Source organism: Eriocheir sinensis, chromosome 5, assembly GCF_024679095.1.
Source record: "Eriocheir sinensis breed Jianghai 21 chromosome 5, ASM2467909v1, whole genome shotgun sequence".
NCBI classification, from domain to species: domain Eukaryota; kingdom Metazoa; phylum Arthropoda; class Malacostraca; order Decapoda; family Varunidae; genus Eriocheir; species Eriocheir sinensis.
This window is the reverse complement of record NC_066513.1, coordinates 21,978,920-22,051,008: the sequence shown is the minus strand read 5'-3', so window position 1 is coordinate 22,051,008 and position 72,089 is coordinate 21,978,920. Positions and strand designations below refer to the sequence as shown.

The following is a 72,089-nucleotide window of genomic DNA, read 5'->3' as shown; positions in this document are numbered from 1 at the left end:
TTCACTTCACACTCCTCTAATCGTACAAGACACCAAGTTATACAAACCTTAAACGAGAAATAACATCGCAGTTCACACACTCTCAGTCACAAGCATCATGTAATATTCCCGGTGATGACGCGTAGTAATGAGGTGGATCATCCTGACGTGATATCCGAGTCGCAAAAAGCCTGACACACACATATTAGTATTAAGCGTCAGCGATGAGACTGGTACCGGCGACTGACTGAGGATTAAAAGCGACTTAAAGTGTATCTATTTGAGTCGCAGTTTTCATTTTAATATCAAGAACTCATAATAATCTTATATACATACAATTCAAAGTCACACACACACACACACACACACACACACACACACACACAGGATAAAGTGGAAGGGAAGGAGAAAAACGTGAAAGGGACAGAAGAAAGGGAGAAAGATAAAAGGAAATGGATAGGGGAGGTAAAAAGGGGATGGGTAGTTAAGGGAGGAAAGGGAGTAGAGGGAATAACGATAGGGGAAGGGAGAGGGTAGGAGAAACGGGTAAAGCGGAGGGAGATGGAGATAGGAAAATAAAAAAAAAGGGAGGAAGGACAAGACAGATGAAAGGGACAAGGCAGAAGGAGAAAAAAAGTGATAAGGCAAAGGAAGGGGAAGGCAAGGAAAATATAAAGGGAGAAAGAAGTGCCAGGGTGGAAGGAAGGCAAAACCAGGGAGATGAAAGGGCAAGGCAGGGGGCGGGGAGGGAGAGCAAGGCAGGGTTAGGGCAGACCACGTTACACAAAACTTTGATTGGGCATAAAAAGTTGAGAGCTGCAGCCTTGTAGTGGTGGTGGTGGGAGGGAGGGAGGGGAGGGGATGGGAGGGGGAATGGGAGGGGAGATGCAGGGGCTCAGAGGTTCGGGGAAGAGAGAGGGAGAGGGTGAGAGAGATATCAGGTTAACTGCGAGGGAATGAGTTTACGTTCATTTTATGACGTTCTTTTCGTTAACAGCTTTCAAGGGCATAGCAGGGTTTTTTTCTCTCTCCTCTCCTCTCCTTTTTCACCTTCCCTTTACTCCCACACACAGATTGGGGAAGGATAAATGAGTGCGTGCGAGTGCGTGGGTGCGTGTGTATATAGTTCGGCTTTTGGTGAGGAAAAGAGGGGAGGCAGGAAGGAAAAGGAGGTAGATAAGGACGATACAGACTAACCAGTAATACATGTGTGAATACCGCTACGCTTGGTAAGGAAGAAACAGGAACTAACGGGAGGGAAAAAGAGAGCGAGGGAATAAAAATAGGAAAGGGGTGAGGGGAGATGAAAACACATTAATGGAATTGAAGAAAAATCAAAGAACGTTGAAAAGGACGGAGCGAAAATGGAACAGAGGTTGGGAGGTGGAAGACTAGAACAGGTGAAAGAAAAAAGGAGGTAAGGAAGGAGATGTGAACAGTGAAAAAAAGGAAAGGCTGATGAGATAACACGATAAAAAGGATGAGGGATGACAAGATAGTTAGGTATGTAGAAAAGGGGAAAAGGGAAGCAAAAGAGGGAGGGAGGAAGAGGCAGGAGCGAGGTGGAGGAAGAACGAGGAGGGAGGAGGGAAGTTGTGGAGGTCGAGAGGGGAAGGAACGTTGTGAGGAAAAGTAAGGATGACAAGATAGTTAGGTATGTAGAAAAGGGGAAAAGGGAAGCAAAAAAAGTAAGGGTAGGAAGAGTTGGCGTGGTAAGACTGTCAGGAATGTGAACTAACAGGGTAATGATGAGGGAGAAAATACGAATATAGAAAGGAAAAAAAAACAAACAGGATAAATTACAGGTGCATGAAACGTCGAGGTAAATATTCCGGAAGTAAAGAGAAATACGAATGAATGAAGACAAACATTATAAGGCTGTCAGGAATGTGAACTAACAGGGTAATGATGAGGGAGAAAATACGAATATAGAAAGGAAAAAAAAACAGGATAAATTACAGGTGCATGAAACGTCGAGGTAAATATTCCGGAAGTAAAGAGAAATACGAATGAATGAAGACAAACATTATAAGGCTGTCAAGAATGTGAACTAACAGGAAGAAAACACGAACATGAGAGAGAGGCAAAAGATAAATAAAGAGGATAAACTACAGGTGAATATATACTTAGGAGGTAAATATTCAGAGGTAAAGAGGAACACACGAGAAGGAAGAGAAACGCAAGCGAGGATACAGGCGAAGAGGCACACGGATTTACTGCTAAAGGTTGAATTAAAACTAGATATCGCTGCACCTTTACACGAGCTAATTGCCCTAACAGGTAAGATTACTGGAGGCTTTTCCGAGAATTTGAAACGCTACTTGCTTGTTAGTGCTTCGAGTGTGTGTGTGTGTGTGTGTGTGTGTGTGTGTGTGTGTGTGTGTGTGTGTGTGTGTGTGTGTGTTTATGCAAAAAGATCAAAATAAACTTGAAGGCGTGACATTTAACAGCTCAACCATCAATTTACTCTTCAAAAGAAAAAGACAAAAATGGAACGATACAGACCTATTTGTTCCCTCGACGCCATGGTAACCGTTGCCATAGACACAGTGAAAAATAAGACGGTTCTGAAGGGATACATATTTCTGAAGTATGACGGAAGAGGAACAATCTTTAAGAAGACGTAAAATAATGATGATATAATTACCTACCTGGAGTTTTAATGACAGGTGTAAATTCATCTTCTCTTCACTTAATATTAAAAAGTTGATAAAATGAAACATAGCAACATGTAAACCTTTGTTGACTAAAAATAAAGTGAAGCGTAGAGTCACAGAGAGGAAATTAAAGTAGCAATATTTCTTACCTGTCCACTCTGCTACAGGTGTGTCTCATCTCACGCCTAATGAACAGGTGAACACGATGCTTACCTGGAAAAGAGGAGAAAAAGAGTTACAACACGTGGAGAGAAAAAAGCACTTTAATTAACTCAGCTAAAGGTCATAAAAACAAGGAGTGTCTTATCTTCTCAAAAATATCATTCTCTCTCTCTCTCTCACCACCACCTCTATCACTATTAAGTCCACCATCACCACCACTATCACCATCATCACTACAACAACCACCACCACCACCACCAAAACCACCACCACCACCAAAACCACCACCTAAGGCTATACAAATTCCTCTTCTTCTACTTCTCCTCACCTTCCACCACTCTCACGTAAGATCAAAAACCTTAAGTAAATAAAACACACGCCTCCCCCCTTCACTCCCCCTCCCCCCTCCCCACCCCACCCCACATCCCCCTCCCACTCATGCAGAGCTGGAGCGGCTGTCTCGATTCCATAAAAGAAATTCGATTTTCAGGGCAAATTCAATAAAAAATTCCGTGTAAGGCTGGAAAAAGAGAGAGAGAGAGAGAGAGAGAGAGAGAGAGAGAGAGAGAGAGAGAGAGAGAGAGAGAGAGAGAGAGAGAGAGAGAGAGAGAGAGAGAGAGAGAGAGAGAGAGAGAGAGAGAGAGAGAGAGAGACACGATAGAGGAATTTATTCAGGCACACACACACACACACACACACACACACACACACACACACACACACACACACACACACACCTGTTGCCACCTGAGGCCATACAATCAACATAATTAATCTAACAAAGGTAGTGACTGTGAGGCTTCCCATCAAACAAATCAGACCAAGAAAAAGTGAGACAATGCTTCTTAGTTTTTTCACTCTTCATAAAAAATAAAAAATAAAAATACACAATACCTCTTCATGTGGGAGTCTTCTTCATGTATTAATTTGATATACACCCACACGAACAACACATACAGAAAATCTTTACAGGAGTTACCAATGAAAATTCTCTCTTCGTTGAATACCTGACAAACACCTGACAAAAAAAGGTAAAGGTGAATCAATCTAGCGAAAGGGAGCGGAAAAAATGACCCTCGTTTTTTTCTTTGCTTATGTCAATGGGTGAGAGAAGGGACGGGAGAGGAATATGAAAAGGAAAGGAAAAATAGCCAGACATAATAGACATGGTGTTGAAAAATTGAGTGATGAATTGAAAGAGAAAAACATAAATGAAAGATAGAGAATAAAAATGCAGGACAAAAGGAAAATTGAATAATAAAGTTAAACTGAGAGGGAAAAGGGAGAGGGAGACAAGAAACAAGAGAAGAATTGATGGAAGGGAAAGGAAAAGAAAGAGAAGGGAAGAAAAGGGAGGAAAAAGGGGAATAATGGTGTAGAGGAAAGGAAAATGGACGAAGAGAGCCGAAGAGTAATAACGAAGGAGGAGGAGGCGGAAGTTGAGGAAGAGGAGGAGGAGGAGGAGGAGGAGGAAGAGGAGGAGGAGGAGGAGGAAGAGGAGGAGGAGGAGGAGGAGGAGGAGGAGGAGGAGGAGGAGGAGGAGGAGGAGAGAATATGAGTCTTCTGCCCTGACTAGGTGTGGCAGTTGCAGGCTTCTTCCGTTGTCATGGTTACCTCTCTCTCTCTCTCTCTCTCTCTCTCTCCATTTATATAAAGTGCAGTATACAAATATCACTCCACATCAAGCTACATATTGATATGGTTTATTTTTAGTGTGTGTGTCTGTGTGTGTGTGTGTGTGTGTGTGTGTGTGTGTGTGTGTGTTTTACCTTCAAGGACGACCAGAAAGCGAATAGATACATGCATACATACATAGTTAAACACACACACACACACACACACACACACACACACACACACACACACACACGGCTTCACCACCTAAGTTTTTTTCCCTTCAACACATTTTTCTTCCCTCCTCCGCCTCTTCGTCCGTGGCCTTGGTGTTCCGTCCCTCCCTAACCCTCCTTACCTCCTCCCTCCCTCCCTCCTTCCTTTACCTACCTGCCTACCTATAGCGCCCCACGTGCCCCGGTAAATATAGAATGCGAGGGTGTTGCGGCTAAGAATATAACTCGAATGTTGTGGTTTGTGAAGAGTGGCGACATGAGCTTCACCGCGCGAATGACTTCCACCATATGTTTCCCTCTCCCATACATACCTCGCCTCACCTCTGGCCGCCTCCATACCTGTCCCTCACTCCTATACCTGTCCTTTAATTAACACTGTAGCTCTTTCATCCCCCCCCTCCCCCTCACACACACCTTCTCTCGGCCTTTCTATTAATGCATCTGAGTGTAGGTTTTAGTTATTCTTGATTCTTGCAACGCCATCTTTATTCCAAGTCTAATGATGGAGTTTGCGATTATTATAGAGAAAAAGAGAGAGAGAGAGAGAGAGAGAGAGAGAGAGAGAGAGAGAGAGAGAGAGAGAGAGAGAGAGAGAGAGAGAGAGAGAGAGAGAGAGAGAGAGAGAGAGAGAGAGAGAGAGAGAGAGAGAGAGAACAATGGGCAGGTTAGTAATTGGTACGTCGTTAAGTTGTTGACAAGGCAGCTTTTGTTTCGTGAAGGTTTGATTCCGTGTTGTCCTGATTTGTTTTCGTCATGAGAGAAAGAGAGCGAGGGGGGGAGGGAGGGAAGGGTTGGTTTCTCTGTCTCTGTCTCTCTATTTGTCTCTTCATACATAGCTACCAATCTCTCTATATATGCATCTATCTAACACACACACACACACACACACACACACCACCACCACACCCGCCAGGTAGAAAGGACGTCAGAGTTATGTAAAAATATACACAATTTTGTTTTTAACTCTTTTCCCTCACACGAGCGAAAGAAAATACACATATGACACGCTGTAAACAAGAACACACACACACACACACACACACACACACACACACACACACACACACACACACACACACGCACCTGTTTATTTACTAACATCGCCAATTATTTGCACTTTCTATCTTGCACGTGAGAATATCAGACGCGCTTTGAGTTTCATTGAGCTTGAAATAGAATGACTTACTGTGGGCGAAAGGGAGGGAGGAAGGAAGGGAAGGAGGAAGGGAGGAAAGGAGGGAAGAGGGAGACAGATGGAAGATTGTGAAGAAAAGCATGTCACGGGTGAAAAGAGAACTGAAAGATGTTACAGGAAAATTTTCATCACATCCTCAGAGAAGGGACGAAGGAAGGAAGAAGATAGGGAGGGAAGGAGGGAGACTTAGGATTGATTGTGAGAAAGAAGTGATGGGTGAAAAGAGAAGGACTGAAAGGAAAGCTAAAAGAAAATTATTATTGCTTACTCAGAGAAGAAGGGACGAAAGAGAGGAGGGAGGAAAGGAAGGAAGGAGGGAGATAGACGGATGACTTTAAGGAGAACGAAGTGACAGGTAAAAATAAAGGAACTGTGTGCGATAGGTTAAAAGGAAATTATTATCGCTAACTTTTAAAGGGAGGGAAAGAGAAAGAGAAGTAGTAGTGAGAGAGATGGAAGGAATAAAGTGTGAAAGGAGAAAACAAATAGAGGGGAATGAAAGAACAACATTACTGTGATAGTGAAGTTAAATCCATCTTTACTTTCGGAGGAGATGAAGAAAATCAGGAAAAGAGTAAAATAGAGAAAGTGGGTGAGAGCTAAAAGGATAGAGGACGAAATAATGGAAGAATATAAGAGGCAGGACTGTCAGAGGAAGGTTAAAACAAAAATAGAATGACAGGTTTGGAGAAAAGGAAGAGAAGTGAGGCGGAAAAGGGGGAAAGGTGGAAGGAGATAAAAGGGAGATGGCAAGAGAGACGAGCCGATGAGATAAAATGGGAGAGAACTGTCGAATGGAGGTTAACACTAAAATAGAATGAGTGTTTTGGAGAAAGGAAGAGAAGAGAGGAGGAAAGGAGGGAAAGATAGGAGGAGAGAGAAGGATAACGTCAAGACAAGACAAAATGGTGTTAGAAACTAGAAGAAGGACTGTCAGAGGAAGGATATATAGAAAGTAAAATGACAGTTTCGAAGGAGAGGAAGAGGAATAAAGGAAGGGAAAAGGGAAATTTGAAAGGAAGGTAAAAGGAAACAGTTGAGAAAGGAGTAGAGCAAGAGGAATAAAGAAAGGAAAAGAAGGAAAATTGAAAGGCAAATGTTAACAGTAGAAGAAAAGTTTTGGAAGAGAAGGTAGGAAAGAAAGTAGGAAAGTAAGAGGGGAAAGTGGAAATGGGGTAAGAGCAACCAATAAAATAAATGAGGAAAATGAGGAAATTGAAAAAAAGTAAAAGTAATCAGTAGAATGATAGTTTCGGAGGAGAGGAATAGAAAGAAAGAAAAGGAAGGAGAGGAAGGAAGGAAGTATGAAAATATTGGATGAGTGGCATAGAAAGAAAGAAAAGGAAGGAAAAACGTAGGAAATTGGATGAGAGGTAAACGTAGAAAGTAGGATGAACGTTTCCGATAAGAGAAAGACGAATAAAGAAAAGAAAAAAAGGATATTGAAATGAGGGAAATAATACAAAGCAGAATAAAAGTTACGGATGGGAGAAAGAGGAATAATGAAAGGAAAAAAAAGGAAACTGAAAGGAGAGATGAAAAGAAAAAGAAAAATGAAAGTTTCGGATGGGAGGAAAATGAGTGAAGCAGAAAAAAGGAAAACTGGAAACACGATAGTCCTAGAAGAAAAAAACAGCAACAGATAACAAAAAATCACGAAAACCAAACCAAAACCCAACAAAAAAATATCGGAAACTTCAATACACTACTTCCTCAAAGCCTCAATTTTGTCGATGATTTATGCCAAGTCTCGTTAGCAAGCAGCTGGGCGGTGGTGGGGGCGGCTGACGGCTTATGGGAAGACAGCGAGATGCCAACACAATCAATCCAACGCTTCGACAACAATGTCTCCCCCTCTGACACACTCATGAAGAAGGAACACATAATGGGTGCGTGTGTGTGTGTGTGTGTGTGTGTGTGAGTGTGTTTAGGGTCTCGTGCCATTTATCATTATGGACACGCGCTATAAAGTATGTGCTAGGAATATGTTGGAGAATCATTTTTTGTTAATTTGCAGTTTGTCAAGGAATACGAATAATGTGAGTTTTGATATTTTGATGTTGATACGGAATACAGAAGGAAATTATCCATTTGTTTTGTAAAATGAATAACATAAAAGAGAAAGAAAGAGGTATAGAGATAAATAGACAGATACACACATAGATGGATATACAGATAAATAGACAGATAGATATAGATAAATAGATAAACAGATAGAAAAATAAATAGATCAATAGATAGATATGGTTAGCGAATCTGTGAAAACCAGTAAAAGGGAAATCAGCTAAAGGAACTTAGAAAACAGGTGTGCAAAACGCTGCAGGTGAGGGAGGAATGGAGGGAAGGAGAGAGGAAAGGAGGGAGGGAGGAGTAAGGGAGGGAGAGATGAGGAAAGAAGGGACAAGGGGCGAAAGCAAAAGATGGTTCAGATATATATACTATAGATTCTAAATTCCTCTCTCTCTCTCTCTCTCTCTCAGTGGGGGTAACCTGCTTTCAACTCTCAAATATAACCCTTTTTTTTTTCTTCCATCCCTTCCTTCTTTATTTTTATCTGTCTGACTCCTCTCCCTTTAACATTCTCTCCCTTCTACCTTTCCCCCTCTATAGCGTTGCCCCAGTGACCTATCTTCGTCTTGATCCACCTTTCTTCTACTACTCCATCATCTTTTTCCTCTTCCTTCTCCACCATTTTCCCTAACCCACTACCCTACCTTCCCTTCTTCCCGTCTGTCATCTTTTGCTTCTTTTTCGTTCCACAAGAGACGAAGTGAAGAAAAAAAGTGAGGAAAGAAAGAAGGATGGGGATAATGAGGGTGAAACGAATGAAAGGAGGAGGGAAAGTGAAAAAGAAAAGGAGGGTGAAGAAGACGGGGGATAAGGAAGGAAGGAGAATGGAGAAGCGTAAGAGAGAGGAAAAGAGAAGATTGGATAGAATGAGATGAAATAACAAGTAAGGAAAAGAAGAGGAATATGAAGACATGAAAAACGAAAAAAAAAAAGTTGAAAATCGAGACAGAAAAAACAAAACAAAAGATAAATGCGTGGGAAAGAAAGGCAGCGAGCAATCGGATATGAAGAAAACGGATACACAAAAAAAAGAAAAAAAAAGAAAGAAAAAAAAATCATATTACATTATTAAACGGCTGAGATAGAGAAAAGGAGAAGAAATCCTCCCTCTTCCTCCTCTCTCACTCCACTCCTCTCTTGCTCTCTCTCTCTTCTCACTCTCACTCTCTCTCTCACTCTCTCTCACACACACACACACTCTCTCACACACACACACACACACACACACACACACACACACACACACACACACACACACACACACACACACACACACACAAACACAAAAACACAAACACACACACAAAAAAAAAAAAAAAAACAAACAAACACACACATCCATCAGGAGAGAAAGAAAAAAAGGAAGTAAAAGAAAGAAGAGAGAGAGAGAGAGAGAGAGAGAGAGAGAGAGAGAGAGAGAGAGAGAGAGAGAGAGAGAGAGAGAGAGAGAGAGAGAGAGAGAGAGAGAGAGAGAGAGAGAGAGAGAGAGAGAGAGAGAGAGAGAGAGAGCATCACTAGCACCAGCCTTCACCTCCTCTTCCTCCTCCTCCTCCTCCTCCCTTGTTTGTTGGAAGACGCGTGGCCAAGCATAACACAAGGTGGCTCTATATCAGTGAGGAAAATAAATATTATGTTCCAACTGATAGCAATGGCGGCCTGACCAAGGGGAGGAAAAGGGGAAACGGGGATAAAGGACGATGATGGTGGGGAAGAGAAAGAAGGGGAATGGAAAATAAACGAGATTAAAAGAGAAAACAAATGAGAAACGAAGATGTGATGTTATAGAGTTTATTAATGATGAATAATGGGAAGAATGAAAACGACGTAAGGATAAGGAAGGGAAAACGAGTGATAGGAGAAGATAGAGAGTGGGAAATGGATGATTAACGAGTGATAGGAGATAGAGAGTGGGAAATGGATGATTAACGAGTGATAGGAGAAGATAGAGAGTGGGAAATGGATGATTAACGAAGATAAGGAGAAGATAGAGAGTGGGAAATGGATGATTAACGAAGATAAGGAGAAGATAGAGAGTGGGAAATGGATGATTAACGAAGATAAGGAGAAGATAGAGAGTGGGAAATGGATGATTAACGAGTGATAGGAGAAGATAGAGAGTGGGAAATGGATGACTAACGAAGATAAGGAGAAGATAGAGAGTGGGAAATGGATGATTAACGAGTGATAGGAGAAGATAGAGAGTGGGAAATGGATGACTAACGAAGATAAGGAGAAGATAGAGAGTGGGAAATGGATGATTAACGAAGATAAGGAGAAGATAGAGTGGGAAATGGATGATTAACGAAGATAAGGAGAAGATAGAGAGTGGGAAATGGATGATTAACGAGTGATAGGAGAAGATAGAGAGTGGGAAATGGATGACTAACGAAGATAAGGAGAAGATAGAGAGTGGGAAATGGATGATTAACGAGTGATAGGAGAAGATAGAGAGTGGGAAATGGATGACTAACGAAGATAAGGAGAAGATAGAGAGTGGGAAATGGATGATTAACGAGTGATAGGAGAAGATAGAGAGTGGGAAATGGATGATTAACGAAGATAAGGAGAAGATAGAGAGTGGGAAATGGATGATTAACGAAGATAAGGAGAAGATAGAGAGTGGGAAATGGATGATTAACGAGTGATAGGAGAAGATAGAGAGTGGGAAATGGATGACTAACGAAGATAAGGAGAAGATAGAGAGTGGGAAATGGATGATTAACGAGTGATAGGAGAAGATAGAGAGTGGGAAATGGATGGCTAACGAAGATAAGGAGAAGATAGAGAGTGGGAAATGGATGACTTTCCCAGGAGGTAAAAATGCAAATTCCAAAAAAATGGTCAGCCGGTTATGATTGAGTTGCCGTATTTGTGTCGCGCTAAGGAATGAGGAGCAGCCGGCTGAGTGGCTCAGTCACTGGGCCGGCAAAGTGAGACTCGGTGATGTGAGTCAAACTGTTCAGCTATGAAAATCTACTGGACTGAGAGTTGGCCGTCCATGGTTGTGTTGCTGTGCTGGTGTCCCGCTAAGGAATGAGCAGCTAAGCTCTCAGCCGGCAAAGTGAGACTCGGTGACGTCAGTCAAACTTCTCAACAATGACAAACCTATTGACGAAACTCGATCTTGTAACCACGGATGCCATTTTCGTGGTCATAGAATTGCGCTGATATGTTGGCGCACAATCAAAGTGGAACACTGGCGCCCAATTGAAATAATCGCAAATTGACCTCTTCGCCCATATGAAAACAGCCAACAATCGGGACCAGCTTGTCAAGAAAACAAATGTATAAAAAAAACTTTTTACACACACACACACACACACACACACACACACACACACACACACACACACACAAAGAGAGAGAGAGAGAGAGAGAGAGAGAGAGAGAGAGAGAGAGAGAGAGAGAGAGAGAGAGAGAGAGAGAGAGAGAGAGAGAGAGAGAGAGAGAGAGAGAGAGAGAGAGAGAGAGAGAGAGAGAGAGAGAGAGAGATAAATAAAATACGAAAGTTCTATCAAAAACGATAATAAAATAAGTTAGGGTTGTTCTCCTCCTCCTCCTCCTAAGCCACTCTGTCCCGTAAACATGAAAAGGGACACAAATAATTTAAGAAGGAAATATACGTTTGACAGAAATTGTCTTGGCCGATATAGACACACACACACACACACACACACACACACACACACACACACACACACACACACACACACACACACACACACACACACACACACACACACACACACACACACACACACACACACACACACACACACACACACACACACACACACACACACACACACGAGCATACACATACATCAGAATTTTCATGTCATGTAAAACTGACTAATGTCTATTCATGAGTATCTCTATCTACTTGTTTATCTGTCTGTCTGTCTGTTTCTGTGTGCGTATTTATGTTTTTCACCTCTCTCTCTCTCTCTCTCTCTCTCTCTCTCTCTCTCTCTCTCTCCCTTTGTGTGTGTGTGTGTGTGTGTGTGTGTGTGTGTGTGTGTGTGTGTGTGTGATGACGATTGAGGAAGCAGGAAACTAGGAAGGTAGGTAGACAGGTAGATTGGTAAGTAGGCAGGTAGGTGGGTAAGAAGGGTGCGAGGGAGGAAAATGGGAGAACGAGAGGAGGAGGAAGAGAGGAGGGGAGGGGAAGGAGGATCGAGGAGATGGGGGGGGGGGGGGGGGTTTTGTCTGTAAACCTGAATCAGCGTGTGTTTGTTTACAAGTCTCATTAACTGGGTGGAGGGAGTTTATTATCTTCCTCCACGGTTTCTTGAGGCGGAGGTGAGAAAAGAAAGAAGGGAGGAGGAAAAGGGAGGGAGGGGAGAGAGGGATGAAGTGTGGAGCGGGGCAGTAGTGAGGTGGGTGGTGAGGGGTGAGAGAAATAGGTGGTGAGAGGGAAGAACTGCAGTACGAGGGGAGAGAAGGAGGTAAAAAGTCAGAGGAAGCGGGGGAGAGGAAGGAAGGAAGGAAGAGCTGAGAGGAAAAACTGCAGTTGTTGAGTAAGACGAAGGGAAGAAGGGAGGAAACAGTGGATGAAGAAGAGAAGAGAAAGGAGGAGGAGGAAAAGTAGGAGGAGAGATGAGGGAAGAAAGGAGAGGGAGGAGAGAGAGAGAGAGAGAGAGAGAGAGAGAGAGGAAGAGAGAGAGAGAGGAAGAGAGAGAGAGAGGAAGAGAGAGAGAGAGAGAGAGAGAGAGAGAGAGAGAGAGAGAGAGAGAGAGAGAGAGAGAGAGAGAGAGAGAGAGAGAGAGAGAGAGAGAGAGAGAGAGAGAGCATTGCCACATAGCACCCGCATAACTTAATATAGATTCACAACCTTTTTCCCTTCCCTTCACTTTTCCTTCTTCCTCTTCTTCCCTTATCTTCTCCGTACCTTCTCTTCTCTCCTCTTTCCTTCCCTTCCCTTCCCTTTCCTTCCCTTCCCTTCCCTTCCCTTCCCTTCATTTCCCTTCCTTTCCCTTCCCTTCCCTTCCCTTCATTTCCCTTCCCTTCCTTTCCCTTCCTTTCCTTTCCCTTCCCTTTGCTTCCCTTCCCTTCCTTTCTTTCTTTCGCCTTCCTTCCCTTCCCTTCTCTTCCTTCCCTTCCTTTCCCTTCCCTTCTCTTCTCTTCCTTCCTTTCCTTTCCTTGCCCTTCCCTTTTAATAACTTTCCCTCACCTTCCCTTCACTTTTTTTTTCCTTTCCTCTCCCTCCATTAACTCAACTAATTTTTTTGCCTATCATAATCTCTCTAATTATAGATCTAAGATAACATCATTCACACTTCTTTACCTCAGCTCACTCCTCCTCCTCCTCCTCCTCCTCGTCCTCAAAGCGCGCCTTCATTCGCTTTAATAGCTTAATTTAGGATTCTGTTTGGTTAATTCCCACGCTTCAATTCGCTGTTAAATATTTACTTTGATATTTTTGCGAAAATTTTCTCTCCGACCTTTTTTTGTTCTCTCTCTCTCTCTTTAAAGGGCAAACTCATTACTTTGGACTGTCAGGGGAAAGGAAAAGTGTGTGATGGAATGGAGGGAAATGTAATGACCGGGAGAGATGGAGAGATAGAGACAGAAATAGATAGTGTATTTTTATCTTTCGTATATATCGCTATCCTCCTTTTCATCTCCTCTTCCATACATCCTTTCATCCATTCATTTCTTTGTTCCATTCCTCCCACATTCTTTCTCTCTCATGCTTCTCTTCCTCTTCCCCTACATAAGAACCCTACATTCCATTCCTCCTCCTCCTCCTCCTCCTATCATCACATTCATACCTTTCCACCCTCATCCACCCACTCGCACCCATCTTCACCTCCCCTCCCCCCCTGAGAGAGAGAGAGAGAGAGAGAGAGAGAGAGAGAGAGAGAGAGAGAGAGAGAGAGAGAGAGAGAGAGAGAGAGAGAGAGAGAGAGAGAGAGAGAGAGAGAGAGAGAGAGAGAGAGAGAGAGAGAGAGCGTAAGCGGCAGTAATGTTCTCCGTTGGAAGGGCTATTTAGGACACCTTCCCCTTTTGGTAGTGATCGCCTCGGAGGGGAAATGGGGAACCGATCAGCCGTGGAGGGGAATGCGGGGATGAGCGAGGGGAATGGGGGCACGGGGGAAGTGGGAAAGGGAGGGGGAAGGGAGGGATAGTGTTGGAGGGGGGAGGTGGAAGGGGGTGATGGTGATGGAGGGGGGAGAGAAAGGGAGAGTGTGTGTGCGGGTGGGAGATAAGTAATGGTGTGTAGGAGTTTAATGGAGAGGAATGGAGGGATGGGAGAAGAGAGGAAGGGAGGGGAAAGGGAAGGGAGAGGAGAGGTAAGGGGGGGGGGGGGGGATGGGTGTGAGTGGTTAGTTGGAAGTTTGACAATAAAGGAAAATGATGGACGTATAAAGGCCATGATAATAATAATAATAATAATAATAATAATAATAATAATAATAATAATAATAATAATAATAATAATAATAATAATAATAATAATAATAATAATAATAATAATAATAATAATAATAATAATAGTAAAAATAATAATAATAAGTTGACTCCATATTTTAAGCAGCTTTATTGTTCCTGTTTTTATATATGAAACTAAAAGATCAGAAAAAAATATTGCACTTAATAATTATGGGAGAGAGAGAGAGGAGAGAGAGAGAGAGAGAGAGAGAGAGAGAGAGAGAGAGAGAGAGAGAGAGAGAGAGAGAGAGAGAGAGAGAGAGAGAGAGAGAGAGAGAGAGAGAGAGAACCCCGAATTAAAGACAAACAAAAGGTGTGATGGCAATAACATTTTCATCTGCAGCGCCAACACTCAACGTACAGAAAATATGAAAGATAAATAACTAAAATATCGCTATTCAAATACAGAGGAAAAAGGGAAGGGCGAAAACTCTCCCTGCACACACTCCTTCAACTCCCCTTCAATTTCTATCGTCATCTCTCCCCTGTATTCACCCTGCCATCCTTGCTCTCCTTTCCTCATATCTTTCCTCTTCCTGTCTTTTCTCATCCCTTATCTTTTCTTTACTTTAACAGTTCATTTACTTTCCCCCCTTCGTTTACCCTTCATCCTCTTTTCTTCTTTCTCTTCTCGTTTCTTAACTCTTTACCTCTCCATTTGTTTTTATATAATTCATGTTTTGTTCTTCCTTTTCTCATCTTTCATCTTCTTATCTTTATTTTATTGTTCACTTTCTCTACTCTCCCTTCTCTCTTTCTGCCTCTTCTTTTCTCATATTTGTTTTTTTCTCTGCTCCTTCTCCTCTCTCTTCGCTTCCTCTCCTATTTCCTCTCTTCCTTCTTTCTTTTTACTGATTTCTGCTTTCCTGATACTGATTTCCAATTTCCTCAACTCTTATCTTATCTGTTTATTATCCACTTCCTTTCCTCTCTCTAATCCTCCCTCCCCTTTCCTCGTCTCTCTCTCTCCTCTTTGATCTACTCCCTCCCTTCCCTTTCTCTCATCCCCTTCCACTTTTTTTTCCCTTTGCTTATTCCTTCTATCCCTTCCCTTCCTTTAATATCCCCGCTGCTTCCCTTATCTCTCCCTTCTTTCCCTCTCTCCGCTCCCCGCCCAAGCATACGGACGAGGAAGAGATAGGGAAAGCAGTGTCTATTGAAGAGGACAGACACACAAATTTTATGGCTAAGAATGATGGGGAATGCTGGGGAAAAGAGAGAGAGAGAGAGAGAGAGAGAGAGAGAGAGAGAGAGAGAGAGAGAGAGTGTTATATCGCAAGGCAGCAAACTTTGTTCTTGTCTCTTGATGGGGACAGATTGGTAGCAGTCTCTCTCTCTCTCTCTCTCTCTCTCTCTCTCTCTCACGTACGACCACCAACACATCAATTCATTATGACGAGCGCGTGCACACACACACACACACACACACACACACACACACACACACACACACACACACACACACACACAGGCAATTGACTGCATTGTATTTTAGTGACTTTTTGGTCATCTCCTTTGGCACAGACGTGAAGTGATTATAATAGATCCCAGACACACACACACACACACACACACACACACACACGCACGCACGCACACGCACACACACACACACTTCAGCTTTTCCTACAAACACATAATGTATTGCTGTTTAATCATTCTTGATTCAGAGAGGCATCAAAATTAATTAAATATTTATACAACATTAATCTAGATTCTTGTACTTGTTTCTCTTAGTGTCAAATATATTTTAGTGTGACAGTTCTGGATGGCAATGATGATGATGATGATGATGATGATGATGATGATGACCTTCCCTCCCCTCCCTCTTTCGAGCCCTGATATAATGGACTACAATTTGCTGTTCCTACCCCCACCCCTATCACCACCTCTCCCCCCCCCCCCCTTACTGCCGTATCAATGCTCTCAATTATGATGATTGGAAAGGTAAACATCACCACCTGGCCGAAGCGAATGGTGGTGGCGGTGGTGGTGATATTGCTAATGGAGGCGTTTGCTCCTACTATTGGTGGTGATGGTGATGGTGATGATGTTGGCTGGGTAAAAAAAAAATGATGGTGATAATGGATGTCATTTGGGACGAAAGTGGTGGTGGTGGTGGTGGTAGTAGTGGTGGTGGTGGTGACGGTGGTGGTGATACTATTATAGTGTAAAGTACATAAAGCGAAGCGTGGTGACAGGATGATGAAGGTGACGTTAGTGGTGGTGGTGGTGGTGGTGGAGGTGGAGGTGGTGATGAAGATGGAAACGAAGGGTGCGACGCTTCTATTGCATCACTGATGACTCACACACACACACACACACACACACACAGGTAGAGCAAATAGAAATAGATAAATCGACACAGAAAAAAAAAACATCAAAGCAACTATGTGTGGAGGTAGTAACTGTCTCATCACCATCACCACCATCACTATCACCACCATCACTATCACCACCACCATCACCATCACCACCATCAGCCTTGCCCTGCCTCACTACAAACCGCCTGGCACACGAAGAGGTCCCATTATCATTTGTTATACCTCGTAGCCGTGAGAGAAGGCGAATGAGGTGTATGGAGGAGGAGGTGAGAAGAATGAAAGGGAGAAAGAGGGGGTGGAAAGAGGGGGGGAGAGAAGAGATATAGGGTAGGCGAGAAGGGACACACGGTGGGGGAAGGACAAGTGTGTGGGTGAGGGAAGAAAAATGGTGGGGAAGGAGGGGAGGAGGGTGGGGAAGGAGAGAAAGTGTGGGGGGGGAGGAGACGGAGTGGGGGAGAAATGGGGTAGGGGAAGAAAGAGGGAAAGGGTGGGGGCGGAGAAAGGGGGTGGGTAAGGAAATAAAAGGGGTGGGGGAGGAAAGACAGAGGGTAGGGAGAGGGGAAGGAAGGTGAAGTTGGGGAGGTTGTGGGTGGTGGGGAGATGAGGAGAGATTGTGAAGAGGAAATGATTCTCTCTCTCTCTCTCTCTCTCTCTCTCTCTCTCTCTCTCTCTCTCTCTCTCTCTCTCGGGTGGACGCTAATAAGATTGATATTTTAAGACAGCTTAAGCGTGGGGGAGGAGGAGGAGGAGGAGGAGGAGGAGGAGGAGGAGGAGAAGGAGGAGAAGGAGGAGGAGGAGGAGGAAGATGAGGGAGGAGCAGACGTGCTAGTGGTTTGCATATCTATATTCACCTTTGGATGGAGAGATGAAGGAAAAGACGGTAAGCGAGAAGAAGAAAAACATTGAAGGAGAGAAGAGAAAAAAAAACCAGGAGAGGAAATGGAGGAAAAAGAAGAAAGAGGTGGAAAGAAAGTAATGTATGTAGGAATGAATAAATTATGCTTCCTCACTATGAAATGGTCAGGAGGGGAATTAAAGGCAAACAAAATAAGAGCTTAAAGAACATAAATACAAGAAGAAGAAAGAATAAATAGACAGAAACGCAAATTTAAAAACAAACGAAAGAAACATAAAACAATCATATTCTCACAAAGTTTTTTCGACTTCACTGCAACCAAACTCAACCACCCACATTCCAGTAAAATTCTAGCATCTCCATTCTGACCAAATTCTACTAACTAATAATCAAACCAAATTCTACCAACAACATTCCCCCAAAATTTTACCAACTACATTCCAACCAAATTTTACCAACTACACTCCAACCAAATTTTACCAACTCCATCCTAAATTCTTCGAACTACATTCCAACCAAATTTTCCGAACTCCACCCCAAACTATAACAATTACATTCCAACCAAATTTTACGAACTTCACCCCAAATTCTACCAACTACATTCCAACCAAATTTTACCGACTCCATCCTAAATTTTTCCAACATCATTCCAACCAAATTTTCCGTACTCCATCCCGAACTCTACCAACTACATTCCAACCAAATTTTCCGTACTCCATCCCGAAATTCTACCAACTACATTCCAACCAAATTTTCCGAACTCCATCCCGAAATTCTACCAACTACATTCCAACCAAATTTTCCGAACTCCATCCCAAAATTCTACCAACTACATTCCAACCAAATTTTCCGTACTCCATCCCGAAATTCTACCAACTACATTCCAACCAAATTTTCCGTACTCCATCCCAAACTCTATCAACTACATTCCAACCAAATTTTACGAACTCCAACCCAAATTCTACCAACTAATTTCCAACCAAAATTTACGAACTCCATCCCAAACTTTACCAACTACATTCCAACCAAATTTTACGAACTTCACCCCAAACTCTATCAACTACATTCCAACCAAATTTTCCGAACTCCACCCCAAATTCTGTCAACTACATTCCAACCAAATTTTCCGAGCTCCATCCCAAATTCTGCCAACTACATTCCAATCGAATTTTCCGAACTCCACCCCAAATTCTACCAACTACATGCCAACCAAATTTTCCGGACTCCATCCCAAATTCTACCAACTACATTCCAACCAAATTTTACGCACTCCACCCCAAATTCTGCCACTACATTCGAAGCAAATTTTACGAACTCCACCTCAACCAAACTCTACCAACCAACAACCAAACGAAACTTATTAACTAACAACCTAACCAAACTTCATCAACCACACCTAGACCGAATTCCACCAAACACGTGCTAAATACATTCCAAGGATCAAATCACCATCACCGTTACAGATTCCACTCTCTCCCCCTCTCGCTCGCCCCTTACATAAGCCGGAGCCCCATCAATAAAGCAAGCCTGCAGGTTAATTAAACACAAGGAAGGTTAATTAAGCCCCTGCTGTGCTTCCCTAATCAGCTTACGTTCTCCTAAGTGAGGGAACATTTTAAGAGAGGAGGGGAGAAGGGAGAGAGGGATACAAAGGGAGAGAGGAAAGGGAAAGAAAGGAAAGGAGAGAGAGAGAGAGGGATGAGTAAAGAAAGTGAGAGGAAAATGCATAGAGAAAGGGAATGAGAGATAAAAGGATGAGTGAGAATAAAGAGAGTAAGATGCAGAGAGAAAGGAAAAGAAAGGAAAAAAGGATGAGAAAGAGATGAAATAAGAAGGTGCAAGGGGTGGAAAAGATGAAGAAAGAGATTGAGATAAATATAGAAAAAAGTGTAAAGAGAAACAAAGGAAAATGAGAGGGAAGAGGAGGAGAGAGAGGGAGATGGTGGGGTGAGAAAGATGAAGAAAGAAAGAGTGATAAATATAGAGAAAGAGTGATAAATATAGAGAAAGAGTGAAAAGGAACAAAGGAACATGAGAGGGGTGAGTAAGAGATGAGATGGGATGATTCAAGGGTGGAAGAGATGAAAATAAAGAGAAAAATTAAGAGAAATAGTAAAGAAAAACAAAGGAAGGAGAGGGGGATGGGTAGGAGAAAAAAGAAGGTTGCAAAAATGGAAGAGATGAAGAGAAATAGAAAGAAAAACAAATGTATAGAGAAAGAGTAAATATTGACAAAAGAGGATGAAATATGTGAACCAAAATATTAAGATAAACTAAAAAAACATTCTCTCTCTCTCTCTCTCTCTCTCTCTCTCTCTCTCTCTCTCTCTCTCTCTCTCTCTCTCTCTCTCTCTCTCTCTCTCTCTCTCTCTCTCTCTCTCTCTCTCTCTTGTTTTACCTCCTTTTCTACCCTTTCCTTTGTCGTCTTTCTCTTCCTCTCTTACCAACAACTTCTCTTCCAACTGCCTCCTCAAACATTTACTTTCTACCCCTAGTTCTCTCTCTCTCTCTCTCTCTCTCTCTCTCTCTCTCTCTCTCTCTCTCTCTCTCTCTCTCTCTCTCTCTCTCTCTCTCTCTCTCTCTCTCTCTCTCTCTCTCGCTAACGTATATAGGTCGAGCAACACCTCACCTGTTACACATATGGAAGAGATTAGCACCGCCGCGCCCATCTGCCTCCCTAACTCACGGCCCTGTTAATGCGACAAAATATATTCTGATGATTATTGCGATGAATGGGACTTTTGACTTGCTGACTCTGCTTCGCTATTTCTAGGTTCTTACCTGTTACGTTTTACACAGCTGATTATTTCAAGAACATATTATAACCTAACCTAACCTAACCTAACCTAACCAAACCTGTACACCGTGTCATGTGTATCTGCTTAGTTAACCTGTTTTTCAATATGCATGCCTACCTGTCTGTCTTTCCATTTATTTCCCCCACTGGTTATCTCTTTGACTGTTTATTTACCTGTCTGCCTGTATACCTCTCTGTCTGTTTGTCTGTCTGTAATTATTTGTTTACCTGTGTACTGCTGACCTATTTAATTACCTGGGTTCCTGTCTCACAACCTGTCTTGCCTAATTACAATGTTTTTTCATCGTCTGTATTTTCTTTAGTTAAACAAGACATGAAATTTCACACACACTCAAACAGATAACCACACACACACACACACACACACACACACACACACACACACACACACACACAAGGAGTCATCTTTGGACGAGTTATCATTGCCACATACCCTCCTCCTCCTTCTCCTCCTCCTCCTCCTCCTCGAACTTCTTTGACACCTGCCTCCCACCGCAACATCTTCCTCCTCCTCCTTTCCTCCAACTCCTCCTCCCCTCCCTCTTTCCTCATACACACACAAAAAAAAAACCACTGGTAGTAATTATTTGTTTTATCTGTCAAGTCAGTGTTAATTTTTTGTGCATTTTAAGTGTTCGTGTTGGCTGTTCTCTCCCCGCTGTCGACCTAACACAAAAAAGTCTTCTTGTCTCATCTCCTTAAGGAAAGACCAAATTAAACCTTCAAAGAGAGAAACTGACAGACAAACAAATAGATAGACAGACAGACAGACATCTACGAACACACACACACACACACACACACACACACACACACACACACACACACACACACACACACACACACGAACGTTTGCTGTCTACTTCATCTACCCCATCGATTCACTTTATTTCCTTATTTTCTTCTTTTCTGTGTCTTCCTTTTATTAATTTTCTTCCATTTTACCTTCCGTTTCACATATTTTTGAGTATCTTCCTATTTTTTTTTTTAATTCTTTCCTTTCTCGTCATTTGTTTCCCTTTCTCTATGTTTCCTCTTTCGTTCCACCTCCTTTTCTATCCTTTCCTTTGTCTTCTTCTTTTTCTTTTCCCCCCAACAAATTCTCTTCCATCTTCCTGCTTCTTCCTTCCTCCTCAGACATTTACTTTTTCCCCTAGTTCTCTCTCTCTCTCTCTCTCTCTCTCTCTCTCTCTCTCTCTCTCTCTCTCTCTCTCTCTCTCTCTCTCTCTCTCTCTCTCTCTCTCTCTCTCTCTCTCTGACATTCCTGACTATTTTTCTCTCTTCCTTTGTTTATTCTCTCCTCGTTCATTTCCGCCTATATTTTTTCACTTTTTTGTCACATTTCTTAATATATTGTTGGTTTCCTTCTGCATTTTCTCGTTAGCATTATTTTCCTTATACTTCTTTCACTCTTTCTGTCTTTTCTCGATTTCCCTCATTTAATTTTCTCTTTCCGTTTCTCTCATTCGTTTAATTATTTCCATTTCTTTTTTTTTTTTTACTTTCATATTCGACTTTTATATAACAACTTTTCCACTATAAACTTTTTTCTTTTTAATCCATCCTGTACGGCTTCCATTCACTCGCGTTCCATTCTCCTCCTCCTCCTCCTCCTCCTCCTCCTCTTCCTCCACATTTTATTTTATTTTGTTTTCGTTTTTTGTTCTTTTTGCCTTCCATCCTCATAATCATCATCACTTCTTCATTTCTACCGCTACTAAAATTACTACTACTACTACTACTACTACTACTACTACTACTACTACTACTACTACTACTACTACTACTACTACTACTACTGTTTCTACAATTATTACGATTGCTACTCTTCCTTCAGAATAAACATCATAATCTCCTCCTCCTCCTCCTCCTCCTCCTCTGTCTTCCTGGTGCATCGTTTCCAGTCGGTTTCAGACGAGGTATTGACTGTACCTAACTCTAGCTTCTTACTTCATTACTCCCATTCCCAATCTCTCTCTCTCTCTCTCTCTCTCTCTCTCTCTCGGCAGGCATTTCCTTCATCTTTGTCCGTGTCTCTTTTTATACCTTCATATATTTCGTTGCAATTTATTTGTTTGTTCGTTTGTTTTTGTTTTGTCTATGCCGTCACTTTCTTTATTTTTATATTAACACCGTTTATTTATTTATTATTATCTATGACATTAATTTTTTTCGGCAATGAGAATGAGAGAGAGAGAGAGAGAGAGAGAGACTCATACACACACACACACACACACACACACACACACATATGCACACACAACATACACACAAACGGACAGTGGTACAAACTAAAAGAGATATAAAGTCTGTCATAAACTATTTTTCATACATATCTGAGCAAACGGCATACAATCAGACAAAGGCGGATAAGCGCCGAAAACAGACAAATAGACAGACACACTAACAGACATTTCATTATATTATTTTTTTTAATATTTGGACACTTGCTTTAAAATGAGCTGTTATTGTTGTTGTTGTTGTTATTATTATTATTATTATTATTATTATTATTATTATTACAATTGCTGTTGTTGTTGTTGTTGTTTTGATGATGATTATGATGATGTAGTAGTAGCAACAGTCGTAGTAGTAGTAGTAGTAGTAGTAGTGTATTAGTAGTAGTAATAGCAGTAGTAGTAATGGTTATAGCAGTAGTAATAGTAGAAGTAGTAGTAGTAGTAGTAGTAGTAGTAGTGGTTATAGTAATAGTGATAGTAGTAGTAGTAGTAGTAGTAGTATTTGTAATGGAGGTGGTGGTGGTAGTGGTGGTAGTAGCAATGGTAAAGTAGTTATGAGTACTATGTTGCTGTTGTTGCCCTCAAACGGCTTCAAATTCAATTAACGCCCGTGATTCAGCCCGCAAAAAACATGCATTACGGCCCCAAATAACAGCGCGGGGTTTGTCTTTCACTCTATAATATGAGGAAGCAACAAAATTTCCCCGCAAAAAAAAAAAAAAAAAAAAAAAAAAAAAATCGAGTCACAAACCACCGCCGAGTTTATGCGAATCATCATGACACGAAAGAAAACATTTTTTTTAGAGGGGAAGATAATTGAATTCTTCCGCCCGACTGCACGGTGTTGTTTTTCTTTTTTATTTTCCTTCCCCGTGTTGTTATTGCTGTGCTTTCCTCGTGTTTTCTGGCTTCATTTTCCTTGTTTTCCCTCCATGGTGGTCATTATTTCGTATCATTTATCTTTTTCCTCTTTTTCTTTTTATTGCTTATTTTCCTGACATTATTTTTTTCCCCAGTTAGCTTTTCCCCTGGTCCTATATTTTCCTTGTTTCTCTTCCACGTGATCATTTAATTTATGGTTTTCCTCTTTTATTTATTTTTTTTTTTTCCTCTTTTCTTGACCTTGATCTTCCTCTTACCCCCAACTTCTCCGCTCTCTTGTTTCATCTCCCTTGTTTCCCTTCCACGACCGTTATTTCATTCTTCCATTTTACTTTCCCTCTCTTTTCTTTTTCCTGATTTTTTCCCCTTTTCCTTCATCTCTCTCTTGTACCCAGTTTCTCCCTTCTTGCTTTATTTTCCTTGTTTTCCTTTCACCCTTTACGTTTTTCCGCTTTTTTTCTTTTTCTTGTTTATGTTTTTCCTCTTTTCCTGCCCTTCATCTTCTTTTCAACTTTCAACTTTTCCCCCTTTATTTCCTATTCCTTTTTTTATTTAAACATACATACATATTAACAAAACCCAAAGGTGCACTGCCGCGTTTTCCTTCCTCGGTTGTCATTTATTTTTTCAACTTCCGCTTTTTCTTTATCTTTTTCCTAATTGCGATTCTTTTTTTTCCGTGACCTTAGTCTTCCGCCCACTTTCAACATCTCCTCTATTGCATATTTTTCTTGTTTCCCTTTTATGGTGGTCATCTCAACATAACATTTACACTATATTTATTTTTTTCTTTCCAACGTTTTTCCTCTTTTTCCTGACCTTTTACCTCCCTCCCACAGCCAGATTATCGTTTCCCCTCCCCTGCGATTTTTCATCCTACCACTAACACACTTTCCTCTTGTTCTTTTTCTAATTACCGTTTATTTTCAGTTCCTCAATCTTTTTTTTTCGTCCTCCTTGTCCAATTATTTCCCACACCCTCATTACCTTTTCCCCTCCCCTGCAATTCTTCATTCACCCACTAACACCCTTTCCTCTTGTTCGTTTTCTAATCACCCTTTTTTTCCAGTTCCGTCATTTTTTTCCTTCTCCTTGTCCAATTATTTCCCATTGCCACATTACCTTTTTCCCTCCCCTGCGATTCTTCATTCTACCCTAACACCCTTTCCTCTTGTTCGTTTTCTAATCACCGTTTTTTTTCAGTTCCTCCATCTTTTTTTTTTCCTCCTCCTTGTCCAACTATTTCCTTTCCCTTCACCATTCCAACCTTCACACTTTACCTTCCTTCTATTTCATCCTTGCCCTACATTTCCCTCCTTCCCTCTTCCTTATCCACCTGCTTTTCCTCCAGCTCGTTTTCCTTTCAGTTGCTTTCCCCATTACTGTTTCCTTTTTTTTCTTCCTATCACCTTTTCCCCTTCTTTCTACTACCCCTATCTCTTCCCTTTCCCATACTGCCCATTCTCAATTTAGTCTTTTCTTCTATATGTTTTACTTTAAGTTGCTTTATTATTTACTATTTCACTCTTTCCTTCCTATTATCTTTTTTACCCTTTTCCTACACCTACTATCTCTTCCCATTTTCATACTACCCATTTCCCTTCCTTCTTCCTTTTTTCCTTTTCCTTGCATTAAATTTCCTTTTCCTCATCTTCCTCTGCCTCCAATTTTCCCATCGTTGGCAGAATTTGCTTTTTTTTCCCTGTCTTCCTGTTTTCGCTTTAAATCCCCTCAGGTGTCTATCCCTTACACCTTCCCCTCTTTAGCAGGTGTCCCCTATGCCTTCCTCCCTTTCCCCCCCCTCGAGCAAGCAGCTGAGAGAGGGGAAAAATACACCTACCCTCTGCTCTCTCTCTCCCTCTTGCTCTCTCTTTTCATCTTGTCATGACGGGTTTCACAAATATTTGAGTCCCTTTCCCCTTCCTCGTTCCCTTCCTCACTCGCTGTCTGCATTATTTGGTATTTTTTCACGTTTCTGTCATGTATTTTCAAGGTTAGTGTGGCCATATATTTTTTTTTCTTCTATTCAAAATATTTTTCTTTCGTTCCCTCTTTCTCATCTCCACATTCCCTTTTTTTCCTATTCCCCTCTAACCTTCACCCCTTCTCTCTCTCTCTCTCTCTCTCTCTCTCTCTCTCTCTCTCTCTCTCTCTCTCTCTCTCTCTCTCTCTCTCTCTCTCTCTCTCTCTCTCTCTCTCTCTCTCTCTCTCTCTCTCTCTCTCTCTCGGCTGGCTCAAGGTATTCACAATGTCACGCGTCTAATACCTGTCTTACCTGAAGGTCACTTACCTGTCCTTCCGCTGGGAGGAAGGGGGGGGGGGAGGAGGGAAGGGGGAAAGGGAGGAGGGGAGGGAAGGAGGGAAGGGGTCACACGGAAGATGAATAACTGTTGAATTGTGTAACCCTACCCCCCCCCTCTCTCTCTCTCTCTCTCTCTCTCTCTCCACCTCCATAACAACCTCATTTTTCCGTCATATTCTCTTTTCCTCCCTTCGTTCCCACATTTACACTTCGTCCCACTTTCTCTCCCTCCACTCTCTTCCGTTTCTCTCTCACACCTTCCTCCCATCATCGTATCCTTCTACACTCTTCACAGTCCCTCACTAACAGCATCCTTACTTCCTTTTCTCCCTTTAACTTCCTTCCTCCATTCCACCATCCCTTACCTCCCTATCTCTCCCCCTTTCCTCCTTCTCTCCCTCTCTTCCTGGCCCTGTCCATCCCTTTTTCTACCTTGCTTCGTCTCTTCCTAGCTTATGAACCAGCTACTCTCTTCTCCCTCTTTCTACCTTCCTTCGTCCCTTACCTTCATCTTTTTCCACCCACCTCGTCCTTCTCTCCCTTCCTTCGTCCTTCCCTAGTTCTAGCCCACAGGCGCTCCCTCCCTCCCTCCCTCCGCGCTGATGGGGTCTGCAATGCCCTAGAATGATGTGGTTTAAAGTTCACAAATACCTAAGGTGGAGGAGGGCGCCCGCCGTCACCACCCCGTGTACGTGTGTGTGTACGTGTGTGTGCGTGTGTTGACGGCACGCCTGGGACGCTGAGGTGCCAGTGCCGCGAGACACTCAGGCGAGGGAACACCCACCACCACCCAACACCACCCCGCCCTCAGTGCCACCTCCACCACCCTTCCCCTCCACCCACCTCCTCCACCACCACTAGTCGCTACCTGTACCACCACCACCACCACCACCGCCAAAATGGTAAGTTCTCTATCTGTCTCTTCTCTTCTCTTTTCCAGCCGCGGTTTTCTACATCTGCACGTGAAGAGTCGATCGTCTGAGGAAGTGAAGGAAATGAAGAGAAAGATGAACGCAAGAAGAGTACGAGGGATAGGAAAGAGAAGATGATGAGTCTGAAGGAGTGAAGGAAGTGAAGGTTAAGATGAACACAAGAAGAGAACGAAGGAAAAAAGAACAGAGAAAGAGACGGAGAGAGGGGAAGAAAGACGAGACTGGCAGCAGGAAAAGAAATAAACGAAAGAGAAGATGATGAGTCTGAAGGAGTGAAGGAAGTGAAGGTTAAGATGAACACAACGAAGAGAACGGAGGAAAAAAAGAACAAAGAAAGACGATGAGGGAAGGATCTTTAGCCGCTGTCTCTTCTGCTTCCACATGATGATCGGCTTCTGGAGGACTTATTTTTCTTTTTCTTCGTTCACCATCGTCGGGAGAAGTGAAGGAAATGAAGGTGGAGATGAGAGTTCCCAAGTGGAGGATACAAAAAATTTAAGAGCGGGAATGAAGGATATGAAAACGTCCAGTGGCTTGATTGTGGAGAAATGAGTAATGGAAAGATGAAAAATAAATGGCACAAATAATAACACAGAGATAGACGGAGACCATAGATAAGAAAACAGACAAGAAAGAGACGGAGAAAGAGGGGAAGAAAAAAAGACAAGACTGGCAGCAGGAAAAGAAATACACGAAAGAAACAAGCAGATAAGAGCACGAGAGAAAGGCAGGAAGGGACGGACCGAGAAAAAATAAAACACGAAGAATCAGAGAAAATAGATTAGAAAGAGGAAGAGAGAGAGAGAGATACGAGACACGAAGACGGAGAAAGACGAGACAGGGAGAAAGAAACAAAGGCTGCAAGAAACAATCGACGCGTGAAGGACGAAAAAAAAGAGGAAAGAGAAACCAGAAACGAAAAAAAAAAAAGAGGAAAAGAGGAAAGAAACCTTCACCAAATCAAACGCTTTCTAAAACTAATGAATTCACACACACGACGCGGTGAATCAGATGAAGGAAGTTAATATACAGTACGAGTAGAAAAATGAGTCTTTTCTTCCACTGACAAAAGACGAAAAACAAAGAGCCACTCAGTTCTATTAACTTTTATAGGAGTAGTGCTTGGCGGGCTTTTTTGTTTGTTTGCTTGTTTTTTGTTGTTGTCTTTGTCTTTGAGCTTCTACCTTGACAGTAAAAAGAGAAGGAAAGAGCAAATAGAAAACTTTACTCCATACTCTTTATCACATTTCCCAATCATTAGACAAGAAAAAGAGCGAGTATTAATAAGTTTATAATCACAACTTGAGTATGAGTAGCATGAGTTGAGAAAAAAATGAGTAAAAGTATGATTGAAAGCTGAGTAAATTTCAATACAGATATGAGTCTTTCACAAGCCACGACTCACAGCACCTCTCAGAACACACGACTCGGTGCTTCAAAAGGGAGGGACTGAAGCGAGGATGAAGGAGTGCAGTGTATCTGTGTTTGCTTTTTCCTAGACTCGTTGATATTTCTTTCTTTCTTCTTGTTTTCCTTCTTTTTTTCTGGGAGGGTCTTTTTATATCTGTCAGCATTCTCCTAATTCATAATGGATTCAGACTTAAAGATTTTTCTCTCTCCTTTCTAATGACTTAAGAATAAATTGCTTTTTGTGAAGATTTTTTGTTCTTATTCTAATTTTCCTGCGAACCTTTCATATTTGCAAGCATTATCCTATTCTTTCCTCTCTTTATCCAGATTCCTGGGTTATTTTCTTCCTTTATCACTAAGAAAGTTTTAAGTGTGATCCTTTCTCGATATTTTTTGTTCTTATTTCTCGTTTTCTTTCTTTTTAGTTATTATGTTATTGTCGACATTCTCCTTTTCTCATTTGTTTTCATATTTTAAACTTGTACTGTTCCCTTCATCTAACTAGAATTGAAAAAAAAAAAGGAATATACAGGAATACGCACATAAAGAAAAAAGAAACACCTAAAATCACAGTAACAAAACACAAACACAGTCACACATTCAAACACAAACGCTCCCACAAAATCATGCGCAACATCCATGAAGGAAAAAAAGAAAAAAAAAAAAGAAAACAAGAGCGAGAAGAGGGAAGCAAACTGATCACTTCTTAAAACAGACGAACATTCACCACTGACAACCATCTATAAACACGCACGACCTTCCTATAACTCCAAACCACACCCAGTCACCCCATATTCCCAGACCCTCTAACGTCAAGCACATGATGGATATATTTTAAGCCCCAACTCTACGCCAGAAAAAAAGGTCGAAGTCTCCCCTGCCACGGCCCCATTCTCTATCACGGCTCCCGGGCTGGCTAGGGAGAGGCAAGGAAGGGCATAAGAGCGTATATTCCCTCCCCTCCACAGCCGATGACAGCCTTACAGAACCTGGGATTAAGAAGGAAAGGGCGAGGGAGGAAGACAACAGCTGATGACGAGGGTGACTCAGACGTGCCGACAAACAAGCGAGATGAAGCAAGGAAAGATGAAAGACGGGAGGAGAGACAAGAAAGGAGAAAGCGAAAGAGAGAGATCCATTCGAAAGATATGAAGAAAGGCAAACATGGACGACAAGAGATAGAGAGATAAGGAGATAGAGACAAACATGGGAGATGAAACAGAGGAAAGAGAGAGGAAAAAGGGGGTGGGGGTAATGCAGGTATCGGGGTCCGTGCCAGGCAGGAGAGCAAAGTCCACACACCCGAACAGAAGTGGAACAGGACAGACACAGACAGACGGAAAGACATACAGTCCTTTGTGTCAATAGAGGACGAATTGGACTCAGGCTTCGTCAGGGGACATCAAAGGGGAGGAATCTCCGCCTCAGCAAGAAAACAAATCATCAGCGACTTTGATTTTTGTTTTTCTTCCGATCTTATACAACTGTCTTTTGTTTATTATTTTAACGCATGTTTACTCCGAAATTTATTTATCTCTTTGATATATATATATATATATATATATATATATATATATATATATATATATATATATATATATATATATATATATATATATATATGACATTGCATCTAAAATAGCTAAATTAGAATATACTTTAGACGGGTAATACTGAAGCAGGTGATAATTTCAACGTCTGTGGATTTTGTAACCAGTGGTAATTAATTTTAGTTAATTCACTAAATCTGATGCAAAGACTTAAACATAATTTATTGTGACCTTAGAATTTAGACATTCTAATAAATAAACATCCTAACGTCAACTCAACCAATATAAGACTGATCAACAACCAAGACTGCAACACGTGAGGCGAGGTAAACCCAGCAAGATGTATTACCTAATCTTCTTTACTTATTTTCCCTGTGGATGTTTTGTCTTGATTCAACACCGCCTAACATAAAAATAAAACACTGGAACGGAGCCAGAAACACCCAAACACCCATTCATTTTGGCGCCCAGACACACACATCCCATTTTTTACTCGACACACACACACACACACATACACACACACACACTATACCCTTTTCGTCTCACCCTGAACGAGGACATGGGGAGAGCGGGAAAGAAACTAAAAAAAGAAAAAAAGAAAACAAGACAACAAAAACACAAACAAGTCAGGACAATCCATGAAATAATCTTCACCCTTATTTTCCCTTCCCTTTCTTCCTCTTTAGCCTGGACCAGTAAGTGACGCTATGCTGGCCGGACCCGTTTAAAGGGGGACCCAGCTAAGGGGGGCGTCTAAAAAGGGCCGCCTAAGGACTAACTCAAGGGGCAGAGCAACCCACTTCAACACGAGGAGATCGCCCACGCCCACCCGGCACCACACGCCCATCCCACACCCACCCACGCCCGCCCTTCACTCTGTTCTGTGCACCGGTCTGAAAAAAGGGATAGTAAGAGGGAGGAGGGAAGGAAAAAAGGAGGAGGAGGAGAGAGAGAAAAGAAGTGATACACATTGAGAAGGAAGGGAGATAGAGCTTGGGAAAGGAAGGAGGAGAGCGAAAGAGATACATAGCTTGTGATAACAGAAAGACGTAGAGTGTTTGGGTAAGGAAGGAGAGGAAAGAAGAGAAACAAAGCTATTGAGAAGAGGGAGAGAGGGATAAACTTTGGGAGAGGAAGGAGATCGAAAGAAGATATTAATATTTTGAGGAGAGAGGGGAAGACTTTGGTAGCGGGAGGAGAGGAGAGGAGTGATACATAGCCACTAAGAAGAGAGAGAGGGAGAGATTTTGGGAGAGGAAGGGAGTGAAAGGGGAAAGGACACTGAGTAAGGGAGGGAGAGGGACACATGCAGGGAGGAGGAGGGTAAGATATAATGAGAGCCGGAAGGAGAGACAGAGAAAGATTGCAGAGAAGGGGACAAGGAGAGAGGGATAATGAGGATGGGATGGAGGGTGGGAAGGACACGGGGAAAAGGCTTTAGATTTACAGAGAGCCAAGAAGAGCAATGTAAAGAGCATGTAAAGAGTCCTTATACCCAGGAAAATGACGAATATAAAAAGAGGAAGAATGTACGCAATGTTGCCAGAACAGAGAGACGGGTGGCGAGGGTGACAGTGTTACCATGGTGTGGATGTGGACTAACTACATAACATAGACTTAGCCCTAACAGTAATGAAATAAATACCCTAACACAAATATTTAACAGATAAGAGGAAACGTTTGTCCAGTTATAAAACCAATAACGGTGTCTGAGTTTAACTTCGGAACAATAACCACCAGCATAAACAGTTGAAATAATTGCTGTCCTAACAAATGCATGAGTGAATATTTGACCTGACAATAAAAACACTTCAATTATAAGATTACCTAATTCTTTACCTTAAAAGCACTTATCACGAGACATAGTTACCTTTTGACTATTGTTTTTGATCTCGTTACACTTAAAGGTACCACTAGCAAAAAGTTAAAAAAAGACAACAAAAGAAAAAAGTAGAGGAGAAAAAATTAATAAAAAATAGCTTGTGTTTTCACTTTCCATTGCCTCAGAATACCTCCAGACATCTACTTCATCGTCCTTACTGAAATACTATCAAGGTAAGATCATATATGCCCTCTGTTTACTTTGTCTACGCATCAAAATGTTACCAAAAACTACCAAACAGCCTCAGCCTTCTCAGACCCTCCTCTGTAAACTGTTTGAAGGATGAACATCGTAAAAAAGCTGAGGAATAAACCGTCTGATGGCCAAACAAAACATTTTCAAACACACATAAACGGCTTCCACGCACCATCGCCTCCACACACACACACACACACACACACACACACACACACACACACACACAGACACGCAATATTCTCTACATAATCGCTTCGTTTGCCTGTGAAATAACAAATACCTAAAACTTCTAATAATGTTCTGACACAACTAAATGAAACACTATCCATAAAGCAGAGACAAGAATAAGACATAAATTAAGAACAAATACTGAAGAAAAGAATAAACACTGGATCTTTTGAATACATAACTGGATCCATGAAGCCATTGATCATATTCATAAAATACAATACTGAAATTCCTCGACTCAGACTTCTCCTTTTAAATGAGAATTCTTTGGTTTCTCTTTTGCATACACTCAATAGTCCCTTTGAGAACCTTTCCAATCCCTTTATCTCTTTGCACATAGAGCGTTACAGAGATATGCAAAGAACTCAGTCAAAATTCTGTTTCCGTCCAGATTTATTGAGGTTTAATTACTGATCTTCATTCTCTGCTTCTCGTCTTTCAGGAAGAGTTGGATGAGGAGAAGATGACCAGTAAGTATCATTTTCCTCTGTTAATATTGTTGTTATTATTAGTGTTACTGCATATTTTTCTGAATGATAAATAAAACAAGATCACTGACGTAATTTCCATTTTCTTTCCTCCCATCCTACCTCTTCCCCATCTCCTCCCTCTCTCCCTCAAAACTTTTCTCCCTTCCTCGTTTTCTATTCCTCCTTTCTTCGCTCACGCTCACAAATTCCTCCTTTCTTCACTTCTCACAATCACCTAATCCTTCTTTCTCCAAACTTTCCTCACCTGTCTCTAACCTATTCCCACCTTTTCCTCCATTCTTCATTCCTCACACACCTTTTCCTACTTTCTACACTCCATCTAACCACCTTTCACTCCTTCCGCTCACCTCTTCCTCTTTTCTTCCTCCTCCCGTTCATCTTTTCATTCTTTCTTCCCTCCTCCTTCCCACCTTATCCCACATCTCCCCACACACCTTACTCCCTCCCTTCCCGCCCATCCTCCCGCCCGTAACCAGTGCTGCGGAAGGCGTTTACCATGTTCGACAGCGGGAAGACGGGCAAGATCGAGAAGGAGAAGATCAGAACAATCCTCAACACACTGGGCGCCAACTACATCGTTGAGGAGCTCGAAGCCTTGCTGCAGGACAACGATGTCGATGGTGAGCGGTAGCAGCAGCAGCGGTAGTAGTAGTAGTAGTAGTAGTAGCAAGGATGATATAATATAAATGCCATGACTAATAAGTTGGGAGTATACGCTATAGCTGGGCGTGACCTCGGTGCTCATCTCTGTAACAATGTCATCACAGTCATTTCCGTTCGCTTTCCAGGTACGGGCAAGCTCAACTTCGACTCATTCGTTCGTGTGGTTGGTCACTTCCTGGAGGAGCAGGACGAGGAGGCGATGCAGAAGGAGCTCAAGGAAGCGTTCAGGCTCTACGACAAGGAAGGTGAGGTTGATTTCTTTTTACTTTCTTTCTCCCTTTCTTCTCTGCATCCTTCCCTCCTTCCTTCCTTGCTTTCTTTCTTCTTCCCTCCCCTCTATGCTTCCTTCCTTCCTTTCTTTCTTGCTTTCACTTTGTTTGTTTGTTTCCTTCTTTCTTTCTTCCCTTCCTTCCTTTCTTTCTTTTTTTACTTTTATACTTTTTTCTTCCATTTATTTTCTGTATTCCTTTCTTCCTTTCTTCTTTCCTTAATCACTGGCTTCTTATTCTGTGCTCCCATTCTCTTTTTTGTTCACTTTTGCCTTCCTCCTCTCCTTCTTGACTATCTTTTTTTAATCCTTTGTCTTTTTTTTCCTTCTCCCCTTCCTTGCCTTAACTCCTGCATGCATTTTACTGGTCCTCCTTTATTCCTTGTCTAGTTCATTCTTCTTTCGTTTTTTTGTTTCTTTCATCTTTCCTACTTGGTCTCCTTCCTCCTCTTCCCATTTTCTTAATATAATGAATTCTGTCGTCTTATATTTTTTTTCCATTCTTCCTTTGTTCTGCCCTTCTTTCTTTCTCTTCCTTGTTTCTTCCCTCTCTCCTTCCTTCCTTCTCCTTTCATTCCATAATTTCTTCAGTCACGCACTCTTATTAACTTCTCCACCCCCTCCTCCTTCAAGCCCACTTCTTCTTTTTCTTCTTCTTCCTCTTCCTCATCTTTTTCTTTTTCTACTTCCTTTTCTTCTTGTTTCCTTCGTCTTCTTCTTCTTCCTTTTCTTTTTCTGTTTCCTTCTTCACCTTCTTTTTCTTCTTCTTCTTCTTCTTCTTCTTCTTCTTCTTCTTCTTCTTCTTCTCCTCCTGCTCCTCTTTCGCCCTCTCTGACCTTGTGACTCATGTACCTCATCTGTCATTCATCTCCTGCATTATTAATCTTCATTCTTATCAAGTCTTCTTTTTCTGTTCCCTCGTGAAGGTCAAACACGTCTTCTGTGCTTCCGTTTATTGCTCAACTCTTGGTACTCTTTTGCCGCTTCCGTGATGATCTCTCTCTCTCTCTCTCTCTCTCTCTCTCTCTCTCTCTCTCTCTCTCTCTCTCTCTCTCTCTCTCTCTCTCTCTCTCTCTCTCTCTCTCATCTACTTTCTTCATCTTTCTCATCTTGTTTTCTTCTCTACCTCGTATCTTTCCATCTTTCATCATTCTCCTTCTTCCTCGTCTCCTTCCACCAATTTTCATTTTCCTTCTTTCTCGCCTTTCCTCTCTTTCCTTCCTTCCTTATTACCTCCAGCACACAACCAGCTAATTAGAGGCAAAATAAAAGAGGGTCATTTGATTAATTATAAACGAGGGACATGAATACGAAAGTTGGAGAGAGAGAGAGAGAGAGAGAGAGAGAGCGCATATCCTCGTCTGTCTCCCCTGATCAATATGTGTCTCATTTTCTATGCTTCCTGACTGCCGTCTTGTAGGAGTCACCCTTAGGAAAAACGGGAAATATCTTGCCCCACGGAATTTCGAGCCGCGACTAAACTAAAACACCGCGAACCTCTTTCCTTTCTATACATTCCATATTTAACAATTTAGACTGAGTTTATATACAAACTGGAAGGATTCAATCACTCTATTACGTACCCTTGAAACTACTGCGCGATAGATACATAGATAAGAGGAGTTAGATATAGATAAATAGAGGGAAGGGAACGAGATATAGTGCGAGATATAGATAGGGAGATAGAGATATATAAGTATAGATAGATAGACAGAGGGAAGAAAAAGAGGAAGGCGGAAGAGATATACTGTGCAATAGATATAGATAGGCAGATAGAGAGATACGAATAGATTGATGGATAGACAGAGGTTGAGAAATGAAGGAGGGGAAGAGATTTATTATGCCATAAGATATAGATATGCAGATAGAGGGGGATATGGATAGATAGATAGATAGACAGTGGGAAAAAGAGGGAGAAGATATATATGGGGTTACAGCGTTCACATCTATTTATGGACGTGGGCCAAATACCAGTAGCTTTTAACGTGACAAGAGTATTTCAAACAATTTCAAACAACCATTAATCAGTCTGCACGAGTTTATGAGCGGCAGCAGTGGCGCGGGTCAACGTACAGGAGCTTTTGAAAGGAGGAAAATGTTGCCTATCCGTCTGTGTATATTCTGAATCTGTGAATTTACTGTTGCCGGCTCCACTCACTTCAGTTTCGTTGGGTTCTCTGTGTGGGAGCTTTATTCTGGTTAGTTATGACTTTGTGCCTTTATCTGATTTATTGATGAATGTTCTTGTTAGTTACGATTCTGTGCATTCATCTATTTTTGTTAGTTTAGTTTGTGTTTGAGAGACTTTCTGTGAATTCCGATGATGTGGCTTCACCTTACTATTCTTGGTGGTAACGTTTCTGTGCCTTCACCTGATTTGAAACACCTGCTTTTGCGTCCGTCTTCCTTTATTGGTTTACTGTTAACTTTATTTCCCATTCGCTGGACTGATTAATGCTTGCTTCGTCTACAATTTACTGACTTCGAATATATTTTTTGCATTTTGATTATCTGTGTTTATTTCTCAAGCACTTTCTCAAGCTTTACATTTTAATTTCTCCATCATGGTTGCATAACATATATTTCTCAATCTTGTATATTTCCTTAACTCCATCTTGACAATCTTCTTTTCTTAATGGAATTTGCATATTTTCCCCAATCTCACTCTCATTCTTAATTGCCTATACCTTACTTAAATATTTTCTTTTACTTTACTTCACTCTTAACACTTTGAAATATTTCTTTTAATTAAAACGTTTTAATTAACCAGATAAAAAAGGGAGGAAACTTCATGGCTTCGAAATTTAAATACCTAGTAAAAATGTTACCAAATATGGGTGAAACATATTATTAGGTAAGTTCAGGTAATAGCCAATATGTGTGTTTGTTTAAGCATCATATATCCACCCCTGCTGTGTGGGTGTGCGTGTGTGTGTGTGTGTGTGTGTGTGTGTGTGTGTGTGTGTGTGTGTGTGTAACTGATGAAGTGTGTACACACACACACACACACACACACACACACACACACACACACACACAGCGGTTATCTCTCATTCTTGTTTGCTCTCCATTTATGTTCTCCTAAATCGTATGTTTGGAGCTGAAACTGTAACGTGTGTGTGTGTGTGTGTGTGTGTGTGTGTGTGGTCAGGGATGGGCTTTTTGAACTATGATATATACGTACACACACACACACACACACACACACACACACACACACACACACACAAACATTAAAACGCCTTCCTCACTTCGTTTACCTCGTTTCATATTATTTACTCACACGTATAAACAGGAAATGCTAATAATAATGAAACTGTTGAGACATTTCTTTGCATAAATATACCGAAGCTGACGCCTCATTTGTAGCCTGCATCTCCTCCTCCTCCTCCTCCTCCTCCTCCTCCTCCTCCTCCTGGGAAACTGATATCAACGTCAAGGAGACACAAAGGAATCATCTTTTGTTTTAATGTTAATTTATGTAAAGTTACTCACTCCTCTGGGACGCTCTCTCTCTCTCTCTCTCTCTCTCTCTCTCTCTCTCTCTCTCTCTCTCTCTCTCTCTCTCTCTCTCTCTCTCTCTCTCTCAGTGTGTGTGTGTGTGTGTGTGTGTGTGTGTGTGTGTGTGTGTGTGTGTGTAAAGCAATGACTAAAAATAATGCCTGTAAAAAGAAGGCAACAAGAAAAATAACAGCCAGCACCACCTCTCTCTCTCTCTCTCTCTCTCTCTCTCTCTCTCTCTCTCTCTCTCTCTCTCTCTCTCTCTCTCTCTCTCTCTCTCTCTCTCTCTCTCTCTCTCTCTCTCTCTCTCTCTCTCTCTCTCTCTCTCTCTCTCTCTCTCTCTCTCTCTCTCTCTCTCCGCAACACACAAAAAATAAATCGGAGGTAAAAGCTGCCCCTCGTATTTATGGCGCGAAATACACTTGACTACAGCGGTAATATTAACTCTTTTAAAAGCGTGACAGTAATGAGGTCAGGCAACACTTATTTCTTTCTCTCTCTTTGCAAGTTGGGGCGTTGTTTTGCGTGTTATTATCTACCTATGTTCTTCTGTTTTTTTTTGTGTGTTGTACAGTTGGCTTTATATACACGGTGATATCTTATTTCTTCCACCGGTTTTTCCTCTTTTTCTTCCTTTTCTTCGTGTACTTTTTCATTTTATTTTCCACTTCCATTTTCATTTCATTTTTTTTCTTTTCCGTTTTTGTCCTTCCCCTTTTTCTTTTTTGTACTTATTCTTGTGCTTTTTTTTCCTCCTTTTCTTCTCCTTTTCCTCCTCCTCCTTCTTTTTCTTCGTCTTCTCCTTCTCTTCTTATATTTATCTTCTTGTTCTTGTTCATCTCCTTTATGTTCTTCGTTTTCCTCCTCTTTCTCTTCCACTTCATATTTTTTTCTCCTCCTCCTCCTCCTCCTCCACCTACTCTTCCTCTGGGCTTTAGGGTAATTTGCCTTTGTTTACCTTCGTCTTTACGTGTAGGGTCTTAAGGGCCCTTGTCCCTTACACCTCAAAGCTTCTCGACCCTTTCTGAGACAGACTGTGAATGAACCCTACTCTCTCTCTCTCTCTCTCTCTCTCTCTCTCTCTCTCTCTCTCTCTCTCTCTCTCTCTCTCTCTCTCTCTCTCTCTCTCTCTCTCTCTCTCTCTCTCTCTCTCTCTCTCTCTCATTTACTTTTTTTACTTCTTCAATTTACTGTTTTCGAAGCTATGAGGGAACGTAAAAGTTAGGTAGATTAATGTAGACGGATGACTATAGATAGACAGATAAATGGAGATCGAAAGAGACAGATAAAGACACACACACACACACACACACACACACACACACACACACACACACACACACACACACACACACCAACGCAACTTTTTTCTGCAATAATTCTCAGGTCGTTGCTTTTCTTCGCTGCACACACAAACAATCGGGTCCTTTAAATCCGGCGCCGTACAGCTGCATAATATAATGACGGCGCTAATGGCCCCTGATAACGACGCCACACAGATATTTATGGCGCGGCGAAAACTATTATGAGCGTCGAATATAATAAGAAAAATAAATATGGACGGTTTGAATTTTTTTTTTTCAACGCCTCGTTTTTTGTATTTTTTTTCTCTTTGGAATAAGAAAAAATAATGGTGGTGGTTTGAATTACTTTTTTTTATGCTAGTTTTATATTTTTAATCACTTTTCGCTATTTCTATTTTTTGCTCTTGCTTTGTCTTTTTCTTTTTTGGAGTGGATGAATTTAACGTTTTTTTTTTTCTCGCTCTGTTGATGATGTTTTAAGCTATTTTTTTCATTTTTTATTATTTCTTTTTCTAACATTCTTTTACATCGTCTCTCTCTCTCTCTCTCTCTCTCTCTCTCTCTCTCTCTCTCTCTCTCTCTCTCTCTCTCTCTCTCTCTCTCTCTCTCTCTCTCTTAATTAAGCCGCCCACCTCCACGTCCGATCCATTTACAGGCCCAAGCTTTCCTGTCGTTAATTACTACCCATATACCTGTCACCCTACCCCTCCTTCCCTTCCTTCTCTCCCTTCCTGTCTTCTCTCAGCTTTCCATTCTTCATCCTTTCCTCCCTCCCTCCTTTCCTTCTCTCCTTCCTGTGTACTCTAAGTTTTTCAGTCTTTTTCCTTCTCATCCTCCATCTCCTTTATATATCTGCTTCCTACTTTCATCCATTTCCTTTCTCTCTCCCCTTCTCTATCCTCTTTTTTTTTCTCTTTCCTTTCTTCCTTCCTTCCCTCTACTTTTTTTCATACTTCTCTACTTCATCACTCTTCCTTTTTTTTTCACTCATCGTCCTTTCCTTTCATTCAACATTTCTTACTCTCTCCCCTGCTCCTAGTGACCTACCTACCTATCTCTCTCTTCCCTCTCAGCCTCCTTCCTTCCGTCTTTCAGCTTTTTCTCTAATTATCGACTCCTCTCTTCCCTTTCCTTCTCTCCCTCCTTGCTTTGTCCCTTTCCTCTTATTCTTCTCTCTCCTGTTTCACCTTACCTCTCTACCTCTCTTCTTCTTCCTTATCCCTCCTTCCTTCCGCCTTTCCGCTTTTGCTCCAATTATCAACCCCACCTTCCGTCACCTCTCGGTCCTTGCTTTGTCCCTTCTTTCCTATCCTTCTCTCTCCTGCTTTTCCTTACATATCTACCTCTCTTCCTTCTCGGCTTCCTTCCTTCCGTCTTTCCTCCGTTCCTCTAATTATCAACCCCATCTTCCTTCTTCTTTCGGTTCTTGCTTTGTCCCTTCTTTCCTATCCTTCTCTCTCCTGCTTTTCCTTACCTATCTACCTCTCTCTTTCTTCTCGGCTTCCTTCCTTCCGTCTTTCCTCCGTTCCATCTACAAGACTCTAATTATCAACCCCATCTTCCCTCTCCTCTCCGTCCTCCCTTTGTCCCTTCCCTCTCCCGACCCTTTCCCTTCCTTCCTCCTCCTTACCCACACAACCGCAACCTATTAACATGGCGCCTTGCCTCCCCTACCTGCCCTCTGTTTAACTCCTCTGTCTAATTAATTGTTCTCTTCCCTTCTTTACAGAGGAGTTATGCTTCCCACACTCTATTCTTCTTCTCTCTCTTTCTTTCTCCTGACTGATCTTTCTCCTTTAGTACAATCATTACCCCCTCTTCCTTCTTTTTTTTTGTGTATGTATTCCCAGTTTTATGAAGACCGTTTTTTTTTTTCCTGACGTGGTTTTATGCAAATGTATCTCTGTCTTTTTTCCTTTAATTTTAAGTGTTTTTAACAGATAAGGATTTTTTCTACCCTCAATTCCTCCTACATTATCTTTTCCTCCATCATTATCAACACTCACTCACCACTCCTATGAACACTGCTTTTGCTTAATGAACCAACTCCCTCCTTCAATGATTCTACTCTCAATAACAGCCAAACTTCTTAATTAACCTCTCATTACACACTATCTCTACCTCCATCAACTCCACCACCATCATCCATTACAACACACCCTCTCCACACAATAAACAGTAAACAAACTCCCTTCTTAAAGTCCTCTGCCATTGACTCTTCTCCCCTCATTTTACTCTCTCTATCTCCATCAGCATCGTCGCCAATATCCACTAAAACACACTCTCTTCACTCTTATAAGCACTAAACTTATCCTCCTTTTCCATTCCCTGTCCTCAACACTAATCCACCTCTTTATCCTTTCCTTCCACACAATCCCTCCCATCAACATCTAACACTCCCTCACTTTTTTTTTTACAGCTAAAGAAACAGCTCAAGGGCAACAAAAAAAGGTGTAAAAAAAAAAAAAAACCCGCTAATCGCTGTTCCCACAAAGCAAAAAATAATGAGCGGGCAAAAGAGAGGTCAATTTCGGGAGGAGAGGTGTCCTGAAACATATATACATTAAGCTTATTCATTTCTTAATTTTCCATCAACATTAACTCAACCACTTATCCTCTTCTGCCCACCTCCACCCCTCCCCCTCATAAAACCCCTCTCCTTACTCCTATACCTTCCAACAACCCAATCTCCTCAACTCTTCACACCTCCACACCGTTCAAAACAATCTCCTCTTCCCCAGGTAACGGGTTCATCCCCACGGCCGCGCTCAAGGAGATCCTGGGAGCTCTGGATGACAAGCTGACGAGTGCGGACTTGGACAACATTGTGGATGAGATTGACGAGGACGGCTCCGGCACAGTGGACTTTGATGGTGAGGATGAAGAGGAGGATGGAGGAAGCAAGGGGTGGGAGGGGGTGAGGCAGGCCAGGGTGGTGTGCCGGGAGGGAGTTCAGAAGGAGGATGGGATGTGTTATGGAATGAATGGGGAGTGTAAGGAAGGGAAAGGCAGGGGTAAAGGGTGAAAGGGAGGCGCGGACGAAAGGATGGAACTAGAGAAAGGGGATGGAATGGGTTGTGGAACGAAGGGTGAGGGAGTTAGAAAGGGAGAGGCAAGGGTGAAGGGAAGATGGATGGGGAGGGAGAGGTGAAGGGTAATGGAAGAAGAGGCATGAATGAAGGGGGAGGGAGTAACGAAGGGTGATGGAAAGGGTAAGGAAATGATGGGTGAATGTGTTAGAAAGGGAGAGGAAGGAGTCTGGTAGGCCTATACAAGGCAGCACCTGCGAACCTAACCCCACCTAAAATCACTACCTATATATGAATTTGTCAAATCTATTTTTGAATGTGACCTTCATATTGGCACTGACGACATAGACATAAATGAAAGTGTAGGATGATAAGAGAGGAGGGGACGGGTTATGAAGTGAAGGGTGAGTAAGAAAGGGAGAAGCAGGGGTGAAAGGTAGATGAAGGGGGAGGCATAGATGAGGGGTAAAGAAACAGGAGGCATGAAAGAAGGTGAAGGGGATAAGGAAGGGGAATGGAAAGAGTAATGGATTGAAGGATGAGCGAGTAAAGAAGGGAGAGACAGGAGTGACGGGTGAAGAAAGGAGAGGCATGAATGAAGGTGAAGGGAGTAAAGGAGGGGGACAGCAAGGGTTATGAAACAAAGGGTGAAAGAGGAAGGAAGGGAGAAGCACGGGTGAAGGGTGGATGAAGGGTGGATGAAGAGAAGAAGCAAGGGTAAATGGGGAGAGTAAATGAGTTAGGAAAAGGGTAAGGGGACAGAGAGAGAGAGAGAGAGAGAGAGAATATTTCCCATGATGCTATAAGGAAAAAGTAATCACCAATATTAACATGATAATTTTGACACGAACATTAGCATCTGAGTCCAATTAAGTTTTACACATTTTTCTCACACAAATTGCTAGACTGGAAATACGTTAAAGAAATAAAAAAAAAAGTGTAATTACATCGTAACTATTTATCGCATCTTCTTGTCCCACTTTTTATCGCTCAGAAACTTTGCCTTAATTTGTAGCCTCATAAATCATGCTCTCTCTCTCTCTCTCTCTCTCTCTCTCTCTCTCTCTCTCTCTCTCTCTCTCTCTCTCTCTCTCTCTCTCTCTCTCTCTCTCTCTCTCTTCATTCCTTCATTCACTTGCCTTCTTCCCCTGTATATTATTTTTCATATTGTTTACTACTTACGTTTTTCTTCTTTAATTCATTTTCTACTTTATTATTGACCTTTTTCCCTGCCCCCTTTTCTACCTCATTCCTTTCCCCTTTTTCTACCTCATTCCCTTGCCCCTTTTCTACCTCTGTATTTCATCTCTTTCCCCTTCCTTTTCTGTCCTCAATTCAACATTCCTTTCCTCTTTTCCTTTACTTGCGTACCTCTTCCATTCAACCGTCTTCCTCATTCTCGACTTCTTGGTGGAATAAACTACTTTTCCTCCTCTTTCGCTTTCCTGTCCTTTAAACAATTCCTTTCCCTTCCTTTTCTTTCCACTCCTTTCCCTTCCTTTCCCTTCCCTTCCCTTCCTTTCCCTTTCTTTCCCTTCCCTTCCCTTCTCTACCCTACCTTTATTTTCGTTCCTTTCCTTTCCCTGAACTCTAAACTGTCCCTATCCCTTACTCTCTCTTCCTTACCATTTCTTTATTTCCCAGTTCCCAAAATGGTCCTTCTCTCTTTTCCGTTATCCTTTTCCCCTCCCTGCGCCCATTTAGTTTTTCTCCCCTTTTCCTTTCTCTCGACCACTTTATCTGCCACTCTAAGATAATTGGACGATTCGTAGTTTTTCGTTTTTTATTGTTGCTTTTTTTTCTTTTGTTCTGCTGGCTTGCGGTTTCTATTTTTTTATCTTTATCTTCTGCTGTTTCATCTTCAATTCTTTTATCTTCTTCCTGCTATTTATTTTTTCTTTTCTTCTTGCTACTTGATATTTCTCTTCTTCATCTTCACTCAAAGCCTCTATAAATCTCTACCTCTATTCCTAACAGTTTACAGCAATATCTTCTGCTGTTTAATCTTCTCTATATTTTTCTTACCCTTCAAGAATTACCATCACCTTTAGCCCAATCATCTTCCTTATCCCTCATCTTGGTTAATCCTACCCTTTCACAGGATTACCTATCATCATCTTCCTATCTACACATTCTTTATCCCTACGAATTCTTTTTTATCTTCTTCCTGCTATTTATTTTTTCTCTTTTCTTCTTGCTACTTGATATTTCTCTTCTTCATCACACTTCTTATAACCACTCAAAGCCTCTACAATTCTCTACCTCTATTCCTAACAGTTTACAGCAATATCCTTCTACATTTCCCTTTCCTTCACTCTTCTTCCCTTTCCTTACTCTTCCTTTTCCCTTACCCTTCAAGAACTACCATCATCTTTAGACCCATCACCGTTCTTATGCCTTAATCTTAGCTAATCCTATCGTTTCACGGGGTTACCTATCATCATCTTCCTATCTACACATTCTTTATCCCTTCAAATTCTTTTCCTTTGATTTTTACGCTTTTCCCAGTCCTTTTTTTGGTCACTTTTCATCCCTTGTAATCCTACCCTTTTAGAGGCTCACCTAACACGCTGCAATTCACACATTCCTTATCCCTAATACTTCTCTTCTTATATTTCTCCCTGTCCTATTTTTGTTCTTTTTTCTCACTCTTCTTCCATTATTTCCCTTTCCCTATTCATACCATCTTGCAACTTATCTCTTTATCTTTCTAAGCTCCTTATTCAAGAAACATCATCCAATCATCTACTGACTTTCCTAATCCTTCCCTTCGCAGATTAACCAATTACCATCATCACCTTTATCCCTATCCATTATACATTCCCATTTCATCTGCCATCTCCTTCAGTCTGTCCCATTTACAAGCTCGCATATCACTACCATCCACATATATCTCAGGTCTCCCTTGATCCTATTCCCTCAAAGACACCAGTAACATCGTCCCCCTTCCCCTCCATTACCCATTCATCCGCCCCTTACCATTACCTGTGGAGGCTGAAGAAGATGGAAGCTAAGGGGGGTCTACATAAGTTTGTGAGCCATCGGTGTTTGGAAGACTTACTAGCTCTCTTAAATCATACGAGTAGAGTCAAACTTCCCTACTCTCTCTCTCTCTCTCTCTCTCTCTCTCTCTCTCTCTCTCTCTCTCTCTCTCTCTCTCTCTCTTGAATGTTTTAAAATACTTAATGGTTTCACGAATGTAGACAGAACAAAATTATTTATGATCGATGACACTCTCTCTCTCTCTCTCTCTCTCTCTCTCTCTCTCTCTCTCTCTCTCTCTCTCTCTCTGGGACGTGTTGAAGGAGCTTATAAATGGAATAAGCTCCCACCTTCAGTGTTCTCTCTCTCTCTCTCTCTCTCTCTCTCTCTCTCTCTCTCATTGAACTTAAGAGTAGAAATGCAACGTTTTGGAGCCATCTGATTAATGACTTAGGTTTAAGGACAGACCACCTAGTCTGGACCATGGGGTCTCTGGTCTGATTTTCTCTCTCTCTCTCTCTCTCTCTCTCTCTCTCTCTCTCTCTCTCTCTCTCTGGGACGTGTTGAAGGAGCTTATAAATGGACAGAGGCCTTACCCAGTGACTTTCTCTCTCTCTCTCTCTCTCTCTCTCTCTCTCTCTCTCTCTCTCTCTCTCTCTCTCTCTCTCTCTCTCTCTCTCTCTCTCTCTCTCTCTCTCTCTCTTCCTGTTATTGATCGGATCTCAGGAAGGAAGAAAAAGGAAGAGGTTAGTGACGAGTGAAGAAACCTGATCTCTCTCTCTCTCTCTCTCTCTCTCTCTCTCTCTCTCTCTCTCTCTCTCTCTCTCTCTCTCTCTCAAGAGCCAATAAGCTTCCCCCAGGTCTGATCAAAGGCATATCTTGAGGGGCCGGCGAAGGTCTCAGCCTAAGTAATGAATCGTCTCTGTTAGAATCATTGTTATTTTTCATCCTCTTCTACTTCCCCAGAGCTGGATTTATTCAGACGTATTTATTGGTGGGTATTTTTCTTCTCTTGGCTAACGAAGTACTCCTGGCTAATGTATTTCTTTGATTTGCGTCTATTTGAGGGCTTATTTGTGGTCATTTGTCAGGATAAATTTAGTCCTTGAAAATATGACGTAATTCTGATGAGTGGCTTTATTACTAACGTACTTCTTTTGATTAATTTCGACCACAAAGTGATATTAGTTGCATTCAAAGAAAATATTGCTATATGGTTTTCAGTCATAGATTGAGGTTTGAAACAATATCAATTTACCGATTTCAAATTAATTCTATCAACCTCTGTGTGTGTGTGTGTGTGTGTGTGTGTGTGTGTGTGTGTGTGTGTGTGTGTGTGTGTGTGTGTGTGTGTGTGTGTGTGTGAGCGTGCGTACGCTTGTGAACGCATGAAGGTATGAATATGAAGATAGTAAAACCTTTGATAAGACCAGAAACCTTTGCATAAATTCAGAAGTTATTGAAAAGTGCGTGTGTGCGTATGTGAATGTGCGTTCGTTCGTGCGTGTATGTGCGTGTGTGTATGTGTGTGTGTGTGTGTGTGTGTGTGTGTGTGTGTGTGTGTGTGTAAACAGGAATACTCACAAGATACTAAGATCCTCTATACGCTAACAAGGTAGTGAAATGTGTGTTCTTGTTCCCGCAGAGTTCATGGAGATGATGACCGGGGACTAGTCCGCCCGCCAGGTGCTGCCCACTGGCGGGGACACGGCCAACCAGCCTCTCGCCTCGCCCCGCCTCTCTCTCTCACACTCTCTCTCCCTTACCCTCCCTCTCTACCCCCCTCCTCTCTGTCTCTCCCTCTCTCTGATTTATATATTCCTTACTTTTCCTCGCTTTCTATTATACATTTCCTTTCTTCAATCTACTCCTCCTCCCTTTTCTCCACTTCTTTAATCTTCTCTATCTTTTCCTCCTCTTCCTCTATCTTCTCGTTTCCTTTTCCTCCTCCTACGCCGGTATACACAACGGACAACGCTTGAAGCCAAATTTACTGAAGAAAGAAAGGGAGATGAATGTGTGCCCGCAAGCTTCCTTCACCTCATACTTTCTAAAGAGAAGAGAAAGATATATTTTCCTGGCCAATGGTGTCGCTTTAATATGCTTTAATATGTAATTGTTTTCATTATACTCATTTATGTGTTTCCTATTTTTTTTGTAAGGGCTGGGTGGAAAAAACATGTATATTTCTGTATTTCTTCTAATTTCCTATATTTGTTTATTTCTTTCTATTTTCCTTATTTTAGGGAAAGCAATGTAGAACGCTTCTGGATAATTTTTTGTAAGACTTGTATTACCTGAAAAAAAAGAACATATATATACTTTCCTGGAATTTTCTGTAATTTTCGTTTTTTCTTTCACTTCAAGGAAAATATATTGACAGTGTCCTGAGCCACATTCTGTTGATCATTTTCCTTTTGTCTTCCTCTTTTTTCTTCTTGCTTCCCAACCTTTTTTATCTTTTCTCTAACTTTTTTTATCAACGCCACGGAGTTCCTTTCTTTCTCCTCATTCTTTTCCTTCCCAAAATATCTTTCCTCACACGCTACCTCCTCGACTTATCCCTTCATCCTCTCTGCACTTCCTCTCCTCTTCCCTTTCTCTCTTACTTTACCTTCCAATCAATCACACAATTACGTTTCTTTCTCTTTCTCGCACTCTTTTATCTTCAAATATCTCACTCAATGATATATCTTCTCTCATTTTATTTACTTCCCTCCGTCTTTCTAGTTCCTTTCCTTTATCCCTCCTCTTCCTTCTCCTCCTTCACACCTTTTTGTTGATCATTAGTACAAATATTGACACAGACCACCGACCACCAACACCACCGCCCTCTACAGACTCAGACTCATACATAAGATCAATGTCAACACAATACAATCAGCACCTTTTTTTTCTCTCTTTTCTTTTCTTCTTCCTTTACCAATCCATCGCCTTCGTTTCGTTTCCCTTTTCTTTCCTTCCCTTTCTCGTCATCTTTCATCCTTTTCCTTCCCTAATCTTCCATTTCTACCACTTTTTTCTCCTTCCTTTACTTTCATCGCTTTCCTTTTCCCGCTTACGTTATGCCTATCCTTTCTCTTCACTTTTCTTCCTTTCGTTTCTTTCCCTATGTATTTTCTCCTTTCCTTTCTCTTGCCCATCCACCATAGATGTCTTCAGCCTTCTCTCCCTATCAATCCTTCTACTTCTTTCTTCTCCTTTGAATTATAATTACATTTCCTCTTCCTATACTCTGTTTCTTTTCCCCATCCCTTACTTCTTCCTTATCCGTTACTTCCCCCGCCTTTTTTTCCGTTCCCTTCCCTTTCTTTATTCCATGTTTTCATTTCTCTTCCCTTGCCTTCCCTGCTCAACCATCCCTTACCTTTCCTTCCTCTCCCTTCTTCCGGGGCCCTTATGCCATATATGCGTAACGTGAACACGTGAGCTTTTTATACGTAACGGTTGGTAGCGAACTAAGTTTTATTTATCGTTGACGCACAGGTGTGGCTACTTCAGACAGGTGAACATAATTACGTACTACTACTACTACTATTACTACTACTACTACTACTACTACTACTACTACTACTACTACTACTACTACTACTACAACTACTACTACTACTACTACTACTACTATTAATCCTTACTGCTACTTTCCACAACAGTAAGACTATAACATGAAGAACAAACTGATATGCCAAACGTATTATTAATATTACTATAGTGAGGATTATTAAGTATTGAACGTAAGAATAAAAGGAAATGGAATGAAGATGTGTGACGCGTTTTATTTTCATACTAGAAGCCTTTGTTAAAATCTCTATATTTTAAATGTTGGCATCGTCATTATCATACTCTTTTTCATCTTATTCTTATTCTTATTCCCGTTATTTTTCTTTCTTTCGGTGGAGCAAAATATGGAACGGGTAATGACAGGCCAGAAACACAAACGATCAAGTGTTTTCTTAATCATTACGAAGAAAAACGAGAAAAGAAACCTTTAAAGGAAACTGGAAGGGAATAAAAAAACACCCACTTTCTTACTATAACGAAAATGAACGTCAATTCCTCAGGGTTATCAGTAATACCTATCGTGTCCTGCTACGTCAGTGAGGTTCTTGCGATGAGATGTTTTCCATTTTAATAAGTAAGCAGGAGAGAATATATTTACGGACTTTCACCTAAAGCAATCGTCGGTGAAACACACACACACACACACACACACACACACACACACACACTCTCTCTCTCTCTCTCTCTCTCTCTCTCTCTCTCTCTCTCTCTCTCTCTCTCTCTCTCTCCTTTCCACTTCTCTCTTCAGGCTTTTCAATAGAGTTCCGGCGTTCAAGATTTCGGTGTTTGTTACATTGTGGATTAATGGTTGAAGGTTCTCGTAATGGTGTTTCTAAAAATGGTTGTAGCTTTGGCTGTGGTTGTGGTGGTGGTGGTGATGAAGGTGATGGTGGTGGTGGTGGTGGATGATTATTAATAACATACCTTGAAATAACTTGTAGTGGGTATGAAAAAGAGCACAAATAACTACAAGGTGTACTTACCAACGCCTCCACACGGTTGTAGTAGTAGTGGTTGTAGTGGTAGTGGTTGCAGCAGTAGTGGCAGTAGCAGTGGGGGTGTAAATACTAACCACTATTTCACATCCCCTTACACTGCTACAACTACAACTATTACAACACCAAGAAACTATAACACGACTAAGATAAAAACTCTCTTGGACTAACATTCATTCACGTACGCTTTGGACGAGGAGGAAAAAATGTTGAGAAAAAAAATATATCAGGCGGTAAGAATACGAGGAGAAAAACTTAACTCGAGTCTTTCGTTCTACCGTCAAAAAATACTTGAAAGCGACAAGCACTCACTAGGGACTCAGAGAACCTTTTTTTGTACTTCCTCGTAACACAAAGGACTTGACAAGGGAACACACAACTACAGATGCTGAGAGAACTACTGGACTGCGAGAGCCTAGAGGGGGACTGTGAGTGGGGGAAGCACCGAGAACGAGGAGGAGAAGAAAGAGGAGACTGCGGAGGCGGAGGAGGAGGGAAAAAAAGTGAGTGGGGCAGCTGGTTCCTCCAAAATGATGAGGGTCCTTGCTCACCACCACCTCACTATCCGCCTCCTCGCTGCCTCCTTACATCGACAACTCTCCATCTTTGAAAATCATGTCATGGAGCTTAGGTATAAAAAATAACACTATAACAGGTGCATACGACCCATCACCCTCATCACCATCACTATCACCGTGAGGAAGAAGAGGAGGGCAAAACTACGCCCTCCTTGAGTCACGCGAAAACTCTGCGTGTCTAGAAAACATTTTTGGGTAAACTATCTACGTGGAAGAGAAATGTAAAATGGACGAGAGTACGGACGATAAGGGGTAAAAATGTATCTATCTATTTACTTGTGTGTCTATTGATTAAAATGCAGACACGTGGTGGGTTCTAAAAAGTGACTTAGAGTCGACTAGAGCTAAATCACGTTCGGGTTTTCTGCTGCTAGAGAACTATTTAGAAACCCGGCTGCTATATAGGTGGTGCTACGGAGGGAAGGGAGGGAGACGGGGCAGGAGGCAGGAAATTAAAGGCAGACGGAAAATGGAAAGGAAGTAATAGAGAAAGAAAGGATGGTAGAATGGAAGGAAGGCAGGAAGGAAGCAAGTAGGCAAGGAAGAAACGAAAGAGGAAATAGAGAAAAATGGGAATCAAAAAGGATAGATAGATACACAAAAGTAAGGAGAAAAAAGAGACAAGAAATGGAAATATGAAAGACAGGCGGAGGGAGGGAAGGAAGGAAGGAAGGAAGGAAGGAATAAAAGAATGATAGATTGGAGGAAAGAAAGAACAAAAGGAAAGAGAACAATGGGAGGAAGTAAGGACAAAGATATATAGGAAGGAAGGAAGGAAGGAAAAAACGAAGAAAAGAATGATAGATTGGAGGAAAGAAAGAAAAAAAAGGAAAGAGAACAATGGGGGGAAATAAGGACAAAGATATATAGATAGACAGAAAGAAAGAAGATAGGAGAAGCAATGAAGGGGGAGAGGGAATGAAATAGGGATGCCACCTTCACTTACATACCGAGAAAAGTGGGGCTTGATTCGTTTTCTGTTTTGTCATAAGCGTGCCTAGCGGGGAGGCTGGCCTGGAAGCAGAGAAATGAGGGAACGTGTCAGCGGACGAGTGAAGGACGGCGGGAAAATGGAAAATAAAGGAGCATAAAAGGGAACACTTACACTCGAAATGAAAATCAAAGAGAAAGAGATCAAGGGATATGGGGAATACGAAATAAATCCAAATATACGGCAATAATGTGAGATACATATAGAAAGGATAAAAGGAATTGATAAAACTTGAATCCAGAGACAAAGAGAGCAAAGGAAATGGAAATAAGGGATAAAAAAGATAAATAAGAGGTGAATAAGATCATTGAAAAGCGAGAAGGAAGTAAACAGTATCAAATTAAGAAAAAAACATGTGAATACAAATTAATCAAAAGGAAGATGAATGAAAAGCAAACACCAAGAGATAAACCAGGGAACCAAAAACACATTGATAAAAATTAAGAAGAGCAAGAGAGCATAAAAAATGAAAGGAAAAACAAATTAATGAAAACAAAACAGACAAGAAAGGGAATTAAGAACGCATTAGTCACGAAAGAGAAGCAAAACAAGTGAGCAAAAAAAGAAGGGAGATTAATGAGAAGGGTAACGAGGGAATAAGGGAAGTTAAGAACACATTAAGGGAGAAAAATGCAACGACAGAACAAGAAGCAGAAATGATGACGATTCGTGACCAAAAGCCGGGAACGAAAAGGAGAAAATAATAAAGAGATCACGAAACAGAAATACGAGAAAAAAATAATGAAAAAAAAAAGACTGAAGTGCCCCCCCAAAAAAATATAGTGAGTAATGTAAAAGAATGGATGTAACAAACGTGGAATAAATTGAATAACACTGAAACAGAGAACAAGAAAGAGATCACGAAACAGAAATAAGAAAAAAATAATGAAAAGAAAGACTGAAGTGCCGGAGAAAAAAATATAATGAGTAATGCAAAAGAATAGATGTAACAAACGTGGTATAAATTGAATAACACTGAAACAGAGAACAAAAAAGAGATCACGAAACAGAAAAAAAAATAATGAAAAGAAAGACTGAAGTGCCCAAGAAAAAAAAATATAGTGAGTAATGCAAAATAATAGATGTAACAAACGTGGAATAAATTGAATAACACTGAAACAGAGAACAAGAAAGAGATCACGAAACAAAAATAAGAAAAAAATAATGAAAAGAAAGACTGAAAAGCCGGAGAAAAAAATACAGTGAATAATGCAAAATAATAGATGTAACAAACGTTGAATAAATTGAATAACCCTGAAACAGAGAACAAGAAAGAGATCACGAAACAAAAATAAGAAAAAAATAATGAAAAGAAAGACTGAAAAGCCGGAGAAAAAAATACAGTGAATAATGCAAAATAATAGATGTAACAAACGTTGAATAAATTGAATAACACTGAAACAGAGAACAAGAAAGAACACACATACACATAAAGAAAGGAATACTTATAAATAATGGACGGAAAGAAAACGTTTACACCCTCCTTAAAGTTATTCGAAGGTCCAACAAGCGAATAAACAACCAGCGTAATAAACCAACAACCCAATATGAGAATCAACCCACCAGGCAACCAAACAGGTAACCAAGTAATCAACCAATCAAGAAAACACTAACAAACCACCTGGTGAATAAAAGAACTACCAGATACCTGAGAAAGCAACCAGGTAGTAATAAAATCAAACGACCAGGTATCAAACGCAACAACCAGACAACCAAGAAGCCAAACAACCAAAGACCTGAACAACCAAGTAACCATTCAACCAGGTAAGAGTGAAACCAAATAACCAAACAACCAAATGACCGGAAATTCTAACAACCAAAAAAGGAGACCACCATGTAGCCACACAACCAAACAACCCAAAGACCTGAGAAAACAACAACCAAATAACCCTGTAAGCAGACAAATAGCCAACCATACAATCAGGTAAATGGGGAACCAAACACCCAGGTAACACAAAGGGGAAACTGCACCCGTGAGGATAATGTGTCTATCTCCCTCCACCTTCTTCCCAACCTTTTCTTATTTCTTTCCTCTTTATCTTTACAATCTCCCTCTTTCTCCTTTCACTTACTAACTCACTCCTTCTTCAATCAACTCCCTCTCTTCCTCTCTCTTCTTCCCCTCCTTTTCTTATTTATCTCCTCTTTCTCTTTACAATCTCCCTCTTTTTCCTTCCATTTCCTAACTCACTCCTTCAATCAATTCCCTCTCTTCCTCCCTCTCCTTCCCCTCCTTTTCTTATTCCTTTCCTCTTTCCCTTTACAATTTCCCTCTTTCTCCTTCAATTTACTAACTCACTCCTTCAATCAACTTCCTCTCTTCCTTCCTTCGTTTTCTCATTTTTTCCTCTTTTCCTTTACAATCTCCCTCTTTTTCCTTCCATTTACTCTCTCCCTACTCCTTCGATCAACTCCCTCTCTCCCTCCATCTCCTTTCATTAACTATCTCCCTCTTCCATAATTAACTCCCTCCCTTCCTCCCTCTCCTTCGGTTAGCAGTCACCCTCCTTCTTCCATTAACACCCTCCCTCCGAACCTTCTTCTTCCATTAATTCACTCTCTACCTCTCCTTCTATTGACTCTCCCATCATCATTAACTCCCTCAGCCTCATCCTTCCATCAACTCCACTCCCTCACTCCCTCTCCTTTCATTAGTTTCCTCATCATCATTCCATTAACTCCCTCCATCATTCTCTTTTTGAAACTCACTCCTCTTCTTTATCCTTTCATCAACTTTCCTCTCTTTATCATTCCATTCACTCCCTCCCTACTCTTTCCATTAGCTTCCCACACCCTATCATTCCCTTATGTTCCCCCATCTTGTCCTTCTATGACTTCCCTTCCTCCCTCCCTCTCCTTACCTCACTCCATTCTCACACCGGGTAAATAATCCACGCCATTTGATGAGCCAATAACGGAGTGAGTGAGGAGAGCTCAGTAATTACTATTTATTTATTGACGCGGAAAACGCCAATAATATATCATCGGAAACTCGTGACAGAAAACTAATAAACACAAATAAAAAAAAAACTAATAAACTTGTGACCTCCCTGTCGATGCTTGATTGTATTGGTGTTAATGAGACACGTGTACGCAAAAACACCTGTCCTGCACCTGTCCTTGACGTGTCTGAAGTAGCAATTATATGTCCATGATTAAAGTTATATTGTCTGCCTGGTTCCATTTGTAGCATTATATGAACAGAAAAATAATATGAATGTTGTGTATTTTACTTCGAGTGAATCATTTTGGTTTATCTTTGATTCTGACTTTGTGGATGATTTGTATATTTTTTGTCATCTTAATATAACACATGATTATCTCAATACATAACACACATTTCATTCAAGTATATCCTTCTCCTGATTTCAGCTTCTGCTTCTTTTATTCGCCTTTCCTTTCATCTCTTCTCCGTGCCTTTCCCTACACTTATCATTTCCCAAGTTCTTCCCTTCCACCCTCACCCCTTCCTTTTCCCTTTCCGATCCTTCCTTCTTCCTTTGACAAACTCTCCTTTTTCTTCTTTAACCCACATTTTCAAAAGCTCTACAAATAAATTAATCTTATATACAACCATACGTAGGAACTCTTACGTGTATACTGTATCATTCCAGTCATGAACACAAGAAGGTAAGAAAAATGGAAGGATAATTGAGTCATTCTCGAAAAAGAAAATAATTAAAGGAAAAAAAATAATTGTGTGGGCTTAAAAAAAATTGAAGTCGAGGAAGGAATTGAAATAAACGAGCGGAAAGAGTCAATAGAGAGTACTGGTGTGTGTGTGTGTGTGTGTGTGTGTGTGTGTGTGTGTGTGTGTGTGTGTGTGTGTGTGTGTGTGTTTGAAGAAAGAATATACCTAGGAGGGAAAGGTGTTTACGTACCTGGAGAGAGAGAGAGAAGGGTTTCCTGGTAAAAGTGAACCCTTTCTCTCGTGCCTCATTAAGGAAGTACAGTGGGTGGAAAATGAGAATAATGAGGTCTCTCTCTCTCTCTCTCTCTCTCTCTCTCTCTCTCTCTCTCTGTCATATCTAATTAATCTCTTTTGATGTTATGCCTGTCCCAAGAGAAGGTGGTGGGGGTGGTGGTGGTGGTGGTGGTGTTGGTGGTGGTGGTGGTGTTGGCGGTGGTGGTGTTGTTGAGAGAGGAGGAGAGAGAGAGAGAGAGAGAGAGAGAGACTTAGTGGTATTGGCAGTGGTAGGGGATAACACAGCTTAGTGGTGGGGAGAACAAGGCTTTAGTGGGGGGGGGGGTAGGGAAGGGGAAGTGAGGGGGGAGGGGAAGGGGAGGGAGAGGAAGGGGATACAAGGGAAAGCGCGGTCAGAGCCGGGGAGAATGACAAGGGTGGTTATAAGGGGAGGAGGAGGAGGGGGGGGGGAGGAGGAAGAGAAGAGGAAACGAAAAGAGAGAAAGACGAAGAAAGAATAACGAGTAGAGGAGAAAAAAGAAGCGAAGAGAAAAGAGACAAGATGAGAAGGGAACATATGAAGAACGGAGAGATAAAGGGATAAGAGAAAAGAAAGATGAGACAATAATGAGAGGAGAGGAGAAAAGAGAAGAGGAGAGAAGAGAAATGAAATGAAAGAAGAGAACATAAGAAGAACGGAAAGAGGAAAAGAGAGGAGAAGAGAGGAGAGATGAGAGAAGGAGGAACATGGAAAATTTAGGTCAAACAATCGTGTGAAATACAAGAACGATCATAAAAACAAAAACAAAAAAAATGAATGACGAAAGTAGAAGAGAAATAAGAAAAAAAATATAGGAGGGAAAAAGGGAGAGAAGAAAAAGGAGAGAGAGGGAAAAAGGTGTTGTAGGCAAAATTAGGTAAACATAAAAAAAGCAGTGAAAATGTAAAACGAGTAAATGAAAGTGAGACTAGAAGACGTAAAGGGAAGGAGAAGGCGAAGATGAAGGACGAGAGACAGGAAGGTAAAACGCAATGAGGAAGGTAGGATGGGAAATAACATGAAATAAGGCTGGGGAGACGAGGGGACATAGGAGTCGGGAATATGAGGGGAAGAGAAGAGACGGGAAGGGAAGGGAAGGGAAACGAAGGGAAGAGTCGGGAAAATGAGGGGAAGAAAGGGGAAGAGAAGGGAAGAGCCGTGAAAATGGGGGGAAGAGAGGGGAATGGAAGAGAAGGGAAGGGAAGGAAAAGGAAGGGAATTGTAGGGAAGGGAAGAGAAGGGAAGGGAAGCGAAGGGAAGGGAGAGGAAGGGAAGGAATGGGATAGGAAGGGATGGAAAGGGAGGGGTAAGGAAAGGAAGGGGATAGAAGGGAAAGGGAAGGGAATGGAAGAGAAAGGAGGGAAAAGGAAGGGAAGGAAGGGGAAGAGAAATAAAGGGTAAGAGAAGGGAAGGGGTAGAGAAGGAGGAGGCTGTGGGGAGGGTGAAACAGCGTGAGGGGGAGGAAGGAGAGGAAAACAACACTTGGAGTAAATTAAAGAAGAGCAAATGAGGTGGAAAGAGAAAGAAATACATGAGAGGAAAGGAAATAAAAGGAGAGGGGAACAGGAGAAGGAGGGAAAACGTGATAATAAAGCGAGGAAAGGGAACGGATGAAGAAAATAAGTATGATAATAAATGTGAGAAAATATTAGGTTAGGAGGGCGAGGAAAATCTAGAGAAAGTATTATATGTTAAGGAGGAAGTGAAGGAAAGGGAAGGGAATGAATAAAAGTGAAAGGTAAATGAAGGGAAGGGTACAAAAGGGAAGAAAATAACACAAAACAGAGATAAAAAAACATGGATGCTGAGGAGTTGAAAGAAAGATAGAAAGAAAGAAAAGTCGAAAAAGAAACCGTTTAAGGAGAAAGTGAAGGGAAGGAAAGGAAAAGAAAGTGAATGAATGGGAAGGGAAGGATAAAGGAGGAAATAATATAATGTAAAAAGGGAGAAAAAATAAATGCCGAGAATGAAAAATGAGTTGATTGATAAAGCCTTTAAGGAGAAAAATAAAGTGAAGTGAAGGGATGGGAAGGGAAAGGAAGGAAGGGAAGGGTAAAATAAGAAAGAAAACAATACAAAAAAGATAAAAATATTGATGCTGAGAACGATAAAGGAGTTAGATGAGAAAGCCTTAAAGAAGAAAAATGAGGTGATGGGAAGTGAAGGGAAGGGAAAGGAAGGAAAGGAAGGGTAAAACAAGAAAGAAAATAATAAAAAAAGAGAAAAATAGTGATGCTGAGAACGATAAAGGAGTTAAATGAGAAAGCCTTTAAGAAGAAAAATGAAGTGATGGGAAGTGATGGGAAGTGAGTAGCGGGTAATGATAAAGGGGGGGGAGGGGGTAGGGGGGGGGGAACAAACACTACCGCAGAAGGCAATGGAGTTCACAGGTGCCGATAACACACACACACACACACACACACACACACACACACACACACACACACACACACTCCCGCCCGTCCGCCCTCACGCCGCCGGTCAATACCTCTCATCCCCGCCCACACCCCCGCCCACCCCCGCAACGCCCCTCCTCCGCCCACTCCACCACCCAATTCCTCCCCACCCTCGCAACACAACCGCATCAACCCCTCACCCATCGTCTTTACTCCACCCAGGAACTCCACCCTCTCTCCCCTTCACTCCTACAACCCCATCTTCCTACATCCACAAACTCCATCCTCTCTCCACTTCACTCCTACAACCCCATCTTTCTCTATCCAAAAACTCCACCCTCTCTCCACTTCACTCCTACAACCCCATCTTTCTCTATCCACAAACTCCACCCTCTCTCCCCTTCACTCCTACAACCCCATCTTTCTCTATCCACAAACTCCACCCTCTCTCCCCTTCACTCCTACAACCCCATCTTCCCCCCTCCACAAACTCCACCCACTTTCCCGTCCACTCCTACAACCTTATATTCTTTCTCTTCCACTCCTTACATCCACCCACAAGCTCCACCCATTTTCCCTCCACTCCTACAACCCTATCTTCTTCCTCCACATTAACATTTCACCCCTTACATCCACTCACAAATTCCACCCTATGTACACCACGCCCTATGCATCCACCCTCTTTCCCTTCCCCTCATGCAGCCTTATCTTCTTCCTCCACCCATATCCACACAACCCATTCCACCATCAACAAAGCTTCACACACCCATCCACTATCACCCGTCATCTTCCACTCCCGTATATACTTATTTCCTATCCATCTCCGTAGAAACATTACTCCACATACTTTCATTCTTTTTTACATTCATTCATTCATTCCAATATCTAATCCATCCTTATTCCTCCCCACTTCAGTAACACGTAATCCATTCCTACATTCATTGATTCATTCCTACATCCACTACACCCTGATTCCTCCCATTCCACACCTTCCTATTCCCAATTCAGCCACACGTCCGCCACCTACTTGTGTATTCCTATTCCCTCTCACCCGCTACTACACCTACAAATTCCTTCCATATCCATTTCTCCTCCTCCCTTTTCCATTTCCCCTTTTCCCTCGTTTTCACCCAAGCCACTCCCCCTCCGTCCAATTTACACTCCTGCTGACTTTCAAACTGCCAGCCATGACCTATTTACACACACACACACACACACACACACACACACACACACACACACACACACACACACACGTACACATATCTAAACACAAACAGGCCTATGAAAACACCACCCACATCTCTCTCTCTCTCTCTCTCTCTCTCTCTCTCTCTCTCTCTCTCTCTCTCTCTCTCTCTCTCTCTCTCTCTCTCTCTCTCTCTTCCTATGTAACCTTTTCCTCCTCCGCGTTCAGAGTTAATAAGATAAATATCGGACATGTCATATTTATTGATCCTAACCTTTATCCTTCTTCCTTTCCATTACCAATAGTCATATACAGCGATCGTACCCAACCTCCATCCTTCTACCTCATGCTTACTATTATATTTCTCCTTTCCCCTTACACACATCATACCTAACCTTCACCTTTCTTCCTTATGCTTACACTTATATATATATTGCCACTAACCTCTCTATTTCTTAATTTCCCATACACACACCATACCTACCCTTCATCCTTATTCCTTACTGTTATATATATATCGGTTCTAATCTTAATCTTACTTCCTCCCGCGCACCTGAAGTTACATACGTTGATCCAAACCGAAATTTATCCTAATTCCGTTAGGTTATCAATACTATCTTCTCCTTTTTTGATGGTAATAAAGTAAGTATTCGGAGGGTGATGTAAGTAAAGGGGAATACAAATGGTACGTAACTAACTAAAAGCAATATAAATGCAAAAATAAAACAGAGTGTAGGGTGAATAATGCATCAATAAAAAGCAACAATGAAACACGGTGAAAATGTAATAATACACATAAAAAAATGTAGAGGCAAAATTTAAATGGAAATACTACAGATGATATATGTATATGGTATATTTCGAGTCAAATTCAAAATGTCAAATGTAAAAATATAAATGAACGAAATCGCGCTGAAAATAGTGAATAAAAAAAAGACCCACATCTCGTTATGGACTCTATACATTTTAAAATACTATACAAAAGCTCGCTGATTACAGAGTAGGAATATCTATTTTTCTAAATAATACGTAATGATGAAAATGTGTACTTTTTTTGGCGTTTATTATTTCAAAACAACATAAAAAAACAGAAATCATTAACCAGACAAAGAAAAAAAATAATAATGGGGTGAATAAACAAGAAAAACTATTTGAATTGAATGTAAAATAAACACACAAACACACACACACACACACACACACACACACACACACACACACACACACACACACACACACACACACACACACACACACACACACACACACACACACACACACACACACACTCAGAACATTCGTGTATTAGCATAACCAATTGTATTTCAAGCTCCCTCCCTTTATTTTTATTTAGCGTTCAGAATTTAATTTCCACCTCCAATTAAGGTTTTCCGATTCCTTCCGACTCGCGAACTCCTTAATTATCGTCTTTTTATCATGTTTCTCCGCGGCTTTCATCTAATTATTCCCTACGCATCTCTCTCTCTCTCTCTCTCTCTCTCTCTCTCTCTCTCTCTCTCTCTCTCTCTCTCTCTCTCTCTCTCTCTCTCTCTCTCTCCTATTTTGTTTTCTTTTGTCTTCTCATCCCTTCCCTTCCCTTCCCTTCCCCTCCCCTCCCTTCCTTTCCTTTCCCTTCCTTCCCTTTCCCTTCCTTTTCTTTCCCTTCCTTTCCTTTCTTTCAATTCCCTTCCCTTCCCTTCCCTTCCTTTCCTTCCTCTCTCTCTCTCTCTCTCTCTCTCTCTCTCTCTCTCTCTCTCTCTCTCTCTCTCTCTCTCTCTCTCTCTCTCTCTCTCAGGCGTGGGTGGGTGACAATTACCATTCCATCACTTCCCTTCAATTGACTCGTTTTTGTTTCGAAGTTCTTTATAAACAATGTGATGGAGCGGTAGTGTTCAGTGACCTAGTTTCGTTCCCCCTCCTCTCTCTCTCTCTCTCTCTCTCTCTCTCTCTCTCTCTCTCTCTCTCTCTCTCTCTCTCTCTCTCTCTCTCTCTCTCTCTCTCTCTCTCTGTTAATTCTGTGTCTGTCTTTCTGCTTTTCTGTTCTCTATCTGTTTGTCTGCCTGTCTATCTGCCTATCTATCTATCTATTCATCTATCTATCTATATATCTATCCGTCTTTCTATCTGACTATTAATCTATCTATGAATTTGTTTATCTATCTATCTACTTGTCTGTCTCTGTCTGTCTACCTGTCTACATGTCTATTATCTGTCTGTCTGTATGTCTGTCTACCTGTCCGCATGTCTATTATTTGTCTGTTTGTCTGCCTTTCTGTTTGTATATCTATATGTCTGTTTTCTCTCTCTCTCTCTCTCTCTCTCTCTCTCTCTCTCTCTCTCTCTCTCTCTCTCTCTCTCTCTCTCTCTCTCTCTCTCTCTCTCTCTCACCAGTGTATCATCGCTCCTCGACACTCCTTCACACAATCAGTAACTGTCGCCCTTTATTTGCGTTGTTGATTGATTGTCAGTCCAAGTGTTCTTTCTTGCCATTCAGGTTCTGTTATCAAGGTTTTCGGTCTTTGGTTTATTTCAGCTTTACGTATAGATTCACATTATTCTAACTTCCCTAAATATTCACAATGAGTCAAAGGTTTGTATTTCTTTTTATTTCTCTTTTTGCAGATGGATCATTATTATTTTTTTTTATATATATTCAGTCTAGTTCAAGTTTTTACGTTTCTTCTTTTTTTTTACTATACTTATAATCGAAGTTTTTTTTTGCGTGTGGTGTCTATTGAAATATATAGTTAGGTCAAACGTTTATATATTTTTTTTGTTTTCTTCATATATTACTAGTTACATATTACATTTTTTTTGTCTCGAGTAATAAAATCGATGGCAGAAAATTTGAACACTTGAACCCTAAAAAAAAAACCGGTAAAAACAGAAAAGACAAGACAAAACACAATCAAGCCGGTGGATAAAGAGCTTTGAATAATCGTGTCTTCTTCCCGCGTTTTCTTTCCTCCTTTCAGTCATCTGCTTCTTTGTGTTGCATCGCCTAATTATCTCCCACTTACTGTACGGTTTCACGACTCTCCGTTTTTCTCTTTTTACTTTTGTTTACGTTATTGAGTTTCTAATCCCGTTTTCTATGCCTTTTTCTGTTTTCTTTCCCGCTTTCTTTGTTTTGACGGTTATCTTGTTTTTTTTTAAGAGAGAGAGAGAGAGAGAGAGAGAGAGAGATTCCCGAGGGGACGTGTGTGAGCGGTGAGGTAAAAAAAAGCTGTGTGGAGGAGGAGGAGAAGAAGAAGGAGGAGGAGGAGGAAGAGGAGGAGGAGGAGGAAAAGTCACTCTCTGATTTATCACTTGTTTTTTCTCTCGCGCTTTATTTTCCAATATTCTCTCAGAGGAAAAAAAAAAAAAACATAACAAAAGGTATATTGGTGTATCTGTATTTGTTTATCTATCTATCTATTTTTTTCATCTTTCATCACTATTGCTTTATATCTCCCTTAAAACAACTATAACTGTATCATCTCTCACATTAGCTACCTTCCATTCACATTCTTCTTCTCATATCTAATTCTTGATGGCTCTCACCCCCAAACTTTTATCATTTTATTATCTATTATCTTCTCTAAGACTACTACAGCCTCCTACCGTTTATTTCTTGCATTAACTATTCCATTTATATTATTCTCCTCATATCCAATTTTCGTCACTCCTCTGCTCCCCCCAAAAAAAACTTTCCATGTTGAATCATTTATGTTCCCAAGAGTACAGCTGCCCATCTTTTTTTCTTCATTTCACTTCCCAAACCCATTACTGCTCCCCGCCTTTCATTACATTTACGTTCTCCACTTACGTAACCTTCCCTTTACATTATACTCCTCGTTTCCAAATCTTAATGTTCCTCACAACCAAGGAATCAGGACACCTCTTCTCACGTAATTGACTGCTCTTTCGGCCACCTCTTCAGATTCTTTACAGGAGCAGCGAGTAGCGGGCTTTTTTAAAATTGTTGTTTCCTTTTTTGTGTGCCCTTGTGCTGTCTCCTTTGCTGTAAAAAAAAAACTAAAGAAAAAACTACTATTTCTACTGCCGCTCCCACACCTTCAAGTCCTTACGTCAGCTCTTTCCCCATTACACAACAATTGACATTTCCCATCCCTAACACCCTCACTTCCACCATTGTTTTGCCACTTTCCTCCGTTAAAACCTATTTCAGCTTCCCACTTTTTATTCCTTACGTAAGCTACCTCTATCTCTCCCTTCCTTTCTCTCTCCCTCCCTTTAGTGGTGGCGCAGTTGGCTCTCCTCACTCCCCTCACCCACCCATTAATTGCACCCCTTCACCCCTCCCTCCCCCCAGCCGGTGTTTTCCTTCAGTAAGCCTCTCTTCCACAGATTAATTTAGATTGACTTGAAAATCCCTCCATTCCAGGTGGTATCAAGTCCCCGTTTCTCTCCCTTTTTCTCTCTCCTCTCCCCTCCTCTCCCTTCCCCTACCCTTCCCTCCCCTCCCTTACTCTCTTCACCTCTTCTATTTTTATATTCCTCCGCCTTTCCTCTTCTCTTTTATACCTCTCTCGTCCTTCTTCGCTCTCCTTTCTTCACTCTTTCCTTTACCTCTCCTATCCTCACACTCCACTCTTACTCTTTATCTCTCCCTTCCTGCACTTCCTGAATCGGTTCTCTTTCTCTCCCTTTCTTTGCTTCCTTCTCCATTCACCCTTTCCCTATGTCTTTCTCACTTCCTCTTATTTTTCCCTAAGACGTGAAAACTCCTCCCATTTCTCCTCCTCCTCCTTTTCGATTATCTTTTCTTTCTTTACTCCAATTTCTGTCGATCTTCTCTCCCCAGGTATCTCTCCTCTTTCTTCCTAAAACTGCTTCTCTCCTTCCTCCTTTGCTGCTCCCCTCTCTAACAAATTTTCTTCCTGGCTTCCTCTATTACCTCCGCCTCCTCCTCTCTCCTCCACAACCTTGCTCTCTAAATGGTTCTTCTCCCCAACGGCTCAAGCTCTTCCGTGTTAAGTTTTTCGCTCGGTAACTCCTTGCCTCCCAGGTGTAAGGAGCATTCACCTGACACACCTTTTCACACCTGCTACACCTTTTCACACTTGCCCCGCTCCCCTGCCGCCGCCGCCCTAAGGTGTTTTAGGATAAGAAAGGAAAACGGAAAGACTCGAAATATTACGCAGCATTTGTTTGAATTTCCGAAGGGAGGAAAAGGATAAAATTGTTGAGTTCTGTATAAGGAGAAAAATGTATTAAATGAATATATGTAAATAAAAGTAAGAGTATATTTTAAGTTGATAGAAAAACAAGAAGATTAGAAATATTACGAAGCTGATGATAAAATTTAGTAAAGGGAAAAAAATAATACTGGTGAGTTTACGTTAAGAATAATAATATTGAAGATGAGGAAATGTGAGAAGATTTTAGGTTAGAAAAAAAAAAAGAAATATTACGAAGCAGATGATAAATTTAAGGATAAGAGTAAAAAAAAGTGGTAATTTCAGGATGAGAAGAAAAATGTCACAGGTGAAGAAAGCTATTTAGAGGTAAGAGAAGGTTTGAGGATAAGAAAGAAAAACAAGAGGAAATATTTCGAAGATGATAGATTTTCAGAAAAGAGAAAATTAAAAGTGTTGATTTTAGGATAATAAGAAAACTGTCGTAGTCAAAGGCAAGTATATTAAGGCATCTTGTTGTACCGGCAATTGAATATCTACTTTAAACACCGATGAGCCACCCGAAGCCCAAGAAAAGCTTAAGAATGAAAAAGTTACTTAGACTCAGAAAAAAATAAGAAGAAAATAAGAAGAAAAAAAAAGAAAGAAAAGAAAGAAAAAAAGAAGAAAGAAAAAGAAGAAATAAATAAAAATAGACAGAGAACCGATTCAGAAAGAGGAGTAAGAGTGAAGTGAAAGCTTAGGAGAGGTAAGGAAAGAGAGAAGAGAACAAATAAGGGATGAAGCAGAGGGAAGAAAGACGAGAGAAAAGGCGGAAAAAAGGAGAGAGGAAAGGAGAGTAGAGGCAGGGAGATATAAGGAACAGAAAACTATATTTAATACCTTAAAACTGCGTAATATGTGCTCAATACTAAAAGTTTGAGAAAAAAATGAAAGTACCAGTGCATAGAATAAGGAAATTTAATTTAAATCGCTGTTTTTTTCCTTCTAAATTAACCTAAAGAGAAAATACCTACCTACATTTTTTTTCCTTCACCTGATGTAAACTTTAGAATAAGACTGACTGGTCGCTTAATTTTTTTTTTCTGGCATTCCTAAACTCCCATTTAAACCTTACAAAAAATCTGTCAACCTTTATTTTTTCCAATCCTCCACGGCTACCACCTGGAGGGCCACTGAGACTCCAGATGCCTTGAAAAATGAACTGGCCAATCCGTTTTTTAGTACCCTGGTCATTTATTTTTCTATGGACCGGCTTCTGAAGGGCATCTACTAAGCCTGGAGACTATATGACCTCTGGCTATTGAAATACTGAGGTCATTTATATATATTTTTGGGGGTATAGCTTCGTAGTGGAGTTTATTAACCTAACGAGCTCCTAAACATTCACTAGCCTGTCTACCTCTGTCTTCCTCCTCTCTATCTCTTTCCTTCGTTTAATTCCTCGTTCCCTTTCTACGTGTGACTTATTCATTCAGTTTCTCTCTCTCTCTCTCTCTCTCTCTCTCTCTCTCTCTCTCTCTCTCTCTCTCTCTCTCTCTCTCTCTCTCTCTCTCTCTCTCTCTCTCTCCATAGTCTGAGTTTTTCATTCTCTCGCTCCTTTCATTCTTTTTCACTTTATCGCTAACACAAAACTCCAAACTTTCTTTCCCTCTTTTTTCTACTTTCCTCGCTCCCCCTCACTTTCTCTCACTCCCCGGTTCCCGCCCACTCACTTTTCACCAACACACCCCATCAACTCGCTCACTCATTCATTTTTTCTCTATTTAATTATTTCCTTCACTCATTCAACAGGTCACTCCCACACTCCTTCCTCACATCCTTTATAAATTTCTTTCTTTCTATCTTCATTCTTTTTTTTACCATTTTTGTTTCTTTCCTTCTTTCCTCCATTCATTTCCTGTTTTCGATCTCCCTCCTCTTTCCGTTCGCTCACTTATTCTTCCTTCCTCCTCCCATCCCCCTTTCCTTCCTCCCATTCCCCATTCTTCTTCCCTTTATTCACTCACTCACTCCATCATTCCCTTCCTCACTTTACTCATTCTTCGATCCTCTCATAATTCCACCTTTCCTTCTTTCCTGCCTGATATTCCTCTTTCTTTCCTTTTATCCCCTCTTCTTCCCTTCCCCATCCATTCACTCACTCACTCCATCTCTCCCTTTCTCAACTGCAGTTAATCATTCTTCCTTCCACTCTTCCTCCCTTCTGTCTTTTCTTCCTGGCTCACATCCTCCTTTCCATTCAACCACCCCCTCTTTCTCCCTTCCTCCCTCCCTCCCTTCATTCATTCACGCACTCCCTGACTCCCTTCCACACCTACACACCCAACATCTGTACCAGCGTATATATGCACACAGTTGTAATATTCATGCCTCGAAACCGAATACGAGAGAAGGGGAGGGGAGGGAGGGAGGGAGGGAGAGGGAATGGAGAGGGAATAGAGTGGTGACAATTACAGATACACACAATGGAGTGGTGTTGATGGGGAGCGACTGCAGTGGTGGTGGTGGTGGTGGCGGTAGGAGGGAGGGAGTGATTGAACGTCGTATGTGCGTGTGTGTGTGTGTGTGTGTGTGTGTGTGAGAGAGAGAGAGAGAGAGAGAGAGAGAGAGAGAGAGAGAGAGAGAGAGAGAGAGAGAGAGAGAGAGAGAGAGAGAGAGAGAGAGAGAAGCGTACAGTTTATTAGTGCGTAAAATTGACAGCCTGTATTTATTTTTTTATTTTTTTTTTGCTGTTATGAGTTGTACAAAATTTAGAGACCAGAATATTACACCACCACCACCACCATGATCACCACATCACCACACCTCCACCACCACTAACCAGCTTTTCCTTTCAATAAAACACACGTAGCTACAAAACATTTACAACACAATCCTATTACATTCAATACGCCCCCGAGAGCTGCGTTCACTATGACGCTAAAATAACAGGGACAGAATGATTTTAATAAGAATGACCGGATTAACAGAACAGAGAATAAAATGAAAACTAAAGAGAATAGAGTGAAGAACAGACTAATGGCCAGGGAAAGACATTATGTAGCTCTGTGTAGACTAATTTACAAGCGAATGACTGAGTTAGAAATAGCAGAGACAACAGGATAAGGAGCAGAAACCAATGATCAAGGAAAGACAGTATGTACCTTTGCCGTGACTAGATTACAAGAAAGGAAAGTTAGAAAGAGCAAAGGAAACAGAAGGAGAAGTAGAGACTAAACTGATGATCAAAGAAAGACATTATGTAACTCTGCTTGAATAATTTAAAGAGAAAGACAGGAAAGTTAGAAAGAGCAAAGGGAACAGAAGGAGAAGTAGAGACTAAACTGATGATCAAAGAAAGACATTATGTAACTCTTCTTGAATAATTTAAAGAGGAAGACAAGAAAGTTACAAATAGAGGGCATAGGAGGAGCAGTAGAGACCAGACTAATGATCAAAGGGAGAAGCTACGTAACTGCCAAACTTTAAACGACACTTGGAAGGTCTAAGAAGGCACGGGATGAAGGAAGAGGAGTTGGCCCGAGCTAATGGTGCCTCGAGGGAGTTAGGCGGGATTAAGAAGAGGAAGGAGATGGCAGCGGCGGGGGCACCTACAAAAAATAAGAGTGGACTAGTGGAGATTAAGAGGGACTAAGGGGAGGAAAGGGAGCTGAGGACACGAGAGGAGAGCTGAGAAAAATATCTGACTTGAAAGAGAGAAGAGAAAGATGAAAAAAGGCAAGGAGTGTTAAATAAGAGGATGAAAAAAGAAGAGCTGAGAAAAGTATCTGACGTGAAAGAGAGAAGAGAAAAATGAAAAAAAAGGAAGGAGTGTTAAGTAAGTGAACGAACTAAGAGGAGCCGAGAAAAAACTTAGATATGAAAGGAGGAAAAGAATGATGAAAAAATGGCAAGGAGAGTGTTAAGGAAGTAGATGAAATAGGTTAGGTTGAAATAACAGAGAAGTAGAAGTGATGGAAAAAAGTGAAAAAAAAAGAATGAGCTTGGAGAAAGAGCTGAGAATGAAAAGGAGAACTGAAATAAAGTAGGGAGCTGAGGACGCGAGAGGAGAGCAGAGAAAAATGTCTGACGTGAAAGAGAAAAGAGAAAGATGAAAAAGTCGTGGAGTGTTAAGTAAGAGGATGAAAAAAGAAGAGCTGAGAAAAGTATCTGATGTGAAATGGAGGAGAGAAAGATGAAAAAGGGCAAGGAAGAGTTAAATAAATAGATGAATAAGAAGAGCTGAGAAAAATGTCTGACGTGAAAGGAAGAAGAGAAAAATGAAAAAGGCAAGAAAGTAGATGAACTAGGAAAGCTTTGAAGAATTGAAAAGAGAAAGAAAACAGATGGAAAAAGAAAACTGGAACAAAATAAATGAACTTGGAGAAAGAAAGAGCTGAAAATTAATAAGAAAAACTGAGATAAACACGACCAACATAACCGACGGAGTTCAACGATAACCATAAACAATAACAACAACAGCAACAACAACAACAACAACAACAACCACAGGAACCCTCAACAAGCCAACGAAGACAACAAGACTCACTCCCCTTAGAAAAACAACCTGAAAAAAAAATCATTCATTCAATCCTCGATATCTTAACATTACGACACACGGAGAAAACAAAAACAAGTAATGGAAAGGGACCAGGTATTGCGTCACCTACTTGTGCGGCCAGTGACACACGGGGCCAAACTACCTGTCACCTGCAGCGTCTCTTACCTGTGGGGAGAAAAAAAGACATGACACGTGTTAGCTGAGGGGAGGAGGATAAACAGGTAAATCTTTAGAAGGTAAACGTAATGAAACTGTGTAAACATTAACTTCCCTCAATATTTTTTTTTTTTACATGGTTTACTACATGTTGGCACTGGGTGGAAAATGAAAACATACTAAGTTGGATGATTAACACCAGACATGTTAACTTGGAAAGAATATAGTTAATGAATCCAAATTCCTCTTTTAGTCATTTTAGATTATCAAGCTAAGCCTTTAATATGAAAAACTTAATCATAATATTCTTCATTATTATGGAGGTAAGAGGAATTAACATTTTTAATAGTCCAAAATATTTATCTTCCATTTATCCAAAATTGTCAAAAGTTAATTAACAGAGGAAATATCTAACACCTGAGCAATCAAAATTATCATCACATTGAAATCTAAAAGTACTGCAAGGAGGTACCAATTTGATAACCTAACCATTGATACAAAAACTCTCCTCTTTGCATTGATATATTCCAATTAACACTAAATTTTTACAGAATCTGAAAAATAAAAGTACTGCTGAAAGTTACCAATTCAACAGAGTAATAATTGACAAAAAAAACTCTTCTTTGCAATGATATACTCTTACTATTATAGCACTAAACGTCCAGGTATTCCAGGCAGCTCTAGGTATGCATGTATTCTAACCAGCACTACGCTATGCACGTCTCCCCTGCAGTCCCCTGAGGCAGCCGAGTACAGGTGACACACACAAGCCGGCCATCACCTCACCTGGCCACTACCTTACCTGAGGATTAATTAGGGCGCTACACGTGCACTAATTCACACTTTCTCTACCTGGTGATATAGAAATTTAGTGCAAGAAGATAGTTAAAATTATACATACCGGTATCTGAAGAGATATTGGAGTACTGAATGACACACACACACACACACGCACACACACACACACACACACACACATGAATAAACATTAAATACTTGAATAATGTGTGTGTCTGTGTCTCTGTGCGTGTGTGTGTGTGTGTGTGTGTGTTGCCTCAGGGGCCGGCTAGGGACATGCTAACAAGGTCCTGGTAAGAGGGGCACGCCCCCCCCCCCCTTTTAACAAGCTCCCCTTCACCCTTCCCTCCCTTTTCCTCTTCCATTCCCCCCTCCCCCTTCTCCTCTCCTTCCCTCTTCACTCTTCCATTCCCCCCTCCCTCTTCTCCTCCTCTCCCTACCTGTTCCCCTGTTTGGCTTACGTTTTTCCTTTTTGTCTTTCTCTCGCTTTTAAACAACCTCTTCCTCCTCTTTTTTTCCCTTAGAACTAAACTGCTCGGCTTAGTTTTTCCTCTAACCCCAAACCTCATTTTCTCCCTTCTCATCCATCTCCTTTCCTTCCTCTCTCTTGATTCCTTCTCGTTTCTTTCTTCTTCCTCCTTCCTCCCTCTTAACCTCTTCCCATTCCTTTCATTCTTCTTCCTTCTTCCCTCCTTCTAACCTCTTCCATTTCCTTTCTTTCCTCTGCCTCCCTTCCAAACATTCTCTTTTTCTCCACCTCCCCCTTTTCCTTTTCTATTCCCTTTTACTTCCTTCCCTCCCACGCTGCATCCCCTCAGGCCTCCTCCACACAATCGTACCTCCACCAGCCTTTCCTCCACCTACTTTCGTCTTCCTCCTCGTACCTATTACACGTTTCTTCCACCCAGAAAAAGTCGCCTTGGAAATGAGGGAAAATCAAGATACAAAGAAAGAAAAAAAGGCGTGATATTTCTTTTACAAAATCGTAAGTAGAATCTATAAATAAACGAAAGAAATATTGAGGGATGACGACAATGTTAATGATGATGATGATTCAGTCTCATTACTTCTCTCTCTCCCTGAAGGAAATGAGAGATGGGCGACAAGGAGAGGGATGGAGGCCAGGAGGAAATGGAGGAGAAAAAAAAAGCCAGAGAGAGAGAGAGAGAGAGAGAGAGAGAGAGAGGAAAAAAGTATATAGATAAGTAGATAGATAGATATATAATTAGATAGACATAGATTTATAGAGAGAGAGAGAGAGAGAGAGAGAGAGAGAGAGAGAGAGAGAGAGAGAGAGAGAGAGAGAGAGAGAGAGAGAGAGAGAGAGAGAGAGAGAGAGAGAGAGAGAGAGAGAGAGAGAGACTGTCGCAGGGGCTCTGGTAAACACGTTCATTATTCACCAAAATTAGTTTCCGTCTGTCATTACCTTCATCTGTGGCCCTGCGATGGAGGTCAAGAAGAATCAAGAAGAAACAAGAGGAATAATGGGGGTTTGGCAAGAGGTTTTAGGAAGAGGAAGCAAGAGATTTAGCTAAAGGTTTCGGCAAGAGATTAAGCAAAGAAATTTATCAAGGGGATTCAAGAGGCTACGGAAGAGGGATCAATTGGTTAAAAGAGAATCCAGGAAACAAAAACTTTAGCCAGATATTTAGAAAGAGGTTAAAAAAGAATCAAGGAAATATGGTAAGAGGTTTTAGCAAGATGTTAAGAGTGGGAAATCAAGTAGCTTAGAAAAACGAATCAAGAGGCTTAAGAGGAATGAAGGAAACATAGATATAAGATTTAGAAAGATGTTGAGAAAGAGGAATCAAAAGGTTTAAAAAGAATCAAGGAAATATAGTAAGAGGTTTTAGCAAGATGTTAAGAGTGGGAAATCAAGTAGCTTAGAAAAACGAGTCAAGAGAGTTAAGAGGAATGAAGGAAACATAGATATAAGATTTAGAAAGATGTTGAGAAAGAGGAATCGAAAGGTTTATAAAGAATCAAGGAAATATAGTAAGAGGTTTTAGCAAGATGTTTAGAGTGGGAAATCAAGTAGCTTAGAAAAACGAGTCAAGAGGGTTAAGAGGAATGAAGGAAACATAGATATAAGATTTAGAAAGATGTTGAGAAAGAGGAATCGAAAGGTTTATAAAGAATCAAGTAGCTTAGAAAAACGAATCAAAGAGGGTTAAGAGGAATCAAGGAACCATATATATAAGATTTAGCAAGATGTTGAGAAAGAGGAATCAAGCTCAGCGAGAGGATTCAAGAGGTTAAAGAAAAATCAAGAAAACACACATGGAGGTTTCAGCAAGATATTTTGAAAGGGGAATCAAGAGGCTTAGCAAGAGGAATCAAGAGGTTTAGCAAGAGGAAACAAAAGAACCTAGACCAGAGATTTGGGAAGAGATTCAAAGAGGAAATAAAGAGGTTCACCAAGAGATTAAAGAAGAACAAGAGAGAGGAAGTAAGAAAACCTACAAGAAAAAGAAAAGTCACGAGACAAAGAAAATAAAAACAAAAAGAAAACTCACGATAAATAAAAAAAAAGAAGAAAAGTAACTAGAAGAAAAGGAACGGGACACGCAGAGAAAATATGGCAAATAAAAGAGGAAAATACCACGATGAAGAGGAAAATAAAAGACGAAAAATTACAATAAACAAGAGTAGAGACGAATAAAGAGAGTAAAAGGGGTAAAAGTGTCACATAAAGGAGGGGGAAAAGAACTTAGGGTCTGCGGCGAAGGTTTATAATGGCAGAAAAATAAGTTGGGGTATTCGTCTGACAAGACTGAAAAGGTGTGTTGGGTACGCGGGGAACAGCTCGCCTTGGCCAGGTATTCTAAGGGAAGGGAAGGGAAGGGAAGGGAAGGAAAGGGAGGAGGGAAGGGAGGGAAGGAAAGGAAAGGATGGGAAGGAGAGGGAAGGGAAAGGACGGGAACGGAAGGGAAGGGAATGGAAGGGAAGGGAAGGGAAGGGAAGGGAAGAGAAGGAAAGATTATAAGAGAATGGGATGGAATAGAAGGAAAAGGAAGGGATGAAAGGAGTAACTAACTAACGCGAGTGAAAGAGAATTTTAGGAAAGTAAAGGAAAGAAAGAGACACAAAAGTTAAAGAAAGAGGAAGGGAAGGAAGAAGAGGAAGGAAAAGAAGGGAAGGGAAGAGTAGGGAGGGAAAGAAAGGGAAGGGAAGAGAAAGGATGGACAGATAAAGAGAGGGAAGGGAAAGGAAGGGATGGAAAGATAAAAAGGGAAAGGAAGGGAAGGGAAGGGAATGGGAAGGAAGGGAAGGGAAAAGAAAGGAATGGAATGGAGTGAAAGGGAAGGGAAGGGAACGAAAGGAAGGGAGGAAAGGGAATAAAAGAGGAGAGAAGGGAAGCGAAAAGGGCAGAGACGGTAGATAGGGGAATGGAATGGGACGAAAAGACGAGAAAGGGATAGAAAGGGAAGAAGCGGGAAGGGAAAGGAGGAGAAGAGAATGAAAGTAAAGAAAGAAAAAGGGAAGGGAAGGGAAGGAAGGAGAGAAGGAAAGTGACAATGAGGGAAAAAGACAAGAAGAGGAGAAACAAGGAAAGGCATGTAAAGAGAAGAAGGATAAAAGGAAA

The 72,089-nt window shown here is 41.2% G+C and overlaps 1 protein-coding gene and 1 long non-coding RNA gene across 3 annotated transcripts; both read left to right on the top strand.

The window, feature by feature from the left end:
* The first annotated feature begins 26,443 nt into the window (after positions 1-26,443).
* On the top strand, positions 26,444-46,608 carry LOC126985225 (troponin C-like). Of its 2 annotated transcripts, XM_050839840.1 has the most exons (7): positions 26,444-26,672; positions 30,352-30,360; positions 32,416-32,443; positions 32,941-33,084; positions 33,253-33,372; positions 40,942-41,073; positions 45,857-46,608. In XM_050839840.1, the coding sequence occupies exons 1-7, from the start codon at positions 26,670-26,672 to the stop codon at positions 45,883-45,885; spliced, it is 465 nt and encodes a 154-aa protein (XP_050695797.1). In that variant the 5' UTR covers positions 26,444-26,669; the 3' UTR covers positions 45,886-46,608. The 2 variants fall into 2 exon arrangements, with proteins under 2 accessions (XP_050695797.1, XP_050695803.1); XM_050839846.1 differs by lacking the exon at positions 30,352-30,360 and having other exon boundaries at positions 26,445-26,672.
* LOC126985237 (uncharacterized) lies at positions 26,679-28,786 on the top strand. Its single transcript, XR_007738413.1, has 2 exons — positions 26,679-26,847; positions 26,990-28,786. It is a non-coding gene; the product is annotated as an uncharacterized LOC126985237 (long non-coding RNA).
* Positions 46,609-72,089: the final 25,481 nt, after the last annotated feature.

Coding starts and splice junctions, on each gene's coding strand:
- LOC126985225 (XM_050839840.1), top strand. Junction 32,444..32,940: donor GGATGAGGAGAAGATGACCA/GTAAGTATCATT, acceptor GCCCGTAACCAG/TGCTGCGGAAGGCGTTTACC. Junction 33,085..33,252: donor GCAGGACAACGATGTCGATG/GTGAGCGGTAGC, acceptor TTCGCTTTCCAG/GTACGGGCAAGCTCAACTTC.